Here is a 72,089-nt window from a genome sequence, read left to right as displayed (position 1 = left end):
GAAACTAAAAAAGTTTATAAGATGTTAAAGGATTTATCTTAACACAATCGTATTGGAACTTTATACTACTTCCTTTTATAGGGAGGGATTAGAACTACATATTAATAAAGTAAGGTAACAGCGTTTATAATTAGAAATATAATAAAAATATTTAAAAAACAACAAAAAACCTTTAGTAAGTGGCTAACTCACATAGTTTTCTGACCACTAGTATTGATATGGGAACAATGGTGAAAAAGGAAATTTTTTTTTTTATTATTATTTGACTCTCCATATGTCCTGGACATTTGTTTACATCATTTCTTACTTGATTTGCAAAGATTAATAATTAAATGTTTTCACGAAAGAGTACATGGGGTTTTGGACAGTAGGCAAAATTTAAGAAAAATGCTATATGTCTAATTCAATCTAAGAATTATTACTATAAGGCATACCCTGAAAATTTTATTTTTTTTTCATTTATGAAACATTTTGTCTTAGTGCCAGTATAATTTTCAAAATTTACTCAGTGATACACTTCATTCCTGGTTTATTAATTCTTATACATATGTTCTTTCATTTAAAAAGGCTAAATGGATGGAACTCTACTCTTGGTATAATGTGTCCATTTTAAAAATACATAATGGAAAAAGAATACATGAGTTCAGAATATGTAACTTGAATTTGACTTTGATTATCTCATGTGGATGGCCTTTGACACATCACTTACCATCATTGAGCATCAATGTGCTCATATGTAGAATGCGATGAAAATGCATAACTCAAAGAATTTCTGTACATGAGGGATTTTCTCCAAGAACCTGGTATTTGCTAAGTATACAGTGATTCTACTAATTTAATAAAATCCTATTTTTCTGCATATACACTGTAGAGCAAAAAAAGATTTCCTACCTTTCCTGTTGCTACATTCATACCTAAGACCCTTATTAAAAAGGAAAGATTGACAAGACATATGCATTTATTTTATGTAAGTTTTATGTGGCTTCAAACTGATGATGGAAGTAAACTAGGGAACTTAGGAGGCCCCGTTGCTCCAAATTTTTCTTTGTTTCTCTGTATTTTCATTTTTTGGGGGTGGGGTGGGGCAAGGTACCAGGGATTGAACTCAGCAGCACTTGTTCACTGAGGCACATCCCCAGCTCTATTTTGTATTTCATTTAAAGACAGGGTCTGAGTTGCTTACCATTTCTTTTTTTCTGAGGCTGGCTTGAACTCGCAATCCTGCTGCCTCAGCCTCCCAAGGCTGGGATTACAGGTATGTGCCAATGGGCCCGTCTGTATCTTCATTCCTTACTTCCGGTCATAGAAAGGATCCATCTAGAAGGAGGGTCTTATAACTTACTTGACAGAAAGGAAAAATTCTTTCTTTAAAGAAAAACAGAAGTCTTTATGGCTGCTTTAAAGGAGAAGAATGGCAAGAGAAGGTCTGGGAGATCTTCCTCTTTCTGGTTTTCCTAAATGCCAAGGTGCCATATTTTGGGGTTGTGTGTCCTGAACCTCATTAACTCTAACTTTTCACCTTCCTTTTATAAATCCCCAAAGGTATATCTCTGTCAAACTTTGTTGCACTTTGATACTTTGCAGTACATAAATACTATACCTGGTAAATAACTATTAGAGATTGAAAGCAATTGACACAGTTTGAGAAAACATTTGAATATCTACAAAAGGATATTTTTTCATATTATTTTTATTATTTTTTGAAAGCAAGAACAGGTCCTTGTTTTTTGATGTTGTTTCTAAAGATTTTAATTTTCCATAGTTCTCTTGTTTTCCTTTCTGGTTTCCTGTGTAATCATCTGGTTCCTCTTTGGTAGAGGCCACAAGAGACTGAATTAGACTGTTTCATCTTGGAGGGGTTCCACACTCAATTTTTAATAGGTTGTCTGCTCATTTCTTGTGAAAGTAGCAGGCATCTTCTTAGACAATTACAATACCACCAGCAGTGACTGCATAGCGTGATCTGCTTTTCCTGCTCACATAAATTAGATTTTCTTTCATTTTACGTATCATTTTATATATTTTATATCCCACCCTTAAGTCTGCATTAAATAATGCTGTGCATAACCAAAAAGCACCTAGTGCTATTTGTATTTTAACTATGCATCTCACAGAATAGAGAAATTTTCTGAACTCATTTTTGAATCCCATATTAAAGAAGAATCTTCTTTGTCAAAAATGTTTCATTAGTAAATATTGTTCCACAGTAACATAAACTGTTTCATTTTGTTTGTATATACATTGAGTCTTCATTATGCTTTAATGGGAAAAAAATCAGTAGTTCTTTAGAAAGATTAAAATTAACCAGTGGCAGCATTGCATATAACATTAGCTTTTAAAAAATATTTTAGTTAATATCTATAAGATGTCTTTGAATGAGTCAAACATAAGATTGACCTCAATGTTTACACCAATGTAATAAACTGGCTTCTGAAGAAACTGTCAACTGAAAGAAGAATCAGAGGAGAAAAGGGTGAAATGATTGCCTGTCTTCTCTCTAAATGGGATTTGTCTCTTTCAGGTTATCTTTTCCCTTCCCAGACTTATCTATTACTGTCAGCTCATAATGAGGCTTACAATAAACTAGGAGGCACTATAGAAAAGCAGCAAAGGAAGCAATGTTGCTGTGTCAGAATCATTGTTGATTCAGGCCAATTCTCTTACCAATAGTATTTTTAAATAGTTTATGGCGTTTCAATAGTGTCTTACTCAATAGTAGTTTTGAAAGCTTATGCTTTTCTCCCTCTTAATTGTATTTGATTCTCCCCGTTTCCTTCATTTGTGTATTATTTCCATTGTTACAACTGTTGGGAATGCCTCAATCCACAAAAGTGATGCATTCCATGGGATCATGGAGTTCCCATGTTCTCTGGTTGGAGTTAGTCAACAAACAAGTAAATAAATTCGCAAATATAAGATGGTAATTATCACTGTGGAGGTAAAAAAAAAAGAGCAGGAGAATGGAATGGGTTGAGTCATGGATTGAGAACTGCTAATTTCTACTAGATGGTGGCAGGCAGCTTTATTCATACAAGATACAATTGATCAGAGACATTAAAGAAGAGAAGAGACAAGACATGTTGCTAACAGGAGAAAGAGGACCTGATGCAAAAAAAAAAAAAGTAGCTATTGAAACCAGCCTGAGGCCCTGGTGGCTTTGAAAAACAGAGGGTAGCCAGAAGGAATGGAGTGGATCAATGTTCAAGAAGTTCATGATTTAGATGTCGGGCATGAATTAATTTGAAAAATCAAAAAACTTAAATTCATAAGTTGGGGCCTGAGGTGGAGACTATTGAAGTAAAATTAGGTGGGAGAAATAGGGAAATTGAAATTTATATTTGGGGCCTGGTAAGACTAAGATGCCTATCAGGAGAGAGACCAAGTAGGCTGGTGGATATGAATATCAAAAGAAAGGGAGAAAGATTGAAACTCATAATATAAACATGGAACTTATTAGATAGAGATAGTAATTGAAACTGTTATTGATGAGTATGGAGAGAAGCATTTTGAGGGGTGATTCCAGGCTCAAATACTTAGAAGTCCAGGCCATAAGGCACAACCAGAAGTAAGACTGAGAAGTGGCCTCAGGATTTGAAGGAAAACAGAGCAATTAATGTGACAGAAGTAATGTGAAAAGTATGTTCGATGAAGCAGAAGTGATAAACTATATCATGTATTGTTGCTCAGGTGGGAAATAAAAGTTAGTCTTTGTGGCCTGTAAAACATGTCAGTTCAGTAGAGTGGCAAAATGAAAACCTAAAGTAAATTCTCAAGAAACAAAGACATCTAGGACTTCTTAGCTTGTATCAAGTCATCTCTTCCAAAATTAACACCAAGAAAGATAGATCAAATGTGAAGGAGGAAACCATAGTCTGAAGGCAGTAAGGAGTTGAGTCACAGAGCAATTGAGGCTCTGAGGACCAATGTCATTCAGAAACGAAGGGCATAGGCCAGCTTAATATTGGTGCTGCTTCCCCTAGAAATACCCATCAATTTATAAGGCACAGGACAAACTCCAAAATGTGAGAGAGAACTAGGCACAGTGACACATGCCTGTAATCCCAGTGATTTTGGAGGCTGAGGCAGGAGGATCACAAGTTCAAAGCCAGCCTCAATGTTCTAGCAAGACCCTAAGCAACTTACTGAGATTCTGTCAAAATAAAAATATTAAAAGTGTGGGAGATGTCTCTCAGTGGGTAAGCACTCATGGGCTCGGTGGTTAAACAGTCCTGGGTTCAATCCCTGGTACCAAAAAAAAAAAAAAGTGAAAAATAGAAAGAAACTCATTTTCACTGATAAAAAAATTGGAGTTTAAGGCTTACAAAAAGGGTAGAGTTATAGTAACATCCAATCTTTCAGGTGGTAGTACTCAAAGAATACATTGCATGAGTAAATGCATCAGGCCTCAGAAACCAGGGATGGAACAGTCACAGATTGAATTAAGTTTTAAGTGGGCTAATTAAGAAGTAGTATTGATTTAAAATAAAATTCTTGAGGGAATAGAAAATTGAAAATCTCCTCAACTTCTTCTATAAAAAACATTAAAATGATATCAAAATATGAGCAGAAAATTAAAATAAAGGGGAAAAATACAGACCAATTTATGAAAAAAGTTAAAATTTAAAAAAATAAAGAAATTATTAATATGAAAAGTATGCAATTTTATAATCAAGTTTTGAATGTTAAAGTACAATAAAATATAAAACAATGTAATTTCACTAAAAATGGGGAAAAAGTTGGTTGTTCATCTTGCAAATGCATACAAATACCTTACTGAGCATGCATTTTTGATAAAAATCCTTTCAAATTAAAGAACTTCTTTAATTTGATAAGAAATATTCATAAAAGAAAACACTGCAAGATTCATGGCTAACGTTAAATATTAAAATAATTTTTTTCTGCAAAGGAGAACAGAGCAATCCTGCCCATGAACATTGTATTAAATATATATTCAAAGAAATAAGTCAATAAAGAAAAATAGTCTCAGACATAAAAAAGAAAAGATAAAAACCCCTGATAACCCTAATTATTGAAAGAGATGAGTACATAGAAAGTGAATTTAACAATGTCTTTACATTTAATAGACTATACAAATAATTTTTATATCTATTTACCAGCAACAAACAATTAGGGAATACGATCTATTTGAAAGGAAGACATGTTCATGTTCGTGCAATGAAGACATGTGTGAAAATTTGAATTTCCATAAATATGACTAATTGATTAGTATGAACTTAATAACAATTATAGGTATCTTAAAGAAATTGACAAGGTCAATCTAAAATTTATATATGAAAATGGAATGAATAAAGACTTGACTGGAAGATACTGAAAACTAAAATAAAACTAGACTAGGATGTTCAACATTCTGTGGGTATTCAACATTCCTTTTATCTCTTAAAATGCAGTAGCATGTCAAATTGAATATCTTCAACCTAGTTATCTTTTGTTAGGTCATCAAAAAAATGGGTTACAGGGGTAAACATGGGTAGATGTAATCTGATTAACTTAATACCAGAACTTTAATTCTGTGTTTGGGGTTGAAATTGCTCTCCTTTCCATCTTGGACATGGATAAGGAAGCACAGTTCCCCAAGTGTCACCAGTGACTGTATGTGACAAAGAGCGAAGCTATCTGAATAAAACACAACTTCTTCATGGAAATCAGAGCTGAGAGAACCACTGCAAAATCTAGTTGGAACCCTGAGTTACCAATCTGTTACGTCTTTACTTACTGATTTCCTATTATACAAGAAAAAAATTCTTGCATTTAATTGGTTTGATTTTAGTTTCTGCAGACTTTTCAGTGTTTATCTATTCAAATGATACAACTAAGTCAATAAAATTATTTAATTTCTTCTGCCCAGAACTTGTCCTTGATTACCAGATATGTATGTTGTAATTGTAGTTTAACATGAGTTACTAAATATATTATCCTTGTAGTTGTTAAGAAATGTACATCTTCAGTTGTGTCCAACAAACAAGCATATCATCTGCAGTTGTCATAAAACCTCATGAGCATGCCTATCATCAGCAATTTATTAGAAGAATGTTCCAGAATTTGATCTCTTCATATCCACTTTCCAGCATCTCCACTTCTATTTCACAGGTTAGCTATGCCTCATCCTTACTGCTTTATGTCTATGCTTCAGCTTATCTAAGATTTTCCTTCTAAAACATCAATCATATTGCTTCAAACATTCAAAATTCCCAAAAGCTCATTGCCAATAAATTAAGAACAACAACAACAACAACAACAACGGTATCCCTGGTTTTGACATTTAAGAACTTTAACTTCTGATTCCTACAGAGTCTATCTTGACAGTTCTCGCATCTTATTTATCTACTAATTCCAGGCACATTGAAAGTTTTCTAGACTCCTTGTGTATCTTGTGTCTTTACTTTAAAAGCCTGTTCTCCTGTTTACAATCTAGAGAACATCACCCCCCTTCTCAATGTCACTGTTTCTGTGAAGCTATTCCTTGTCTACCTTATTAGCAACAACCACTTTTGTGCCATTTTATTCCTGGTAATATATCCACATCTAGTTCATAAGTTTGTGGAAATAGCTTTCTTATGATGCTGAGGTCTTGATATTGATAATAAATCTTGATAATAAATCTGATATTATCTAATTATGCCACTATAGAAATAATCAGTATGTTTTAATACCTTCAAAGCATAACTGTTCTGATTTTACTTTTATAATGCTATTCATATGATCATTTTCTCACATCCAATATTTAATTATACTTATGACTTACCTAAGTCATGTTAACATTTTATTTTATTTTCAGGGCATGCTTTTAGGAAGCCAAATTGAAAAATTTCACCTTCTATGTATCTGTAGAATTTTTGTAAATTTAATATTTAACATACCACTGATTGATGGATGTGTATTTTTGAATTTAGCAAGACAAATTTCCCTCAACCATATGGATATGTTAACTGGATCATAGAGAGGTCCTAGTGGGGGAAATTGGCTCTGCAGTTAACACCCTGGCAGTCAATATCAGTATCATCTCTTTTCTTGCAACATTTGCTTCTCAGAGTTGGTCTGGGAGAGGGGAAACCTAAAGAGGAAGTTAAAAATTATTTTTAAATGCATAGGAGGTTTGGTTTTATATGAATATTTGGAAAAGACTATTTCCAAGTTTGGGTTCCTGAGATCCCAATGTATGTGCTTCCATGCCACCAGCATGCAATGTGACATCAGTTTCCTCTAAGATTTATTTGGGTCTATTGATTTTTGTATTAACTAATTGCAGTTGTGATCCTGGGAGGGTTGCAATTTCCCAAGGATCCCATTTATTTAATGTCCATCTAGACTAATTTTAGTTTGTTTCATTTCTAGAAAACACTTATTTTATCATCTTTTGAATCACTGTTTGTGTAAATTAGTCCATGATGGCTTTTATCTGGCTCTCTGCCTATTTGTGTGATTTACATTTTGATTTTTACAAAGGTAACACTACTGAAAATCTAAGGCAAGATAAAATACCAACATTTGTCAAAATTAGCATGAGAGTCAAATCCTCCAGTATTTGTAAGTGAGGTTAACAGTATACAGTAGTCTCCTCTTAGCCATGGATGGATGTAATCCAAGAACTGCCAGTGGATGCCTGAGCCATATTCATACTAAGCTTTTTCTTATATGTGCTGCAGTGTTGCCACATAGTTCCAGAGTTAGTGTTCCATGTTTAATGCCCTGGTGATCCTTTGCATCATTATTCTCACATTATAAGGTAAAATAAAGATTACTTGAACACAAGAATGTACTATGACTGTGACAGTTGATCTGACAACCAAGGCAGTTAGTAAGTGACTCTAATTACTGATTAAAACACTGGACAAAGGTATGATTTACATACTGGGTGGAATGGAGCTGGATGATATAATATTTCACCATACTTCTAAGGTATGTGCACAATTTAAAACTTATAAGTTATTTTTGAAATTTTACATTTGATATTTTATGACTATAGTTGACCATGATTGATTACACATAATAGAAATTGAGAAAGGAAAAGCCAATGAGTAAGAAAGGACTATAATATTTTCTTAAAATAATAAAGAGTTTGGGTGATATGCTTCAAAGTACTTATCCAGTACTCCCTTAACTGTCAAGGTCATCAAAAACAAAGTCTGAGAAACTGTCGCAGTCTAGAGGAGATGAAGGGACCCAAAGACCAAAGGTAATGTGGTAATGGGATCCTGGGAAAGAAAACGAATGTCAGATTAAAAAACAAGATTTCAAAAAGAACAAATTAAAAATTGAGGAAATCTAAGTAAAATGTTAACTTTAATTCACAGTAATATATTATTACTATTTTATATATTACATATATATTAGTTATGATAAGTATATCATACTGATATAAGATGGATACAATATATGGTATTGGGTGTGGTATACATGGGAACTACCTGTACTGTTCTGTAAATCTACAGCTATTCTAAAATTAAAATTTATCTGAAATAATTTTAAAAATAAAAAATAAAAACCAATGAGATCATTTTTTAGTCTTCTATAGATTATCTGTGACAAAGTCTACCATTTTAGTTTAATAAAACAATGGAATTATCACATCAATAAAACAAATTTCAAATTTTATTATTCTACTTCATCTCTTTAAACAATGAGATTTTTTTTCTGTTTTGATTCTTATGCCATGGGTAATTATTAAATTTCAAAACTAATGGTCATTAAGAAAGTATTGTCAAAAGAATTCTTACCTTGGAGAGTTCTTTCCCCAGAAATTTCTATTTTGTAATATTTGACAAATAATATTATGCCATGTAGAATATGTTATCAGTACTTTTTATGTTTGTGCATTTCAAATTTCTATGATGGACGACAGTATGTATTTTATTGTTAATAGTCTTTCAAATATTTAATATTTCATATTATGTTCATTGAAAGATACACTTTTCATCTTCTTAATGTTAAATTAAAGCTACATTGTATTCAGCTACAAAACTAAAACTCTTCACTAACAGCTGGAATTAAGAGCCAAGATATTTATAAATGCACCAGCTATTTATCATTTATCATGCTGTCATTTACACCATGAAATGCATTGTAAAATCTTACAGAATGATCACCTAGTAAAGATTCTCTTCCCCATTTACTAAAATGCCCCCATTCTTGTCCTTTTATTTCAGGAAGATATCAAGGGATTTCAGACTCAGAATATGAGAGCTGATGAATCTGTTCTCACCAGACAGTGAAGGAAAAATCTGACCATCATAATTATTGCTGTTCTGTCATGAAGTTAAATGCTATGAGATGAACTACTACAGTCCAATCACAATCCTCTTTTGTCTCTAGGGCCAGTTGCTTCAGTGGCCAGAAAGACATCAGTTTTGTAGCCCTGCTAAATGCTGTAGAGATGGACTTGTTTTCAGGTTGTCACCTATGAAAAGGATCTCAGGTAACTCTTTGGAACGAAATTGAAAAATTTCCAGTGAATTCCAGGGATTTAAGAGGAAGCACAACACTCTTACAAAGTGAAGTCTGAATTTTAGCAATACAGAACAGTAAGTAACTGGCCTCCGGGGATTGTTGTAAGGATTTTTGCATTGCTTTTTAATCCATTTCTCTTATGTAATAAAAATATGGAATATAGGAAATAGTGTGAACCAATGACAATTAAGTAGATGAGAAGCATTATTTTCTCTTACATTGTATATGAAGAAATGAATATGGTCCTCCCAAGTCCTATCTCAAGGAGTCACCTAGTACTTTATCTTATTAAGCATGCTGTTGGAAAAACAAAACAATCAATAAGTGAAAAATTCTATTTTATTCAAGTCATTGGGCCTATGAAATTTAAAAATTTAGTAGAAGTACTATTGTCATCTTTACTAATTTGCAGAAATCAGTTCTAACATGAATTTGGTATTGTGCCCCTTAAATAGGTTGAAAATTAAATTGATACTATAAGATAATAATTGATAGTATAAATAATTTCGAGCTACAGGAACATAGTTATTGCTTATCAACTGCTTCTTATGTTTTACATAATGCATTGTGCACTTCAAATGAATTACATAATTTGATTCTCATAAAAATCCTTTAAATAATTGCATTTAAAAGATAAGAAAACAGAAACTCAGATCTTTTAAGTCATATGCCCCAAATCATGCAGTAAGTAATTGATTTAAAAAATTCTATTTAAAAAATGCTAGCCAAATTTAAAACACTGTATTATTAAACAGTACATTATGATGTTTTCTAACACAGATTAAATAAGATCCTTATATTATCTTTTCTGAATAAGGAAATATTTTAGTTAATTTGTACTGAAGAATGAGGGTTTTTCAGTAAATTATTTTCTGAATAATTGCTCAAGGTATTTTATTTATGTGCTATAATGAAAATATTTCTAAAGTATTCAAATTAAATTCCAGTCTCAATAAAACACTTTTAAAATGAGTTAGGTTATAATATCAGTTCAGTAGAAAATCCTACTAAAAACATGATTAGAATAAACAATGGGGAATGGAAGAAAAAAAAGAGATATAGGAAAAGGAAAGACAGTGGAATGAATCTGACATTTCATTTCATTTCCCATGTACATATATGAAAACAGCATGGTAAATCCCACATCACACACATCCATAAGAATGGGGTCCTAAATAAAATAAGATATATTACATGCTTGTATAATTATATCACAATGGATTCTGCTGTCATGTGTACTTAAAAAGGACTGCCCTGGCAAAAAAGTAAGTGATAGACACTTAAAGAGACACTTCATAAATGTTCATGTTAACTATAAGAACAAGTCTTGCCCTTGCCTATTTCTTGTAAAGTCAATTAAAAGTATATAAGTGTATGTCCATGGTGTAGTAATACTCCTTTAGAAAAAATGAATTGCTAGAGAAAATAAGTGATAATTTTTTGGTCATCAAAAATAATTTCTGAAGCTTATATTTTCATAATTAAATTGTTCAATCTCCTAATAACTCATTGCCATGTTAATTTTACCTTGAACAGAAATATTCAATTAATACTTTTAAAATTTATGAATTAAGTGAATCGATATTTCTCTCTAAGAATTCAACCTGCAAGTTAGACAAAAATTTGTAGTTTTACGAGCACATAAACCAATTTGTTGGTAGCAGTATTTCTACTGAACATCAAAAAATCTGGGTAATTATTACAAAAACTCAAATAAGAAGCACTCAGTATTTGACACTTCTCATGGGTGTTGGATTTGTAAGGTGTCTTTCTCTATATAATTCCTTTTTGTGTCAAACAATTTGTGCCAACTTTTGTCTAAATTTATTGCATATGCAAGTATTCAGTACATGTATTTTCTTTCCCTTGAAGATCCTCCAGATTATTTCTGAAACATGGTAAATATAAGCATAAATTCCAATTCTTGATATAAGATGCATAGGAAGTTTACCCTAGTTGACCCTAGTCTGGTATTTGAAACATGATCTCTCTGGCCTTGATATTCACCACATTTCAGTTCTCCAATAGGTGAAAATAACCAATGTGGCTTTAAGAGTTTTCATATTTATGCTTCTTAATCGTTACTTTCTTTTCCTTTTTTTCATGGTTAGAATTTTAGTCATTGGTGCTTTAATCTGAGGAAGTGAATACTTTCAATTTCACTTTATTTTCAAACTGAAATGATTTGCTTGCCAAATAAAACTTGATTAAAACTTTATTTTGTTGAATAAAACTTGGTTGTATTTTTACTGAAGGAATTATTAAAGTTTTACTAGTTCTACAGTTAAGAGAGACGTACCTGTCTGTCTATAATTTATTGTTCACATTTTATTAAAGCCAGTCAACCAGGCCACAAAAGATAATGCAGGAAAATGGAATTCAGCCCATAGCTTGAGGGAATGGTATGCCAGAAAGGCCACATTAACATACTGCCTGTTGGCCTGCTCACTTGTCCTTTAAGAGAGCTACAGGGGCTAACTTATAGATTGGAAATTAATAATTACAGTAGAAAACATCACATCAGTAACAATAGTAGAAAATATTTATTTTTACCACACTTAATATTTATAGGTCACACAATTAGTGATAATGGCATGAATGCATTAGTCCCACTGAGTTAAAAGCAGTTTTTAATTAGTTGTGAATTAATACATCAGGGGATTGGTCCTGTAAAATATCACAACAGAATCACAGTTGAGTATACTTTGTATTGGACAATTCGATTTATGTAAGTATCACACTTAATATCCATTCAACACCAAATGTGACAGTCATAGTTAAGAAATTGGGATTGGATAGATATAAACAGGCTTAAATTAAGGGTTTTGAATTGAGACTATGATTATATACTATGTTCAGTCTTCATGAGGACCTCACTGGAAAATATTACATTTCATGTGGGAGGAATATCAATAATTATAGTATTACAAATTATGAGTATGCCAAAATAAAGAAAAAATAATTTTGAAGATGGAGAAAAGTTATTATAACTATTTCTAGAATATATGTAGTATATTTTACTTTAACAAATTAATAAGAATTGAAAAGCATAGACTTCTATTAATAAACATATTTTATGTATGATTTTCTTGTCTGTGTTAATTAGGAAATTTTAAATAAGATATCTCTGAAACAGTTGGAAATGTACCAAGAACAGAAAGTCCTGATCAATAAAATAACAATGTGAGAGCAAATTTCAGTGTTGTGTTTCAAGTTGGTGAATTAAGTTTCAAAAGAAAGCCAGCTGTGTGGAATCATGTCATATCTTTTGGGACATAAAACCTCTGAAAGACATTAGTCAATAATTATAATGAGATGTAAATAAATTCTAATGATGTTACTGGTTATGATAGAGATTTCTAGAAAAACTTCTTCTAATGTTTCATGCCTTTCTTAACATACTGAGAAATCTGAATCTTAGTCCCTTTAAATTTGACCATATGCTTCAATTTAAGAAATTAATGTGAATTGAGAAGATGTTTATCTCCTTGACTAAGGAAGAAGACTCCTATTTCTCTCTGCAAGTCACATGTGAAAATTATCTATAACAAAATGAGAGAGCTTCTGTCAGTCAGGTTATCTAAATGACATACATGAAATACAACCTCACTCATGAAAGAGAAAATAAAGTATTTTTTTTATAAGACTACTAGGATGTTAGCTTATTATGAGTAATATTTGAGGAAGAATATTTAGTGACCAAGACATTACGAAATGGGAAGGAGGAAAATTTTAAAAAGGCCAGAAAAAGTATATTAGGAGCTGGGGTTAAGAATTTGTATTTCTGGATGATATGTAAGCAAGACTGTCCAACATATCACTGTTTCTTCATGGTGGGAGGATGTATGATTACTGGCTTCTTCCTCAGACAAAGCCACCAATGGTAATATAACAGATCCACCTATCATCTCTCTCTCTCTCTCTCTCTCTCTCTCTCTCTCTCTCTCTCTCTCTATATATATATATATATATATATATATATATATATATATATATATATATATCACATTTGGTATATATATATATAAAGACATATATGCATATATATTAATTTTTACATCTCTGAAATTATTGCATTTTATAATAAATGTGATAAAATATATCATGGCTTAATGATCATTTTTAATGTTGAATCTCACAATCAATAATGATTTCTTAAAATATATTAATGTTTGGTAGTTTGTCTCCAATTTTTATGAAAGTTTATATCTTATTGAATATAGCTTAATTTTTCAGACCAAATTTCAGATTTAAATTATAAGTAATTAGTTTTTAATAGTATTTGCATATGTACCTATCCATGTTTGCAGAGAACCCTTGGCAGAAAGTATATCTTATTTAATCTCTAAATAAGTAAGTGCATATTGTGATGAACTATTTGGACAATTTTATCTAATTATATTACAAAAAATACTGCAATGCAATGATTTTTATGTGCTTAAAACGTTGATTCTGTGATAAATATGTGTAGCATATGGAGATATAATGTTCGGATCGTCCAAGATCCTCCTTCAGATTTCCAGGAGTGTGGCTAACAAGCAGATGTTATATTTTTAAAGACTGGCCTTATCTTTAGAGCAAGTCACACTATTCTCAAGGTATCCCCTAGTCAATGACTATGTTAGTGTCCCCAAGGTCTACTCAGTTCTACTCAAGGCAAGATTCATCTAAAAATGAATTTGTACTCTGAAGCTCCTCCAAAGAGCAGACAGAGACTTTTCTCATGTTTGTATAATGTCAACTCCTGCTTAATCCTGGTTTTCTTTCCTAGGTGTTACAATCCATTGGAAACTTTGAACCCGTAAAAGAAATTTCACGTCTGTTTCCCTAGAAAATCCAACTGGAGCAATATGGACACATAATTTAGATCACAATGATTGAAAATGAAAGTTTATTAGTTACCTTTGATTTTGAAAACTATCATTTTTAAACTTCAAAATTTCTGGGTTTTTAAAAAATTTTTACTTTTTGGTAAGTTTGTTTTATTTTCAGATTCTTTATTTACTTTTTTCTTGAAATATGAATGTGTATTACAAATGATATGAGCCAGGGGTGTAAGTTTTATTAAGATAATGAATTGCTACAAATTGCTAATAAAATAATGGTAGATTTTTAAGTATATGACTTTTAATTAAGGAAATATGATATTATTTTAAAATACATACATCAAATTATGCAATATGCTGTATTTTCAAATAGCTGGAAATTAGCAAATATTTATTACAAAACAATTTACTCAAATATTTAACTCTATGTTCATGAACCAACTAATTAACCTATTACTCAACATTTTTGCCTGAAATATAGACAATATAACAACTCTGAAAGTTTCTATGAATATAAAATGAACACAAAATGTTTGAAATTGTGAGAAATCTGTAATTCTTTCCAACTTTGTAGAGCAAGGCTTAAATATAACTAACAAGTAGCAACTATAATGATAATTAACAATTTCCTTGCAGAGAAAAGATAACTATGAATTATAGAATTACTCCACAGATCCTTAATGTGGCCTGAGATTCCCTCTGAACATAATAGGTGACGATTGATAGTTAGATATCTTTATGAAATGGCAAATAAGTATTATAAGCCTGAACTCCTAACTTTTGCCTTCAAAGCCTTTTAAAATCAGATATGAGTTACTTTTCTAAGCTTATTTCAAGACTACAATAATGTGAATTCTCAAGAGTAGCCAATTTTCAAAGTAATTTTGGAATTTTCCAGTCTGTCTTTACATAAATATTCATCTATCAGACATATCTTAAAATTAACTGTGTGTTTTTCCTGAGCAGGTAGGTGAACAATCCAGGTATTAATAGACCTGGTAGGTGAGCATAATAAGTATCAGACCAGAAGAGGTTGACAATCTGTCTTCCACATTTGACTTAATTTCCTTTGGATAAATGCTCAGTAACAGGCATAATCTCCTGCCAAGGAATTCAAAATAAGTGTTTTAAGAAAGCTCAGAAACTCCAAGAAAATACATAAAATACAATTCAGTGAAACCGGAAAACCAATTAATAATCCAAACTAGAAATTTAACAGAAAGGTAGAATTAAAAAAAAACAAAACAAACAAACAACAGAGTCAGTCACAGTGGCATATACCTGTAATCCCATGCTCAGGAGGTTGAGATATGTATTTTAATAAAAAGAGCTAGGAATGTGGCTCAGTGATTAAGTGTCCCTGGGTTCAGTCCCAGGTACCAAAAAGTAAAAATAAAAAAAATTAAAAACCCAGAAATTTTGGAGTTTAAAATACGCAATTCAAGCTTCACTGAAGAACTGATGAAGCTGGGAAAAAAAAAAAAAAAAAAACATGTTAAATAAAAGAGGTTATTTGAAAATGCACAGAAGATAAAATAAGTATGAAATAATGAAAACTAATGAGGAAAGTTACAGGATTTAGGACACAACATCAAAAGAGCAAATGGCTGAGGTATAGTAGTTTGTGAAGGAGAAGAGAGAGTAGAAAACTTTGGAATTTGGAAAAAAAGGTATAAATATCTAGGCATAGGAAAAATAAAAGTGTTCAACCAGATTTGATCCAAACAATACTACATCAAGACATTCTGTAATCAAACTGTTCAAAAATCAAGGACAAAAAGTGGATTCTCAAAACAGCAAGAAAAAGAAGCAAATAACATAAGGGAATTCCAATCAGGATAGCAGCAGGGATCTTAGAGGCCAAGGGAGAGTGGTATGATCTACTAAAAATGCTGAAGGGGAAAAAAAAAAACACCAAAAAAAACTATTAAGCAAGAATACTGTACAAAGCTGACCTTCAAAAAGGAAGAAAAGATAAAGACTTTCCAAGACAAACAGAAGTTTAGGGAGTTCATCACCACCAGGCCTGTCTTACAAGAAATACTAAAGGGAATTCTTCAAGATGAAAGAAAAGGATGCTAATTAGTGACATAAAAATAGATGAAAGTGTAAAACTCACTGATAAAAATAAGCCCACAGTCAAATTTAGAAAGCTCTAATGCTGTAAAAATACAGTATAAATTACTTATATCTTTAATATGAAGGTTAAAAGACAAACATATTAAAAATAATAGCTACAATAATTTTAGACACACACAAAATATACACTGATGTATAAAAATATATAAATGAAGCTGTGAAATTTGATCTGTAATTTGAATGATGCACAAAAGCATAACATATAATGATGTGGATAAAAATATCCAGAATTAGTGAAAGCAATTACAAAAGCCCTGAGCAAGACTAACTTGGTGTATTCAAATACTATAGAAGAGAATATCTGAATTTTAATGGAATAGGGAGAGAGTAATATAAGATGATGTCTGAGATGTGAGTAGGTACCTATCTTGTTGTTCTTTCTAATATAAGTATTAGATTGTGATCAATTGATAAAATAGATATTTATTAAGCACTGTGTTCTGTTAGACAAAACATTATTCTCACATTTGTTAAAATGGTAAGGAAGACTTTATTTAGAACTCATATAGTAAGTGTCATGACGATAGCAATATGAAAAAATGCTCTCAATTTTGAATACAAGATCAAGTGGCAACTTATAGTCAAGAAGTAAGTTAGAGTGGAAGTGAGGGAATACTTTTATGGAAAATTATTACCAAAAAAATATCAAGGGTATGAGGAATTCTGCAAATCTAACCTAACAGGATTCTTGCTGAAGGCAGGTCAGAATAATGAGATCACAGGGGGAATGATGAAAAAAATGAGGAATTAGAACAGCTACAGGAGGAAATTTGAATCAAATGGTGAGAAGATTCCCCTCCAAAATAACCTAGCATGGTTTCTACTAAAACTGGACTAGATAAGGAGGGATACAGAAACCCAAGGTCAAGGCCAACTCAAAAAAGCATGCATTGGGATCTGATTAAAGTTGTTCAAGGGAAGAGCATTTATCAGTACCATCAGATATTTGGGATATGTCATAAAATATAATATACCAAAATTCTTTTCCTGAAAGAATTTACATTCTCATGTAAGGAGGTAGAGAACTTAGCTTTCATTGAAAAGGTAAACATTTCATTGAAAAGGTAAAAATTGAGAAACACTTATAAGAGAATATGGACTTAGCTATGTAGGAATCTGGAGATAGTTTTATTTTTACTTTTTTTCTCTTAGTATAGAAGGAATAGCCAGGGTGAAAGCAGAATTATGAAGACAAAATCTCACAATGACCTATAGGACAGATTCTTAAAGGACAGTAACCTGCATGAAAATACATGTAGAATTTGCTGAAGATTCTGGTTAAGTATAAGAGGAAGATGAGATATTTGGGATTTCTAACAAGTTCCCAGGTTTAGGGGAGAAGGTACTGTTTATCCAGGGCCCAGACTCTGAGTTACAATAGCCTGTGAGTGTGTAGAATGCATTGATAATGAATTTCATTGCATGTTTACCATTCTGAAAATTTTCAAATGTCAGCATGACTCTAGCCATATGTCTCCAGAATCTGTCACCCCCGCCCCAGTCTCCTAACAATGGTTTAAATTAGCATTACAATTTCAACTCAAACTGGTTTAATTGGAAACAGGGAATATATCATTTCCTATAGTCTTGAGTTTAAAGACTCAAGGGACTTCATCATTTAATAGTCTCTTTTGACTCAACTTTTCTTTCTGTTGAGTTTCCTTTTCATGTAGACTTTCTTCACAGAATTTCCCCCTAGCAACTAAGACTCATATCAACACAGCTCAAAGTTCATGAAAAGATAGACTCTATCCTCCCAATATTTCCAAAGAACTCCTGTTGAAAGTGCATTTGATCAGCTCAAATCAATTCCTCAGGGATTGGAGTTTGTGTGTCTCTGTTATGCTGTGATTTTAGGGGAAGAGAGTTCTCCCCAAAACGATTTCTGTCACTGAAAAATGGGAATAGATAAAGTTAAGGCAAAAGCAATAAATGTTCATTACAAACTAATAATGACTAAAACACATCTGGTTTTGAACACTACAGTGTTAGGGGAATAATTACAAAGTTCAGTGAGCTTAGATGAGCACATTCTTTACTTGATATGGGAGCCAAACCTCACACAAAAAAAGATTGAATAAACATAATGTGCTAAAAGATAAGATGAAATGAAAACAAAAAACAAAAAATAATTGGTCTGTAATATGTAATATTTACAAGGCAATTGGAGGGGGGAAATTTACATGATATGTGTGTTAACATAAATAAGTGACAGATAAAAGCCAGTACTTTGACATAATATAGGGATAGATTCAGCTAGGATATAAGAAAAATATTTTTTAAATGAATTAGAGCTTTCTCTGAGATTCCCATTTATTGCAAATATTGTTTTTCCCCCAAAGATACTAGAAATCTGAATTCTATATAATGTGTTCAAATAGCCATGATTGAATTTTTTAATCACTGTAAACAAGTTTACAAAATTGGGTTTAAGTAACTACATGAAAATAAGAAGAGTAAGAGGGAAATTATTGAATTACCAAGTCAATGTAAATCAGCCACAAGTCTTCTTGGACATGTGCCAAAATCAGCATGCACAGCTTAACTTTTTCACTCTTTCCATGAGAAGCCCATTTTTATTGGCTGCATAATACAAAAGTACCAGAGAGAAGTCCAATTATGGTTCCATAAAATATCATTGGAAACTCCTTAGCAGATGTGACTCTTTCCCATGAACTCCCAATGGGTTCACATCACATTCCTCCTCAGCCTCTTTTCCTCCCTTCTTCTTGCCCCTTCACTAATTTCTTCTTTGGTACCTGTAGGAGGGAGTCTGAGGCTTGTAGAAAGACTTACACTAGTCTCTCTTTACAAGAGTTTCTCCACCACCACAACCAGCATAGAAAGAGAGCATTCTTTCCATCCTATGGCTTATCATGGGACAATATATCATTTTATTCATTATCTTGGAAGTACCAGAAACAAAGGCCCTAAAGCCTCCATCTATCATTTCAAATAAACCTTTTAAAGCAATTCAAATTTACTGCTTTCATTTGCTAGCTATACACATAGCCTTAAACTTCTTTTAATTATGTCAATGTCATTAATACAAATCACTAATTTCTAACTCATTTGTGAGAATAAGGAAGGAAACTGAAGGTCAGAATAGAAGAGTAGGTTATCAGTTCTTTATATTCATTATTCTGGGAAATTCAATTATATTTGCTATTTCAACCATCTCATTTTCTTAAAATATATCTCCCATATCTATCATGCACTTCTACTCTAGTGTTTTTTTTTTTTTTTTGTATGTTTGTTTGTTTTTGTTTTACTACATATTCATTTGGTTTTGCAGTACTGGAGACTGAACCTAGAGTCTCACACATACTAGGCAAGGATTTCACCACTAAGATATAGCTGCAGCCCTCACTGCAGTTCTTAACATGGGCTCTTTAGAACAACATATACAGCACCACTTGTAAACTTGAAATTCAGAGTATCTGGCCCTTTTCAAGACTTACTAAATCAGAGATCTTGATGGAGGGCCCAGCAATCTGATCTACTACCATCCCTGAGTGACTCTGACCTGGTGTACTGATTTTGATTTAAGAAATAAATGTGACTGTTATTCATAGTACCACTTTTTTTTTTTCACTCTTCTTTTTCTTCAATTCCTTTCCTTGCATCTCCCACTTTTTTTCTTTCTTAAGTATTCTTGATCACATTCCACGTGGGCAAGGTAAAGTGTTCCCCTTGGAGGGATGGGCTCGCTGCAAAATAAAAGCTACAAAAGTAGTACCACAAAGGACCAGAAATATAGTTGAAAGAGCAGGGGGTGGGGGGACATTGCTAAGTTAAGCGTACCAGAAGGGTAGGGCGTCTAACAAAGACAGAGCCTCCTATGCCCCTTGCTTTATTTATAGCAGTAGAGATCAAAGGGAATTGGTAGGTATAAGGTTTCGGTGTGGGAGGAGTCTTGCCTGGGTGCTTGCTGCTGCTTTTTTTTTTTAATTGGTTGTTCAAAACATTACATAGCTCTTGACATATCATATTTCATACTTTAGATTCAAGTGGGTTATGAACTCCCATTTTTACCCTGTACACAGATTGCAGAATCACATTGGTTACACATCCACATTTTTACATAATGTCATGGGACACTCAACTATTGAGCCACATCCCAGCCCTATTTAGTATTTTATTTAGAGACAGGGTCTCACTGAGTTTCTTAGTGCTTCCAAAAATTTCTGAGGCTTGCTTTGAACTCGAGATCCTCCTGTCTCAGCCTCACAAGCTGCTGGGATTATAGGCATGAAAAAACAGGATATAGATGGGGGTAGATAGGCTGTTTGGCTCTTAGAGGGTCACTCTCATTTCAGGTACTGTACTGAATTTGAGAGGGAGCTAGGCAGGACTCCAAGTGAACCAGGCATTTGTAAACTAGTAGGATTGCTACTGGGAGTTCCTGATGCCAGGCTTTCCTACCTAATGGCTTCAACATTGCTTTTCAGTGTTATTCCATCATCCATTGCTTGGATATTTCTCCTCACCCTGAAAAGTCATACACACTTATCAAAATTAAAATGTTATTGGGCTGTGGATGTGGCTCAAGCGGTAGCGCGCTCGCCTGGTATGCGTGCGGCCCAGGTTCGATCCTCAGCACCACATACAAACAAAGATGTTGTGTCTGCCAAATACTAAAAAATAAATATTAAAAAAAATTCTCTCTCTCTCTACCTCTATCTCTCTCACTCTCTCTTTAAAAAAAAAAAAATTAAAATGTTATCATCATCATAGGACCTTCTATGATTTAGATTGGGCCTCAAGTTTGATAATGTTATTCTCAAATTTTCCCACCATATTTAAAACTTAATTTAATATAATTATTAACAGTCAGTTTTTCTTTTTAGATTATAGGCTGAATCAGGATATAGATATTTTCATGCAATATTCATGAATTTAATGCACATGGTTTGACTCTGTATAATCATATTTTTAACTTTAAAATCTTCTCTACTAGTCAATGAAAGTGACTGTTCCAGCCTGGTGTTTGATGAAAATAACCACCAGTTGGGGTCATGAAATAAAACCCTGCTCACACAATTCAGCAAGATGTTATAATGTATTAATATAGATTTGGAAATCACCTTTTTCCATGAAACTAAATTCACGTTTCCATAGACATCCTTCCTTTGAATACTCTACTATCTATATGAGATGTACTTATTATCTACCAAAGAATAGATTCTAGCCAATTACTTTAAACTACTTTAACAGAAGCTATTTTTCTTTTCTAAATGTCTGAAACCTTCTCTGGCAAATTGAGATAGTATCCAAAAGGAATTGCCCAGTGGTGCAATCTCTTTTAATCTCCCCTTTAAATGAGTGTCCTAAATTAAATCTATTCTTTACTTAGGTGGAGAGAAAAATATACTTTTAAAATGTAGAGACTGTATCATTAAAGTTCCAACCATTTTAATGAAGAATTTAAGAAGTTTTCATATTAAATAATATGGATAAAATTTTAAGAGCAATTGGTATATTCCAGGTAAGCTATAGATATGTATAAAATTGTGATTCATTCTTAATTTTACAAAGTAAACTTAAAAAGTCCAAGCATAAGCAGTCTTTTCAATCAAAACCCTTTCATTTACAAATTGGCCATAAAATGAAATTTAGATCATTACTTCTTACAAATTTCAATAGGCATGGCAGTTTGAATAAATTGGAAAATACCCACTTTCATTACTTTAAATTTTTTTTTTTGGAGAAAATGACAAGTATCTTAGACATTTTAAAAAACTGACAAACTATTTTATGAAGTGTATCATCAATATTTACTGTACTTATCAATCCTTTATAATGTATTACATTGGGAAGTATTTTACCTTCTGTAATTATAATTCATCTTCTAAAATATGCCAAAAACCTCCCTGTAATTGATGGCTTAATGGAGAGTAATATGTGCTTATGTATAGAGTTATAAATTAGCCCTTGGTCCATCATCAGTTGTTCTGATCTCCATAATTTTGAAATGATTTAATGCTTGACTTGTGCAGTAAATATTAGTATGCTGTCCTTCCAGTAACAGTTCTCACAATAGCTTTTATCACTGAAAGAAGGACGAAGAGTATATTTTGAAAGAACTCAAATTTAAATTATGAAAATTATAGATCTTTTCTTGTTGATGAGGCATTGGAATAATTCCAAACAAGTTGGACTTAGATTCATTTCATTTTATCTTCAATATTTGTTTTCAATATAATTGCTCAATAAAGTTTTTGAATATAATTTAACAAATTTTTAACTTATTTAGAATATATATATATGTATATGTGTGTATATATATATATATATATATATATATATATATATATATATATTTCAAACATAGATATATGTAGATTCTAAAATAATTTTTAAATTAGGTAAAGTATAGTTTATGTGGAGCATATAAATATATTCTGGGAAATATCATGGAATGATGAGGTTATGGTAGAATCATCAAAGGATGAACTTCATGAGATAGGTTATCTTAACTGAGCTGTGATAGATCTGAAGAGATATATAATAGAAAATAAAATAAGACTTTTAAATTAAAACTAGGTATAACTTACCCAAAATACATGTTATAATGTCATCACATGGTAATAATTAATTCTCTCTGGTATATTTTTGTTTCTACAATAACTATTACGAATAAAATCAGTAGCTTAATTGAATTTAGATTGAGTAGGAAACTAGCATAGGGTGCTTTTAAGGTCAGAGGAAATATTAATTTTATGGCAAGGACAGAATTTGTCAAGGTTCAGAAAATATAAAATGCAAAATTAAACTTCACATGAAAAAATTACTTTTTTATGGTTAAAATACCTTGTATTTTATTGATTTTTAGGATAATATGTATGAGAAATACAAACAAATAGGAAACCTCTTTGACTTCTTGAATTAAAAGTCCAAAATATATGCAGTATGATGGAGATCCTTATTTGCTAACTTTATCAAGAATATAGAACAGCCAGGTGAGATGACCATGACTGCAATCCCAACAGCTCAGGAAGTTGAGGCAGGAGGATCGTGAGTTTAAAGCCAACCTCAGCAAAAAGCTGTTTCTAAACAAAATACCAAAAAAATAGGGCTGGGGATGTAGCTCAGTAGTCAAGTGCTCCTGAGTTCGATCCCTGGTACCAAAAATTAAACAAAAAAAAAAAAAAGAAAAGAATATAGAACACATCCACCCAATCTGTCAACCATTATAATTACTCAAATATTGTTTTCAGTAAAATCCATTTTACATTCTGATGCTTCACATAGGTTTATTATAAATTTTAAATAATTGGTGTTATTTGCTGAAGACCCTCTTAGTACTATTTCCATGGCCCCATTTGCTCATATACAAGGAGCTTGGTGAAAAGTTACCATCTCACATTGCCAAAATAAAGATAGTCTTCTTCTTTCTGCATGTGCACTATAACTTATGGGAGAACTAAGCTTTATTTTATCAATAAACTAAATTTTCTCATATTTTTTTCTTTTGTTTTAGAGTTAGAGTTCCTACTTACAAGGGCTAAACTAAAGTTATCATGATTCATGTAACCCTCCAGATAGTTCCATTAGGAGTTCCATGGATTTGGTTCACTTGCCAGAAAAAAAGAAAGGAAATAAAGTAATACAGTGGGACTTTGAAATAAGATTTATGAAAGAAACTAGTTTTGAGAAGGTCACAAAAATCTCCTTGGTTCAGTAGAAGACTGAAACACAAATGGGAAAAATAAATGGCATCAGTCACTGGTTAGAAAGATGTCTTGACGACATTATGATTGGCACTTTTCTTAGTGTTCTGTACCCCCATGCAGTTAAAATTGTCCTGGCTGCTTTTATAGCAATATGCATGCTTAGGGATGACTACTTGAAATTGTTTCATCATTTATAATATTTTTGTGTGTGTCTGCATGCTGGCATTGTAATGGTCATCAACTTTTTAGTTTACAGCCTAACAGCAAACTCTGAAATTGTGTGGTGAGTTTATTTAGTTTTTCAAATATTTAATTTCTTGGAAAAGCATGATTTTTTTTTTTCATAAAAAGTTTCCAAGTGTAATATGTTCAAAAATACTGTTTAACATGTATATAAGAGAATTACAATGTCCAGAATAACCTGTTCATGAAAAAAAAAAACACTATTAAAAGAAAACGTCAAAAACTATTGCATTTTTGTCTTTAACTTAGAGTTTTGTAGGCAATTTAAACATTATTTTTTATCTGTTACAAATATAATAGATTTAATCAATGTAACTTCTCTGTTTTTAAAACCTATTACTATAGAGCATGTCCAATCTACAAACAAATATTCTTTATAAAGTCCATTTCATACTTTTTAAAAAACATAAAAAGCGATCGTTGATTTAGACTTGCTTGGCTCTCAAATGCCTATAATAACAGTACCCTATTCTAATAGAAAAAGCCAATCAGTTCACCAATTTGATGCTAAGTATTAAGACAATGCATTGGCAATCCAAAAATTATCTTTGTCTTTTTTAACCACTTGTCAGTGAGATTCAAAGAGTTCTTAGCTACAAGGCAATAAACATGATTAGAGTGGCCTAGGGCAGGTTTTCCTTCAGAAGATGAGCAACAGGAAGAGGATGCCAGGATTGTTCTGTTTCATAAGAAAGATAACTCAAGGGGGCCAAAGATCAAAGTGAAATGTGGTTAAACATTCAAGTTAATGTAATATTCTAGGCTACTGCATGATATCTTCAGTTTCTCAAATTCCTGATTTATGACTTCAGATATTCCCTATACATTGTAAAAAATCTCACTCTTGCTGCAGGATGGCAATATATACTTAACTATTAAAAAAATTTTAAGGTACATGTTTTACTTAAAATAGGAGAAACAGGGTAAGGAGAGAAATATGTGATTCTATGCTACTAGAATGTTTAGTTCAACAAACATTTAATTATTCTTATTTTTTAACATAGCAGGTGATTTTAATGCTAGAACTTTATGGATGAGCAGGAATATCCTCAAAGTAATACCAGAGGTTCTTAATGAGAAAAGCATATTTTAGGCCAAGGAAATAGTGACAATAAATGTGCATTAAATACAAATAAAAGCAGTAGTGTGTGTTACAAGAAAGAATGAAGAAAAAGCCAGGTGTGGTGGCACATGTCTGTAATTCCAGAGACTTCAGAGGCGATGCAAGAGGATTGCACGTTTCAGGCCAGCCTGAGCAATTTAGTGAGACAAATTGCAAAAATTTTAAAAATGAAATAAAAAGAGTTGAGGATATGGCTTTGTGGTAGAGTGACCCTGGGTTCAATCCCTAGTACAGTAAAAATAAATAATTGAATTCATTAAAAGCAATGAAGACAAAATTACTATCCCTCCATACTAAGCCTTCTTCTCTCACATGTATTCTTGTTTTAAAAGTTGTAATCTTAAAAAGCAAGATATTTTGAGTGTTTGACTTCTAAACCTCCAGAAGGAATTTTAATAATTTCTCAATGGAAAGCCTGTTGGGAGGGGGAACTTAGTATTCTGGAAGTCCAGATGGAATTGAGCAAATAAAAGTGAAACAGATGGTGGGTATGAGAGTCAGAAAAGAAATAAGACCTGTGAAATCACATCTTCCCCTGCTTAAAACCATTCCTTGCACCTCATTGGCAGATCTTAAATCATTCTAGCATTCCATCATATTTGATTTAGAAGGTATTGAGGGGACTATATGTGGTAAGTTAGTGAACAGGAAATTATCACACTGTATATTTTAAAGGCAGATAAAGTTTTATATTCATGCCATTAGGACAGGGATGATACAATTAGATGTATACTGTGATGAACAGATTAGAAGAGAACTTAAATTACAATAAAAAGGTAGATGGAAAGTTCTTAGGATGATTCAAGTAAGAAATGGTGTTGTGTGGGTTTATAGTGATATTTGTAGAGGTGGAGAAAAGTGGATTGCCAGAATTTGAAATATAAATTGGATTTAGCAATAGGAGACGGAAGGAAAATATCAAGGTGACTGAGAGAAGTCATAGTTATTCAATAAACAGCAATAATACAGTTCATTAAGGGAGGGAACATTGGAATAAGAGCCAGTTTGGAATGTGTGTAGTTTAGATGTCAAATTCAAATTGAGAAACTTTGAATATGAGATATATTTGAGAGATTTCAAAGAAGTTGACTATGGTTACCAGTCTCTAAAATGGCCTCAGATAATTAAGAAAGAAAATATATAATATTACACCAATTACATAATATTATATTATTTTGAAAATATAGATAAGTATTTCAAAATATTAAAAAGTAGATCAGAAAGTACAGAAGAGAGAGGAGACATTAGGCAATTGAGGGTATGCTTCATTGAGACAGAAAATGTTAGAAGTGCAGTAGGTTTGGATAGTTGAGGGAAATGGAGGAGTTTGGATTTGTGTCGTATGAGATGTTGATTCATAATCCAGGTGTCAAGTTCAAGTAGAAAGGTCAATGGATGGATCTGAAACACAATAAATTTCAAAATAAGAATGCAAATGTAAACATCTTCAGGAAATGAAGTAATTTAAAGAATGGACCTAGTGAATGTATCTTAGCAAATTTAGAAGAAAAAGTAAAATAAAATAAATATTGGCAGATCAGTCCTTAACAGGTATTTTCAGCAAAAGAATATGAAGAGAGAATTAAGGGTGTTGCCAAATTTAGGCAGCCAAATATTACATTCTGTATTTAAAAACCATTGACTGTGATGTAACAATTTCTTACAGTTCCAACACAGACATTAGCCAGAGTAATTTTAGAAGTTACTGTAACTTCTTCATTAGTAGCAATCACTGATAATATTATGCCCTATTACTACTGTTCTTGAGTAGCATGATGTATTGTTTATGGTTATCATAAATTCAAAATAGCTAATAGACTCACTGGTAGATCTTATTATTTAAATAACTACAACTACTAGTACATCCAAGGGTTAGAAGTATATAATTGGAAAATGATTTAGATTGGAGTTGTTCCCCTTGCAAACTTATACATTTTATGTTTAAAAAAATGTTTGATTCTAAAGAGATCCATAAATTTTACTAGGTTTCCTAAGAGTAGTATGGTACATAAGAAGAGAATAACTCTGACTTAAAGGATAGAAAGAGGCACAGTTAATAAAATAATTAAAAAACAACCCACATGAATGTATCATCCTGGAAGATAAGTAAAGAATTGTTTCAAGAAAAGAATGGTCAATTCTAGGGAATATTGCTGGGATCTAGAATTCATGTATTAAGAAATTGGCAGTTGGCTAGATCCAATCCTATATTACCTTTGAAGAGCAGTTTCAGTAGTCTAGATGAGTCTAAAGCCCAATTAGAATTAGTTCAATGAGAATAGTTGCTGAAGAAATGTGAACAGTATTTATAGGAAGCTCTTTCAGTGTGTTTCTTTTTGAAGGGAAGTACAACCTGTGACCATGGAGGGAAGAAAAGTTAAGGGTCAAGCAATATTTTTCAATGCATTGGAATTAAATGTATAAAATGGGAGGGGGGTATTGCGGTATTAGGTGTTGCAGTATGGGGCACATAGTGTATTTGCAGGAGAAGAGTCTTTGAATGGGCAGGAATATAAGAATTTGGTTCTAGACTGAAGGATTGAATTTAGGTGTAAGAATGTTTCTTCTATTTTCATAGTAACATTAATCTCAGTTTTTATGGAATGGTAGAGATAGGTAGAATGACATGAAGTGGCCAGAAGGATATTTATTATTTGGGTCTCTGAAAAACAAGTAAATCTAAGTACTAGAAGAGAGATCCTATGAAATAATCTATGATAAATGGAGAAGTGAATGGCTAAGAAAATATAGGGAAAGGACCATGCAATGTTGTAGGCCAATTTAACTTTTACATTAAAAACAATAGAGTAATAACAGGCACTCTATTTGTACAATTTTTGACAGACTGGAACAGCTATGCAGGTTTAAACTGAGGTTAAATTGAGATTCCACCAGCAGAGCAGCACCTAGGGAGAAATGGGCTAAATGCTATAAAATAACAATAATGAATCAGGAGTGTATGCTGGGTTAAAAGTAAAATAAGGAAATAAGGAAGGTAATAGAAAATGCATGTTAGTAATAGATAACAAAGATGAATCAATGATTGATAATCCCACTGAGCTAAAAAAAAAGTGTTGTTTTGAAGGTACTTGATGGGATGAGCTAAAAGGATTGGAAATCATGACATTATAGTGGATTCTAAATCAAGACATTGGAGGGCCACTGTTACTGGCAATGATGAATTGTGGGCTGTGATCATTGGATTGAGTAGCTGAAATGAAGTAAGGAAAATTGTTACTGAAAGTAAAATGGTTAAATCTAGAGTGTTGGATTTATCTTTCACATAGGGATTGAAGTCACAGAGACTTTCAAGAGGGTTAGAATAGAAAGAATTTGCTAAGTAAAACAGTTCCAGATTGTAGAGTACAAAGTCTGTGAAATCAGGTTAGTGTGGAACACCGTACTCATAGTTAAAATCAGAAGTAAGGTTTAGATAGAGTAATCATTGGGGATGCTTCGATTCCTGATGGTGTCTACAGATCACAAGACCACAGAGACGTGACACATAAAACAATGATTCCTGCTGATTTCTGAGGGCATAAGTTGTTAGCTCCCCTCCTTAGATTGTCCCTTGGAAGGTGGTGCTGTGGCAAGTGACAGCAAGTGAGAAAGAGATGGGCCAGGGACAACAGGCAGTCCCAAAGGCACACCTGCAAAGACCTACTCCCTTCTATTAGGTCCTACCTCCTAGTTTCCACCACCATCCAGTAATCCAAAATGATAGGTCCTGCTGGGAATCCTGCTGCTAGCACTACAAGGCCCTGGGGGAGGGGGTCCACTTTGAAATAAACACTACAGGGGCATCCTGGAGGACAATGTTTTTCACTTTTTCACTGTAGTGATTTTGATAGCTGTCAAAAGAACAATGAGTAAGTTGTGTCTGTTCAGAAAAGGAGCACAGCAGCTAGACAATAATTTAAATGAGTCTTATTTCCTCCAATCTCCCATCACCCCTTGTGAGAACCTGCTAGGGTGGCCGTGGTGATCACAAGTAATTGCTTATGGCATACATGCAAAATAACATATTTCCAACCTTGATACAAATTTATAATATCGTTTACTATTGTCTTTTACTGCCATATATAATGTAACTCGTTTGATGGAGAAAGTATACAAATGAAAAAGCCACATTATAGTAATTAAAATTTTTCACTAATTTTACACCTTTATATTGAGAGTTTTGCCTTAAGCTTTTATCTACTCAGTAGATAAATATGTTAGGCAATATTATGATGTGGATCTGAAATGTCCTGCACAGGTTCAAGTGTTGAAGGCTTAGTCCCCAGTATAGCAACCTTCAGAGGTGGGATTTGGGAAGTGGATAATGAAGGCTCTAGCCCCATCAATGGATTCATCTATTGATGGAGTCATAATTTAATGGATTACTGGATGGTGGTGGAAACTAGGAGGTAGGACCTAATAGAAGGGAGTAGGTCCTTGGAGGTGTGCCTTTAGGACTACCTATTGTCCCTGGCCCATCTCTCTTTCTCACTTGCTCTCTTTTGGTGCTTTCTAGCTTTCATGAGGTAAACAACTTTCCTCTGCCACAGCTTTCTGCTGTGAAGTTTCTGCCTTACTATAGCACTAAAAGCAATGAACCCAGCTGCACATGGACTGAAACCTTTAAAACTATTTCCTCCCTTAAGTTATTAATCTCAGTCATTTGGTCACAGTAACAAAAGGCTGACTAATAGGGGCACTTTTAAATTTTACCTGGAATTTTGCTTGCAATTTGTTTTCTTGGTTTTTTAAAGTTTGAAGTCCTCATAGCATTATTTAAACAAACAAACAAAACATACTTATAGTAACAATCTTTAAAATATAGGAAAATAATATATAACCTATAATACAACATATATAATATAAAATATAGGGAAATAATTTTTAATCTATCACATATCATTGCATACAGAAAAAATAGCTTAAAACATGAAGAAATTTAAAAGAAATCTATTGTAGTTTTAATTTTAAAATGTTACCAAATAGATAAAATATATTAACTTTTAATTTAAATTAATAGTACCCCTATATTTCTGTCACTTTGAAGGAGCAAAATAGTTTTATAGACATAGACCTAAAATGAAATAACATAATTATGTGCAGTTATGCTCCCTTAGAAATGTCTTTCATTTAAATATTTGGCAGTTAAATAGACTCAGGAGCCAAAAGATATTAATAGATCAGTGATGTGCTCAGTGAATAGGAAGTCAAACACAAGGGGTGATTATCACACAGAACTTTAGATTTGTGAATGCCTTTGAAAGGTTTTATTATGAACTTATTATAAAGAACTAGGTAGATAAATATAAATATTCCCATTGGAAAATAAGCCAAACATATGATCCTATATTATCTTCCATGGACTCCTTTTCTGGCTACCAAAAAATGAGAAAGCAGAATACAAGCTATAACCTCATAGTATTGTCTTCAATAACTTGGCTTTATTTTCTCTAAGAATGACTCAGAATATTGAAATTACAGCAATTTGAGAATATTAGAAAAATCAGACTCATTTAGTAATTCAGATTCCTTAGGAAAATTCCTAATGTATAAGTCTCAATTACTCAAGAAATGTTAATAAGCCAATTTACTGTAACCTAAGGCAATTGTTTTAAAATTTTCTGCACATTAATATTCACCTGAAGAGCTTTAAAAATGATTCCATGCCTAGGCTTTGCCCTGAAATATCCCTAGATGTGAGCTCCAAACACTGTGACATCATGTTTAAAAAAAAAATAACATTTCCCATGTGATTCCAATTGCAACAATATTTGCAGTCTAGTGATATAGAAAAAAAATATAAAGCAAATATTCAATTGATCAAGACATGAATAGAGTCAGAATCAATCAGTTGGTTAGCCAAAATCCTCACCTATAGACAAAAGGGAAACACTTTTCCTAAATGCATGGCTAATCCTACATATTATCTAAAAGATTACTGAATCATACAGTAATAGTGCTGTAGCTGGTGATAGATTTAATCTTCTTCATCTTCTTCCTGATTATAGCTGACTCTACCTTTTATCTTTCCTGATAAGTCTATTATCAAACAATTCTGGCCTTTTTTTTTTTTTTTCATGAAATGACTGGGCATGCCCAAATGTTGGTTTTGTATTTTCTTTTCCTTTTTGTCTATTCTTCCTTTAAAAAAATATTACTTTCATTTCCTTTGTGGATAATATGATTTATTCTGTCTAAAGTACCTTCATTCTTTATACTACTGATTCGCTGAGTATAAACTTTCAACCAACTGCATTTGGAATAACTTGATTTAGAAATGCAGATTCATGAGCCCTACTAAAGAATCACTTCAAACACATCTCCAGACTATAGCCTTTTCTATAACTTGTATGAGAGGGTTTTAGTCAGCTTTCCGCACTGTGACTTAAAGACCTGACAAGCACAATGTAGAGAAGGAAAACTTTATTTAGGACTCATGGTTTCAGAAGTCTCAGTCCATAGAAAGCTAATTCCATTGTTCTGGACCCAAGTTGAGACAGAACATCTTGGTAAAAGGGTGTGGAGCAGGAAAACATCTCAGAACATTGCAATCAAGAAGCAGAGAGCCCTGTTCACCAGGGACAAAATAGAAATCTTGAAGGCATACCCCCACAGAACTACCTCCTCTAGCCACATCCTAACTTGCCCACAGTTACCACCCAGTTAATGTTTTCAAGTGAACTAATGCACTGGCTTGATTAAGGCTCTCATAACTCAATCATTTCGCCTCTAAACTTTCTTGCATTGTTTCACATTCAAGCTTTTCAGGGGCTAGCTCATGTCTAAACCATAACAAGAGGTTATTCTTATGTAAATGAAAAACACTACTTTAGGAGTTCCTCATGCCATAAATCTCATTTTGTGCAGAAGAGCAATCTCACTAATAAAAAAAGCTTTGTAGGTAAAATTACAGGCCATTATAAATGTCTTTAGTTTTCATCTTTACTGTAGCTCAAGGTAACCTGTGTTCTTCTATACTGCCAATCATAGCTCTCTGCCATCTGATTATTGTTCCCAGGTGTGCAGGGTTTTGTGACAATGCAGCTTTTATGCACACCTGTTTGCTCCCCACTTGTTTTCCTCTGATGATATATATAGGCATCAACATTTAGTGTTTCTTATCAGCAATTCCACATTCTGGCTGCACATTTAAATCAACTGGTAAGGTTTTAAAATTACTGATGCCTTAGCATGACTTCCTAAGATTACAATTAAATTGTTCTGGGATGGAGCCCAGAAAAGCCTTCTTTTATTTTTTTAACCTGAGCTGATTATAATAGGCAGACAGGGTTTAAAACGTCCGAGTTACTTGTTAGCAAAATAGCTTGCAATTTTATCAAGAATTCAGGTTTTTGGTTCATTATGATTTCAAGCATTGGGATGAAGATATAATTACCTAGGGGTTAAGTCATTATATACACATAGCGTTACTATACAAATAACAATACTGGAAAGAATAATATCTCTCAGTTTGAAAAGTCCTGTTTTCAAGCTGTTCTTATATCCATCTTCAGAATTTATTGCCTAAGGCTTGCAGATGGTAGAGTGCTACTTAGAAGAGACACCCTGTTGGGAAAATCACATTACAGTGCAATTAATAACCAGGGGAATTCCTTCTTCCACACTCTCTTAGATATCAGATAAAAAAAAACTGTATTGACTTTATGGAGGCTAACCAACTTATAAATATAGTTAATATATAAAATGCATGAATATATGCACTTTTAAAACAAACTTTTTTCCAGAAGCATATAAATTTGATGAGAAATATTTTAGAATATCTGAGTAAAGTTAGTAGAGAAACAGTTTTAACATTGTTTGTATTCAAATACAATTCAATTCCCTGTGGCAAGTATTTTTTTATTCCAGTATTTCTCATCTGATGATAAGAAACTTTTAAGGCAGATACTTCGTTGTTTTTGTTGATATTCCATTTGACATCTAAACAATGATCAAAGTTGAAAATTTTCTATTATCTGTATATTCCTCTATCTTTACATTTTATTTGTGAATGTAGAAATTCACTTTTGTTTTTAATAATTATTGAAAGAAATGCACAGATTTTAAGTGATCACTTAGGTAACTTAACAGAACCAAGAAACCCTCATCCAAAATAAATATATTTCCATTCTCTTCCCAAAGAAAGTTCCCCAGAGCCTCTTTTCAGTCAGTTCATCCCCATGCCATTATCTGATTTCAATCATCATAGATTAATTTTCAGTCTGGATTTATGCATTATGTATTAATCTTTGTCTGGCTTTTTTCCCTTACAATAAAATGTTTGAGACTAATCCATGATGTTGTATAAGAAATTGTTTGAGATTGACCTGTGATATTCTGTGTGTGTGTGTGTGTGTGTGTGTGTGTGTGTGATATGAGGTTTTATGCATTGATTTTCTTTTGATTTTTGTTGCTTAACTATATTTCTCTGGGTACATATAAATCATGGCTTGTTGTCCATTCCCCTGGTTTTAGTCATTGGAATTATTTATGTATTTCTATGTTGTAAATCAAAAGAATACCTGTACATCTCTGAATGCCTATTTGATTATTTATTTCATATAAATAGGTAAGATTAAATTATTTCATCAAATAGTAGACATGTATTTGAGTTTTAAGAAATTGCAAAGCAATTATCCAATGTGACTTAGGAATTTTATACTTTCTCCAGCAATGGACAAAAGAGAGAACTTATTCTCAACAACAGTTTGTTTTATTTCATTTTTTGGTGTAATTACTCTGGTGGGGGTGAACTGGTAATTCATCACAAATTCAATTTAGATTTACATACTGACTATGTTGAACATCTTTTCATATGCTTATAGGACATTTGTACATGTTAATTTGTGAAGTGTACACTCAAGCCATTTTATATTGAGTTGTTAAACATTTTATCATTGATTTGCATAAGCTTTATTATATATTTTGAATAAAAGCTTTTGATCAGAAATATGTGTTGTCTCACTCACACACACACACACACACACACACACACACACACACATGTATTTCCAGTATCTGGTTTATCTATTTATTAACAGTATTTGCTGAATAGATATTTAAAGTATTAGTTAACTCTTCATTCATTTTGTTTTACAGTTTGTACTTTTTGTTCTCTGAGAATATACAATCCTATTATTTTCTAAAACCTTTTTTATTCTGAGTATTTTGATTTTTGGAGGGATTATGGATAAGTGAGTTTTATTTATTTCTTGTATGAATACCCAATTATTCAACATTTGTTAAAAAAAAATTTTCCCATTGAAGTGACGTATTTTTGATATGATCACCTTGTGAATGTATGAGGGTCTATTTTTCTACATGCTATTTAATTTTATTTAATTCCATATACCATTACCATATTCTTTTCTTATGTAGCTTTAGAATAATTAATGAAATCTAGGAATTAAGTCCTTTAACTTTGATCTCTAAAAGACTTTGAAAGCATGATCCCCATGCAACCATGTACAGAGGTGGTGTTTGTAGGTAGTGATTAGGTCTCTTACCTCATCAATGGAATTTCCATTTGTTGAATTAATCCAATGATAGCTTAATGTACTACTAGGTGGTGACTATAGGCAGGTGGACCATGGCTGGAGGGAGTAGGTCACTGGGGGCATGTCCTTGGGCTATATCTGTCTCTAGACCCTTCTTCCCTTTCTAGCTCTCTTTGCTTCTTGGCAGTCATGAACAGATGATCAGCTTTCCTTGGCCATGCCCTTCTACCATGATGTTCTGTACCATCTCAGGTCCAGAGCAATTGAATTGACAGACCAAACACTGAATCTGTGAAACATGAGTCATAATAAACTTTCCCTCCCCTGAGTTGTTCTTATCAGGTATTTTGGTCTTAGATATTATTTGTAGTTTTCAGATTAGAAATACTACACATAGAAAAATTATTCCCAGATGCTTAATAGTTATGCTTTTATATTTTTTATTAAAATACTTTCAGACAATGTTTATTACAATTATATAGATACACAATAAATTGTTGTATATAGACTACATTGTGACCTTATTAAACTTCCTTATACATTTTAATAGTTTGTGTACAGAAAATGTTTATTTTAACATTATTATAATATCTTCTGTGAATGAGGAGACACCTGTCATTTCCTAATGTTTATAGATTTTTTTTCCTCATTTTTGCCTTATTTCACTAACTTTTTAAGTAGACATTTCAAGAGAGACATCAGTGCCATATCCTTAATCTTGGGAGAAATGTGCTTAATGATTTAGCAATAAACTTTTTATTTATTGTAGGTACCCTTTATCAGAAAATGAAAATATGCTTATATTACAAGTTTGATGACAAATTTTTAAAAATTTGTCAACTTTTCAAATATTTTGGCAGCTATTCAGATCATTATATAATTTTCTTACTTATTCTGATAATTAATGGAATACATTTATTAATTTTTGATAATTAAACAAAACATGCATTTTGGAGATAACAGCATCTTTCTTATTTATTTATATAGTGTTAAATTTGATTTGCTAATATTTTGTTAAGAAATTTTTTATCTTTGTTTAGGAGAGATGTGCTCTGTAATTTTTCCCCCTATAATATATTTCATGTCTTGACATAAAAATTATTTGGGTCTAATAAACTGAGTCTTCCATTTTAATATTTGTTTTATATTTCACAATTTGTTTTAATTTCCTTCTTCACTACTTTCCTTTGGCTGATTTTCATCTTTGTAAGTATTTTATTCTTTCCCTTATGTTGCCATTTGTATACTGTATACATGAAATTTTAGCTACATCTTTTTCATTTATTAGTTATTTTTAGTGATTTCCACAGATGTTACAATGTCCATTTTCTAATTTTTAATACTAAAGCTTCAAATGTTTTATGCACCTGCATCAACAGTGCAAAAATTTTTCTCAGGCTTTATGTTTATATTGTTTTATTGGTTTCTTATGTATGCCATAAATACTGCAATGTATTATAGCATTGCTGTAATTACTTTTCAGCCTTCTAAAAATTAAGGAACATGGGCATTTTTGCTTGTTTCTGATTATTTTTCATTTCCTGTGCTCATCACTGATATTCATTGATTTAAAATTCTTTAATTTTACTTCAGTCACAATTACTTCCTTCCACGTTTCTTAAGTTTAGGTTGACCAGAGACAATTTTTTTTTATTTATGTATTTGTGAAAGTTTTTTTTTTTCACTAGGTAAATAATTACAATTTGAAAGTTCTATATTCTCATTTAGTAGTTTAATTTTTTTCCCCAATATTATCTATCATTTATGGGGAAAATAAGTCTTTATTATTATCAGTTTTTCTTATATGTAAGAATAAGTTTTCCTGATTTCTTCCTTTAAGAATATGACTTTAGGGGCTGGGGATGTGGCTCAATCCATAGCTCGCTCACCTGGCATGCGTGAGGCCCAGGTTCGATCCTCAGCACCACATACAAATAAAGATGTTGTGTCCGCTGAAAACTAAAAAATGAATATTAAAAAAAATTCTCTCTCTCTCTCTCTCTTTTTAAAAAAAGAATATGACTTTAGTTTGAGCAGATTGTGAGGTAATATAATGTGTATATGTGTGTGTGCATAGAGATTTCATTTATTTATATACTTACTCTGCTTTGTTATATTCAGTAAATATTTTGGACCTCTGAATAGATTTTATCCATTTTGCAACTTTTTTTGTCATTATCTATTTTTATATCTTCCTCCCACATGATCTTGCATTCTCCTCTTGAAATTCAATAATGTATATGTTTGATCGCTTGGTATTTACTCATGTATTTTGAATTCTCATTCTTTTTATTATTTCTATTTTTCATTTTTATTTTTGTTTGTATACTTTCTCTTCAATGATCCTTTTATTTATTTTATATAGACATATATTAATGTTAATTAAAGGAATCATTTTTATCTGATTTTTTTATTTCTAGCATTTCTATTTGATCATTTAGATATTTCTCATGTCTTTGCTAAAATATTCACTACTTCATGCATTAATTCTTTTCCTTCTTTCCACAAAATTTGTTTTCATTTCAACTATTCTTAACTTAAATCTGTCTGAGAATCCCAACACCTAAGCCATCTTGGATCTACTTCTCATGATTATTGATGCTCTTGACTCTAGTACATATTTTCTTGATTTTCAATATGCTCACTAAGAATTTTGATTATGCATGGTAATTTTGATAAAAGAACATTAATGACTGAAGTAAATACTATTCACCCTCCCAAGGGGTCATGTCCTTTCTTATGTATGCTGACAGTATAAATAAATTTATTGATACTTTAACTTGATTCTGGGCTTTAAGCTTTCATTAGAACTGTTTCACACTTCTTTAAAATATATATTTTTTTATTTTATTAATTTTATACTTATTACTGTTTTACTCTGCTGTGCCATAGAACACCAGAATTTATTCCTTCTATCTAACCATAATATCATACCCATTGTTCAACTTCATTTCGTTTGCCTCTGTCCTCTGATAACCACTGATCTCAACTTCCATTAGATCAACCTTTTAGAATTCTGCAAATAAATGAGATCATGTAGTTTTTCTGTGTCTATCATTTCATTTAACACAATGTCTTCTAGATCCACCCATGTGATACAAGTGTCAAGATTTCATGCCTTTTCGTGGCATGAAATATAAGTATTCCAGTATGTATGTATGCATGTACACGTACACACACACACACACACACATTTAAAATATATTTATGCCGCAGTCCGGCTGCAGCAAAATAGCGGGGGCAGGGGGGTGACGAACAACTTGTGTACATTGATACAGCAGGAGTGGGAGCCGTTTATTGTAGGACAGGAGGGGTATATATACATTACACACAGCTTATCTTAATTAACATAAACTAGATACAGCAGTCAACCAATAAGGAATCTCCACACTTAATGGCTCGCTGGCGTTACTTCACAAACCACTCCCCCTGGCAAAATGCCAGGTGCCATCTTGACTTGTTTACAGACCCTAACATATTTAAAAAGTGATGTATTAATTTTAGTAGTTTTTTTTAAGTGTAAAAACTATGCTTAATGTTTTTATGGTTATTACATCTTTACTTCATTGGTTATTGAATCATGAATATCTATCATTATTTTAATTGATTTGTGATTTTGTGAGGGTTGACTAATCAAACAAAAACATTTTATTTGGTACTAAAATATTCAATACATAGATATTTCTGTCAAATTTTATGACTATGGCACAAGAAAAAAGTGATGTTGTATATGTTAAAATTGAAGCTGGGCGTGGTAGCACACACCTGTAATCCAAGCAGCTCAGGAAGCTGAGAAATGAGGATCTTAGAGTTCAAAGCCAGCCTTAGCAACAGCAAGCTGCTACACAATACAGGGAGACCCTGTCTATAATAAAATACAAAACTGGACTGGGGACATCATTCAGTGGTCGAGTGCCCCCGAGTTCAATCCCTGGTACACACCCGCCCCCCATTTTTTTTTAAATAAGGAATAAAATACATTGCCAATTATTTAATACCTATCCTTATAGGATGCTAGTTTAATGCCTTTTCTAACTGAATTTTTAAAAGAATTCAGAATTTGTATTGCTCATAGATCCATCATAACTGATTTTCTGACACATTTAAAAGTAAATGGAATGCTGAAGGTATGTTACTGATACAAAGCTGAATTTTTAAACAGTGACATGTATCATCTTGTCTTTATTTGTTCATCTGCTCATGAATATTTAGACTTGGTTTCATATTCTGCATATAGTAAACAGTGTTGCAATAAACATAACAATGTGTCCCTTTGATAATACCAATGTCCTTTCCTTTGGATATATATCTAGAAGTGTGACTACTGGATCATGTAATATTCTTATTTTTAGTTTCCTGAAGAAAATCAATACTGTTTTCCATATTGGTTATACAAATTTACATTTCCACCAAGAGTATAAAAGAGTTTCCCTTTCTCTGCATCCTCAACAACATCTGTTTTTTTTTTTTTTTTTTTTTTTGTCTTTTTGTAATAGCCATTCTCAATGGAGTATGTATGTCCAAAGCATGTAATTTGTTTTTTAGCAATATTGAGCATGTGTTCCTATAAACATCTATGTAGATCTTTATCCCATTTTTAATTTAGTCATTTTACTTTTTGTTATTGAGATGTTTGAATTCTTTTTAAGTCACTGATATTAAACTCATGTGATATATATAGTTGCAAGTATGTTTTTTCTCCTATTCTGTAGGTATCTCTTCACTCTGTTGATTATTTTCTTTGATTGAAGCAACTTTTAGTTCCATTTGTCAGTTTTTGCTTTCGTTGTCTATGAATTTGGAGTCATATTCAAAATATGTTTGTATAGTTCAATGTCCTTGAAGTGTTCTCCTCTTATAATATCTTCACTATTCCAGATCTTACATTTAATTCTTTAATCTATTTAGCTGATATTCCCAACTGGTGATTTCTACAGGTACAGTCTCATTCTTCTGCATCTAGATAGCCAGATTTCCTAGCATCATTTATTGAGGAGACTGTCATTTCCCCACTGTGTAGTCTCAGTTCCTCTGCCAAAAATTAGTTATGTGTAAATATATGGGGTTATTTCTGAATTTTCTACTTGTTTCCACTCATCTATGTGTCTATTTTAATGGTAATTACTGTCTGTCTTAGTTGTATATTTTTTGTAGTATATTTTAAAATCAGAAAATTATAATATTCTTTTTGCTCAAGATTGTTTGACTACTTTGGAATCTTTTAGTCCCTTAGGAATTTAAGTTTGACTCTTTTTTTTTTTTCTGTGAAGAATAGCATTGGTATTTTGATGGATATTTCATTGAATTTGCATATCACTTTCCATAGTAAGGAATATTTAACAACATTAATTTTTCCAAGCCATTCCTGTGGGATGTCTTTCAATTTATTTGGATCCCCTTTAAATTATTTTTATCATTTTTTGTTTTTGTAGTTTTGGTTGTACAGACTTTCATCTTTTGTTATATTCATTCCTAAGAAGTTTTTTTTTTTTTTTTTTTTTTAAGACAGGGTAGTAATTTTAAGTGATAACAGTCTTTTGATTATTGTTTACATTTCATTATTAGCATATACAAATGCTAATGATATTTTGTATGTTGATTTTGTATCCAGCAAATTACTGTATTTATTTATAGATCCAACATTTTTTGGTGGAGATTTTAGAATTTTCTGTTTTTAAGATTATGTTGTCTTCAAACTAGGACATGTTTTCTTCCTTCTTTACAATTTAAATGTCCTTTATTTCTTTATTTTGCCTAACTTATATAGAGAGGACTTCAATAGTATGTTGAACAACAGTAGTGAACATAGGCTTTCTTGTCTTGTTCTAGATCTTAGAAGAAATGATTTCAACTGTTCAATATGATGTTAGCTCATTTCAGATATGGCTTTTACTGACACGCATATTCCTTCTGTAACTATTTTGCTGAGTGTTCTTTCATAAATATTAGCAAAGTTTGCTCAGATGAGCAAAAAGAAAACATAATAAAAAAGAAAGAATACAGCCTACAGAAATGGTGGGACATTATCAAAAACCTAACCTAGGCATAATGGGAATTAAGAAAGATGAAAAAAAGGAGAAAACAGCTAGGGAGCATGTTTAATAAAATAGTTGGTGAAACCTTTCCACATCCAAGGGAAGAAATCAATATTCGGGTGATGGAAGCACAAAGATCTCCCATTAAATACAAACTAAAAAAAAAAAAGTTTTCCACAACATGTAGCAAATTTTCAGAAACCAGACATTCTGTTGATGACTAATGATATTGACCTTTTTTCATATATTTGTTGATCATTTGTATTTATTTTTCAAAGTGTCTCCCTATGCATATCATACATAAGTCCACTTTTTTTGTGGGGAGTATACCAGGGACTGAACTCTGGGGCACTCAACCACTGAGCCGCATCCACAGCCCTATTTTGTATTTTTTTAAATTTAGAGACAGGGTCTCACTGAGTTGCTTAGCATATGTCTACTTTTGATTGGACATCTTTTGTTGTTGTTAAAAGTTTTAAGTTCCTTATGTATTCTGAATATTAATTAATCCTTTATCATATGAATAGCTGGCAAATATTTTATTATATTCTGAAGGTTGTCTGATAGCCTCAGCAAAAGCGAGGTGGTAAGCAACTCAGTGAGACTCTGTCTCTACATAAAATACAAAATAGGGCTGGGAATGTGGCTCAGTGTTTGAGTGCCCCTGAATTCAATCCCTGACACCCACTGCACCCCTCTCAAAAAAGATACCTGCCATTATTTTTAGTTTGCATTATTCCTAATAGCTAAGATGTATATTTGACTGAGGTGTTCATCAATGAATGGTGAAGTATAATGTGGTATATGTACACAATGGAAAATTATTTAGTCATAAATAAGTTGGAATCTTGTCATTTTCAGAAATAGAGATGAAATTGTGTGACATTATGCTAAGTAAAACAAGCCAGAACCAAAAGGGTAAGTACTTCATTTTCACTTTCATATGTGGAACTTAAAAATGTGGACCTGTATATATAACAGTGATTACAAGAGGTTGGGAAGGGTGAGGAAGAGGGTAGATAAAAGAAATCTGGGTTTTATTGATGAATGTGTTGAAATATAATACTGGACCCCACTAATATGTACAACTAATACTTGTTAATCAAAAATAAAATATAATATAATAAAATGGGAAAAATTTAAATCTGAGAAATAAAAATTTCTGTGAGTTGAATAAGAGTTTTAAAAAGTCACTACAAAGGAACTAGTTTTAAATATTTTAATGATCCGTTTACAACTTTCCTTTCAGTCTGGGATCTGCGGTTTAATGAAATTTTGAAGATCTGCTCATGATTCCAAACTGAGCTGCAAATTTTTATAATTGCCAGAAACCAGTCCTTGATTATTGCCCTGTTTCTTGCATTTGTAGTTATCTTAGAGTTTTCTTTGCTATCCATTCTCACTCCCTGCTTTCTGAGCCCTCAGAGATACTGTTTCATTCTTCTGCCTTGATTCAGCTTTCCTGATTCTGTCCTCTCCCTTCCTCAGAGAAAATATAGATTACCTGGGAGAGATTCCCTCAGTTCTGCTCTATAAATGGCCTGAAAGCGATTTACATATACCTGGTGAAGAATTAGGAGAAAATTTTATTGTTATGTAAAATCTTGCTCTCTTGCAAGATAATTAATATTTTAAAAATGTGTTTACTTATGTGCACATTGTGAAGCAAAAGAAATACAACACATTAGGTGAACCCAGTCATGGAGTGTAGAGTGACAGAAAATCAGTATCATTTTTTGGACACAATACATTTCAAGTATTATGGTTTTGATCTGTGATGTTCCCCAAAAGTGCGTGTGAGAGACATGCGATGTAAGAGGGAAATGAGAGCCTTAAAACAATCAGTGAATTAATCAATTCCCTGATCAGGATTAACTGAGTGGTAACAAAAAGCAGGTAGGGGGTGGCTGTAGAAGATTTGTTACTGGGGGCATGCCTTTGGGGTTTATATTGTCATGATGAAGAACTAACACTCCCTCTCCCCCCACCCACAGTTTGACGTCCTGAGCCACTTTCCTCTACTACACACTTCCACCATTGTGTTCACCATGATGTTCTACCTCATCTCAGCACTTAAGGAATGGAGTCAGCTATCTATGGACTGAGACCCATGAAACCATGAGCCCCCAAATAAATTTTATTCCTCCTCTAATTTTTCTTGTCTGGTCTTTGATCACAGCAGCCAAAATGCTTACTAAAATAGCAAGGAACAACACAACTTTGTAAAGGGGATTAAATCACCACATTACTTAAGACAGATGACTGACATTCAGTGATATTTTGAGAAAACACAAAGGAAAATGCATGGTTCAGAAGATTTTTCAGAAAGAATGTATTCAACAAATTAATGCATTATTTTAGGATAAATTTAAATAAGATATATTCTAAACCCTGATGTTTGATTATCTCTCATTTATAACACTTAATGTGCTTTGTCATTAAAATTTTAACTTCAAGCAGCTAACAGATCCTTTTATATAAGTGTGAACATTATCATTACTTAAGAAATCATTTCAGTGGTGCTTAAAATTAATCCACAGGCAATAGAAGGAGGGGATTAAAACTCACATTTAGTAAAATCTGTAATTTATTAGACATTTACACTAGATACCAGGTTATTTGGAATTCTTCATTTTGGAATATACTCATTCAGACATTTAGGAAAAATAACACTACTTCTGGATAAAACTAGTATTAACCATTATAGTGATCTTTGTTTCAAAGACATTTAAACATTACTCAAGATGAATTTTAGGAGCTAGAGTAATTACTAGCTTTTTTACTAGATCTGAGAAGACACTATTAAGGTCAGAGCACAAAACCCAGACTGACATAATTTTAGTAGTTTTAGTAAATGGACACTTGTGTATTGCACATTTTCTTTAGTACACCTTGGTATCTTTCTAAATGAAGTAATAGAAAAGTCCTGATTTTCTTTATTACTTCAGGAGTAAAAAAGTACTACCTTTCTCCATTGAAACATACTTAAATAACACAGAAACAATTTCAGGAACAGATAAGCTTTGGTCTTATGAAGGAAGAGTGACATTAATACAACAAAGCTATTTAAAACTTCTGTGAGACTAGGACCACAATATTCATACTATCTCTAAGTTTAAATTAAACCTGTTATATAAAAATTATAATGCCGTCATTGACATTGCCTTGATAATAACAGCTATCAAGTATGGATATGTATTTTTCTGAGTGTGATGTGATCTCAGGTTAATTGTAAAAACTGTAGTCCAAATGTTTTAGCAGGTAATTTTCTACATTTGTAGATTTAAAAAAATCTGATTTCCTAGGAAATAATAAGAGATGCCTATTTTGTTTTATCTGTTATACACTGAATTGTCTTCTTTTCCACATAGTATTACTTTTGGTGCATCCCAGTTTCATGGGGTGTGAAAGTGGAGAATCTCTCTAACAGGGCCTTAAAGCGCTGCAAATATAACTCTGATTTATATAAAAATGGCTTTTATGTAATAAGATAAGTAGTGTTTTTATAATGAAAATTATTTGTTTTTCAGATAAAGTAAAGAAGTCTTAGGACAGTCACAGAATTAATTATACAGGTTAAAGAGTGGGTAGCTTACACTTTATGAGAGCAGTATGGTATATAGTTCTTTTGGTACAAAATAACATGTCTCCTAGACCACATGTGTACGGAGACTTTTTTGCCTATTTTTCAAGTTGAGTAGATTCAGTTGCAAAACCAATTAGTTCAAATTAAACAACTAATCAGTTGGAACAGAAGCTACCTAAATTAACTAATTGAATATTGAAATAAAAACAATTTATCCTCACCTGTCTTATATGTGTTTTATATGGGCTTAATTTTGACCATTCCTATTGTTCTTTCAATAAAATTTAGGTTTCTATTATTATTAAATAATTTATATTTAACTGACAGATTATAATCACATTTTGTCAACACAATTATATCCTGGTACTTATAATATCCAATCAAGTACTTTGTACAGCATTGAGGTTGCCTCTGTAATCACCCAGATCATTATCTAGATATACATTGTACTATTTTGTTTCTTTCTAATAACTTTATTTAATAAAATGTGTTGCAAGAGCTAAGAAATAAAAATAAGAGCAATTAGGACAAATTTCATGACAGGTTAATTTTCCGGTTTATACAAATGAGTAAAAAAAGAAGATAAGAACTTTTAGAAACAATGTGTAATTCCAGAAAAGAAATGTTCCAGAACAAGGACATTATGAAAGCACCATCATGAAGGTCTGTGAGACCTGAGCATATTTGGAGAGACGCAAGTGGGTGCCTGGAATTTGCTGAGAGGAGTTGTGTGAATAAGAGTGTGGTGAGATTAAGCTGGGGAAATAGACACTAGACTCAATTGTTTGTCATACATCCTAATATTAAAGTGATCTACTGAAGGAGATTTTACAGATTATTTTAGCTAAAATAATCACATTTAAAGTTTAGAAAAAATACTTGTTTAATTATTTGGCAAAATGAATTTTCAGAGAAAACCTTCCTTGTCCACCACATTGAAAATTAATTCATGAAATATGTTACATTTTTAAAAAATACTATGGTTAAAATGGCAGGAAAACAATTACACAAAGGTTAAAAAAGCTTTACTCCAGAAGGAGAGGTGAGCTGCTTTCCCTAAAGGTGCCTAGTAGGATAAAGCTTGAACAGGTGTCTGACTTGGAGTAAAAAAGGCAGAGCTTTAATATGCCAGGACTTTAAGGTCCTGTTAGAGAGACCCCGCCACATTTATACATATCTTATGATTTCCTAATCAGATGCCCACATGCACCTGAAATTGTTCCATGAATTTAAACCACTTGTGCTATGTAAAGGCCACAAATTAAAATTTTATTTTAGTGTTGTCCCAAATTAGTAGTGCTCTGAGATGCCCCACAGAAACAAAGTAGCAAATATCAAATAATCTGAAGGAATTTCTGCCAATATAAAATCAAACAATATTGAGAGATAATGTTTCTTAAAAATCATCAAATGCACTAATAAATGAGCTAGAATGCTTAAAGGTGAAGAGAAATAGTACTTATGAGGCATAGAATTTTAGTTTATTTACTACTGACTCCAAAAATAACTGAAATGGGGACAGACCTCAGGGACTAGCGATGCTTTCCATATCCTTCATTCCAGACTCTGAAATGGTACAATGAATAGGGGTGTGGATACCATCTGGCTGCTTACTGCTGAAAAGGGGTGAAATAGGGAACCCCCCTTTCAGAGTTCTGGGAGAGAATATGGGGATCCTGGGGTTGAGGCTGAAGGGGAGTGTACATGGAAGGAGCCTCAAGACTATCATAGAAGAAATCCCCTTTTTATGGTTTCAGAAAGTCAAGTTGTGAATACAGGAGGAGAATGATTTTGACATGTTCCTAGGAGGCACTTTCAGCTGAAAAGGTCATCTGACTAAGAAACTGTTTTTGTATTAAATTAAGAATACAAAGATGGAAGTTTATTATGAGAAAGATGAAGATTAATTGGTTTGCTAGGGCTAGGAAAACATTTTTTTTTCCAGTGACAAACAGTATATGTTCTTCTAATATGTCAGGAAACATACACCTAAAGTATGTAACACCTAGTACAACTGGGGCCTTATATGTCTCCTTAATCAAAGATCATCATGTCTCACTCAGATGTAGGGTGCACTCTCCATGATCCCAGAACATAGGGTCCTTTGAAGTATAGCAAGCAAATTAATTTTGGAACATTTTTTCCTGATGGCTTAACAGTCCCCATCCTGCTTGACAGACTACACAAAGCAAGAAAAGAAATAAAATTAACAGTACAGTTATGCCTAATAACCCCGCTACATGTGCAGAAAAACATTTACAAGGATTAAGGTAAGAAATCCCTTCAGCCCAAATTCCCCAAACCTCTTCATATCAAAAGTAGGTGTTTTTGCATTAGCCATGTCAAGGACCTGAGACTGTAATTTTAACACATCCTTAGCTGCCCCTCAGCCATTTCTGTTATTTTCTTTTAAAAAAAAAACTTTTTAATTTATTTGTTCTAATTAGTTATATGTGACAGCAGAATGCTTGTCAATTTATTGTACACAAATGGAGCACAATTTTTCACTCATCTGGTTGTATATAAAGTAGGGTCACACCATTCATTCAATCATATATGTACGTAGGGTAATGACATCCGTCTCATTTCACCATCTTTTCTATCCCCATGTCCCCTCCACTTCCTTCCCTCCCCTTTGCCCAATCCAAAATTCCCCTACTCATCCCATGCCTCCCATTATATATTAGTATCCACTTACCAGAGAAATCATATGGCCTTTGTTTTTTTTGAATGGACTTACATCACTTAGCATGATATTCTCTAAATCCATCTATTTTCTTTCAGATATCATAATTTTATTCTCTTTTATTGCTGAGTAACATTTCATTATCTATATATACCACAGTTTTTTTATCCATTCATCTATTGAAGGGCATCTAGGTTGATTCCACAGTTTGGCTATTGTGAATTGTGCTGCTATAAACATCAATGTGGTGGCATCACTGTTATATGCTGTTTTTAAGTTCTTTGGTATAGACTGAGCACTGGGATAGCTGGGTCAAATGGTGGCTCCATTCTACTTTTTTAAAGGAATCTCCATACTACTTTCCAGATTGCTTGCATCAATTTGCAGTCCCACCAGCAATGTAGGAGTGTGCCTTTTCCCCCAAATCCTCACCAATCCTTATTGTTGCTTGTATTCTTGATTATTGCCACTCTGACTGGGGAGAGATGAAATCTTAAAGTAGTTTTGATTTGTGTTTCTCTAATTACTAGAGATGTTGAACAGTTTTTCATATATTTGTTGATAGCTTGTATATCTTCTTCTGAGAAGTGTCTGTTCAGTTCCTTAGTCCATTTATTGATTGGGTTATTATTATTATTATTATTATTATTATTATTATGCATTAAGTTTTTTGAGTTCTTTATACATCCTGGAGATTAGTGCTCTAACCAATATGTGTGTGGTAAAAATTTTCTCTCATACTATAGGCTCTCTCTTCACCTCATTGATTATTTCTTTTGCTGAGAACAAGCTATTTATTTTTAATCCATTCCATTTATTGATTGTTAATTTTATTTCTTGTGTTTTAGGAGTCTTAAAGAAGTTGGGGCCTAATCCGACATGATGAAGATTTGGGCCTACTTTTTTTTCTATTAGGTGCAGGGTCTCTGGTCTAATTCCTAGGTCCTCCATCCACTTTGAGTTGATTTTAATGCATGGAGAGATAAGGATTTAATTTTATTTTGCTACATATGGATTTCCAGTAAAAGAAATGCGTTTCTATACATTACTGATGAATCTTATGAAAAAGATATTAGAAAACCCACCCCATTCACCATAGCTTCAAAAAAATAAAATACTTGGGAATCAATGTAATAAAAGAGATGAAAGACCTCTACAAGAAAAACTACAGAATACTAAAAAAGAAATTGAAGAAGACTTTAGAAGTTGGAAATATCTCCCATGCACTCACATAGAAAAAAATAATGTTGTGAAAATGGCCATACTACCAAAAATGCTATACAGATTCAATGTGATACCAGTTAAAATCCCAACATCATACTGCATAGAAAAATAAAAGGCAATCATGAAATATATTTGGTAAAATAAGATACCTAGAATAGCCAAATCAAGAAGAGTAAAGCAGGAGGCTTCACAATACTAGACCTTAAACTATACTATACTACAGAGCTGTAGTAACAAAACACAACATGGTACTGGCACCAAAACAGACATGTAGATCAATGGTACAGAATAGATGATACAGAGAAACCCACATAAATAGAGTTATCTCACAGTAGACAAAGGCACCAAAAATACACATTGGAGAAAAGATAGCCTCCTCAACAAATGGTGCTGGAAAAATTGGAAATCCAGTTTTCCAGTTTTGTAGCAAAATAAAATTCAACCCCTATCTCTCTCCATTTTTGTTACTTTTTTGACTCGCCCCATGGTATGGGTTGTGTCTTCTAGGTTTGAAGAATTGACATTTTAGTAAGTGGAGACAGAATTCCCACTGAATCCAGTAGAAGCTGTTTCACTTTTTCCATAATCTCATCTTCCATGATACATTTTGATATTTTGGTTTCAAATCCAAACATAAGTATTTTAGTGGTAAACACATACATATCTTCACCCATAGTTATAGGAGTTGGGATGCTCATTACTGCAAAAGAAGATACTTGAGGACTATCAAGAATCAGCTAGTTCTTGTCTATTCTTCCAAGTGGTCCTAGAGTTGCTTAACTTTGTCTCTTACCACCCCCAATTGTTTTTCATGGAAACAGCATTCTTCCCCAACCAGTTTTGCAGGATGACCAATTTATCAAATGGCATTACTACCAAAAGCGCTATACAAATTCAATAAGATACCAATTAAAATTCCAACATCATACCTCAGAGAGTCCAATTTTGTAAAGTCAATACTGAGTTAGCAACCTGTTGGATGTTTTCAATAACCTGTTCTGATAACTTTTTATAGTAATGAATTGAGGTTCCCAATCCTGCTGCTCCTGTGCCAACCACAGCAGATATTTCTAGCTCTATGAGTATGGGAATAATTTGAAGTGCTTTCTAATGTCTGGTGTGTGCTGTTATTTGAATGGGTAGGCTTTGGTTGTTAAGTAAAATGTAAATTTTAGGAGTAATCCAGTTCAGTTTTTGGTAGGAAAAGGTAAATATAAGCTTTTCAAAGAAAAATGCTTCAGAATTTAGCAAGCATCAGGGCTGTGGGGCTAACAAAAGTGTGTGTACTAAGTTCCATTAAAAGAACTATTGTCTCTTCTTTTAAATGTCCAGGTATGACTATACTTTGGTTATAACTGGTTTTGCTAGGTGTTTAATACAAAGCCGTTCAAATTGACCTTCTTCCTATCTATTGTTAAGAGTCAGCTGAGTTTCCTGAGGGATCACTCTTGGGAACTTTTGAGCAGCACCTTTAGTGCCATCTGCCAGTATGGGTCATGGTCTCCTTGATTATGTGGCTTCTCTTGGTATCATCAGAGATGTCTCCTTCTCCAAGGACCCTCTTCTTTGTAGCATATGAACTTTCCATTTTCCAGGGTGTCATTAACCTCCCTGATTGGAGGGTCATGTGACCCAGAGTTGCAAAGCCCCTGGAGAAGTCTCTTTGTTTCCTGGTTTCAAACTGATCTCATGGGGCAAGAGCCAAATTTTTTTTTTTTTCTTGGCCATTTTATTCCTTAACTTTTTAGTTTCCAAGTTTTTGTCTTAAAAAACAGGAAGTCAATTTCACCAGTCTTCAAGTAAGAGTACTGAGTTTTACCTTTAATGTCTATAACTTTATAGTTATTTACCCTTTCTATTTAATTGGGGTCAGCATTAGTGCTGAAAGTTAGCCTTACATCCTGTCTGTTCTATAGATGATGGCTTATCACTTCAAATTAATTCAGGTTGTCATATTAGAAGTTGTACTTTTGTAAGGCACTAACAGATAATAAAGTTCACAAGGAAAATACAAAATGAAAATGACAAGAGTAAAAACATATTTAGTTGTATAATAGTCATGAATTTTAAAAAACAATTTTTTATAAATGAAAACCTTTACTTTAAACTTTAGTTTGAAGAGCATCTGCTTAGTAAAATGTCCTTCTAAACCTTATACTTTAAAGACTTGTACTATTGGAAGATATGACTACATCTAGGAAAATTCAGAATCTGTAGTCTAGTATAATACTGTAAAATAAGAGCTGTTGTTTAACCAGAGTTGATAAACCCTAATTTAAAATTAATTTCTTTAAATAATGAAATTATTTTGATAGATAAGAACAGATTAATGTTTTAAGAGATCCTTATAACTTCAACCTATAGAGAATTAGACTTTGGTTTATATCAGTACATTTAATATTTGACTTTAGGAAAAATCCCTCCTTATAAAATTTTTGACGTTTTGCAATTACTATTCTTAATTAATAAAATGAAATGCTTTATGCTATTTACAGTACTTTAATTGAAAACACAGCTGAAACTTTTTGGACTCTTCGCAGATACCTGTTAGACATTTAACTCTTAGTAAACTTGCTTTAAAAAAGACCTGAAACAAAGCAATCTTAAACTCTTTCTCATTTACCCATATACCCACATAATGTTTAAGTATATTATCTTATGAAATTCAAGAAGTCAAGAGTACTTGATTTCATATTTAGCAGTTGATATATTTTAGCACTTTACTTTATAAACTAATTACATGTCTCCTTTAACAAACATATTTATGATTAATCCCATTGTAGGATGTTAAATCTAATTTACTCATATTAAACTATAAAAAACAAGATATAATACAGTACTAGTTATCTTTTCCCTGTTGAAAAAAAAATCCTGGAAGCAATGGATATTGCATTTTAGACATGTTAATTGTCTGACCATATAGAAAAACCATGTAGGAAAACTTATGAGTTGGTAAATTTAAAGACATCTTTACTCTCTTTACTTAATTTAAATTGTACTTTTTAAGTCATGTGAAAAGTATATATGGATCTGCCTGGCATGGTGGCTCACACCTATAATCCTAGTGGCTTGAGAGGCTGAGACAGGAGGATCTTAAGTTCAAAGTCAGCAATTTAGCAAAGTGCTAAGCAACTCAGTGAGATCCTGTATCTAAATAAAATAGAAAACAGGGCTGAGGATATGGCTCAGTGGTCAAATGCCCCTGAGGTCAATCCCCAGTAGGAAAAAAAAAAAAGGATTTGAATCTATTTCTCTTTTAAATTTTAATTTATAAAAATTCTTTTATTTATATGCCAATTTAATACAATGTACATGATACATAGACATAACCATATATATAGACACAACAACACAATACAATATGTAGGTGTGTATACATACATAAAACAGACAGGAAACGGAGGTCTCATAACTGTAGGTAGATCTCTACAGGTTGGAGAAAATGCTGTAGATGTTTATTAAAACCTTTATTAGATTTAAACTGTTATAAATTAAAATAGAGCTTATTAGACTTTCACATTATGACTTAAATACAGAGGCCTAGGTAGTTGGAAATTGTAGATGTAAAACAAGCTCTAAGTACTATAGTAAAGGGGCATGCAGAACATCTTTGTCAGATCAGAGTGCACTCTTGGCTCAGATTAGAGTCAGTTCAGATATTAGAAGAACGAGAGGTTTGATAGGGTGACAGTTGAGATAAAAATGTCCTGTGATACCTCACATCACCAGATAGTCCAACAGAGAATGATAGGTGTCTCCTTCTATACTCTCAGTGGTGGGGGATCCCTGGGGTCTGGACAAGCCAAAGATAGAGATGCCTTGGCAGGCAGGGTGCCTCTGTGAGAGACTGGAAGAGATATTATCTCTCTGAACAATGAGAAGGCCAATGTTGCATGCAGGAACAAAATAGCAAAAAGCGGTCTCTGATCTGGTGGTCTTCAGTGTGTAAGAGAAAGAAGGAATTGGATAGGAGAGGCTTAGAAGGAGGAAGCCTCCAACACCATTAAAGGACCCAATACAGGTACTTGCTCTGTCCAAGCAGCAATGAGGGAACAAAAACCTAGCCCAAGAATGGGGTGGGTTTCAGCTCATGTACCTGCTACTGTTATCCAGAGTTGACTCAAAGAATGTATGTCTCCTTCTATAAGGTGGAAAGGAAGAGAGACAGAAAAAAAGTCTGCGAATTCAGGTGTGCTAACTGTGGCTGGAGGATTCCTGGGATTCAGAGAGCCACAGAAATGCCAGATAATTAACAGTCACTTTCCATGTCTCCTCAAACCTTTACCATGACTGTTAGAAAAGAGGTTCATGAGGAACTTCTGTTCCAGAGTTTCAGCACCATATGAAAGCAAAAATAGCTGAAATGGGGATAGACTTCAATGTACCAGTAATGCTTTATTAAGAACAAGGCAGGCAAATTTTCAGAAGGAAAATAGCAACAGGTTACAAGAGGGGTCTAAGTTGTATAGGGTTCAATTAGACTTCAATCATGGCAGAATGTGTTGATTGGGCTGTTGGGGGAACAGTTGTGCAAGTTCAAAGTCCATTGTTGTTGGGAAATAGTGAAAGTCCAGAGCCCATTGTTTTCCTTATCTCCCTGGGACCCACTGTCCTCATTTTCTCCCTTCCCCTTTTTCCCATATTCTTCAACTACTTCACTTGGGAATACAATGAAGATGCAATTGTCTATAAAAAAAATGAGCAAAAAGGACTTTAAAGGTCAGAATATCTATGAATTTAATATAGAATAATGAAAATAAAGTCAACATGAGAATATAAGTAATGGATTTGACTCTGAACCTACTTGCATTTATCATCTAGTTCTCTTTTCTTCTTAAAAACAAAATTAAAAATAAGAAAAAAAAAAACAGAAAACAGACTATGGCAGAGCTTCATGCAGTCTGGAGGGTTGTATTAAGTGGATGGACTCCCAAGCATAAGAACTGTGCTTTTCTTTCATTGATTTAGGGACTCTGACTAATGACCTGACTACATTATCCAGCCACTGGCAGGCCTCAGATTGGCCTAAAAAACTAGCTTTGGGACTGGGTTGTAGCTCATTGGGATAGCACTTGCCTAGTATACTCGAGGCCCTTGGTTCAAGCCCTAGTATAGCCAATGAACCAATTGTTTTGGTCAGCTTTTTCACTTCTGTGACTAAAAAGACTTTACCAGAACAATTGTAGAGGAGGAGAAGTTTGAGGGCTCATGGTTTCAGAGGTGTTAGTCCAAAGAAGGCCAGCAACATTCCTCAGGGCTTGAGGTGAGACAGGATATCATGGTGGAAGAGTGTGGCAGAGGGAAGCAGTTCACATCATGGTGATCAGAAAGCAGAGAGAGACTCCACTCACCAGATACAAATGTGTGCCCAAAGCCACACCCCAATTCCCACCTCCAGCCATACCCTACCACTTGAGTTGCCACTCAGTTAATCCCTATCAGATTATTAATTCACTGATTTATTAAAACTATTACAACCCAATCATTTCTCCTCTGAAGTTTCGTGCATTGTCTCACAAATGAGCTTTTAGAGGATGCCTCATATCCAAACCATAACACCAACAAATAAACAGGGGGAAAAACCCCCACAAAATTTGGAGATGAGACTTGAGGGTAAAATCAACTTTGTTCCTAATTAGTATTTTTTGGAGGGGATGGGTACTGGGGATTGAACTCAGGGGCACTCGACCACTGAACCACAGCCACAGCCTTATTTTGTATTTTATTGAGACACAGGGTCTCATTGAATTGCTTGGCCTCTGCTAAATTGTTGAGACTGGTTTTGAACTCGTGATTCTCCTGGCTCATCCTCCAGAGTCGCTGGGATTACAAGAGTGCTCCATTGTGTTCGGCCTAATTAGACTTTTTTTTTCACCTTGTGTATTTTCATCAAGAAGTCTTCTATACTGGTGAGGGAAACAGTCAATAAGCGGACCACACTCATCAGCTAAACATGGAGACTAAATTTTTCTTACCAAGTAAGTAGATGTGTCAAAAATTGCTCTATAGGTTCATAAGAAAATAACATACTAGAAAATCTAACAGCAGCCTAGGCATAGACTATGCACATATACTACCATGATCGGATTATGACAAAACAGCAAGGAAACATGTCCCATGACAGACATGAGTGGTGAGAACATGAAGTTAAGGGGATAATTATAAAATCTGGGCCTACTGTGTTGAACACCCCCGCCACACACACAGATGTTCTTTTAAAAAGTAATTTACCTGTGAGCCTGCCTGGATTAAGTCAGTAGGTTATGCTACATTCCTCAATGTGTAACCTATTCTCTTCAGGAGAAATGCAGATTGGAAGAAAGGCCCCTTCATGCCAATAAGAAAACAAGTTAGACTGAAGTTGGGGGTGGGGCCTTTGTGGCTTTACACAGACTGGATTCCGGAATTAGGGAGGTATAGTTAGAACTAGTCAGCACTGGCCAAAAGAATTGCCTTAACTTTAGCATCTTTTCCCCTTCCATGGGGAAATAATGTGCTCAGTGGGAACTTGAAAGTCTGATACAATCCTGCTGTCAGTTAAAATCAACCCAAGGAGTTGGACAGGGCTCTCTGTAAAATTTTCTCTACCAGCAATACTGGAAGGCAAGAGAGGTGGACCATCCTTTCCCTTTGTGAGAGGACCTAGTGTCTCCTTTGAGAGTGTCCCGTTTTCTTATTCCTTCTAATAAACTCATGCCTATACTATAAGCGTCAATTCTGAAGTTTTTCTCATCATAAGAACCACTACTTGTGTACCTCCATGGCTGCCTGTGTCTGTGGTGGATACCTGCTTCATAACACCATCACTGCCCAGGGACGGATCCCTCTAATAAGCCCTGGTATTCTTAGCAGGTTGATTATGTCTTTTGCCTAACTTGGGAAGTTTCATTAGATCCATCCTGGAAGTGAAACATTCTCTCATGTTGGTAGAGCAATCATTATTTGTTTCATTGACTTGCTATCCAGACCCTACAGGACCACATTTGTCTCCTATTGGGTTTTAGAGAACACTTGATTTGACAGCCCTGGATATGAGTATGTCCATATCAGTGGGTACAATCATGGGCTACACAATGGAATTTCCATGCTTTTAGTGCCCTCCACACTACATATCTCCTAAAACTGTAGGGTTGGTTCAGTGTTTTAATGGAAAATTAAAAGACAGGCTTAAACAGGGTGCACAATAATTCCAGCCTGGAGTAGAAGTCTCAGGCAAGCAAAATGGACACTAAATCCAGCAGTTCTTCAGAATGAGTACTTGTCATTTGAATGACCCTTTGACTAGACTTTCTGTCTCTTTCTTTGATTGTACACTCTTCTTTTATAATTATTGACACTTCATTCTCGATGGAGAACTCTGTTAGATCTGTCCATTTGACCCCTTCCTGTATATTCAGCTCTATGGGAAGTCAGGCTGGCCATTAAACAGCATGGGGTGGTAGACTGAAACCTCCTTCTCCATTTACCCCCTGGGTGTACAGATGGATTTCTTCCTGCCCGGAGCTTGAGATAATCACCATCAATTTGAAATCTGTTGTTGAACAATTTCTTTAAAATTTTCCTACTGCTTTATCTGGGTAGTTTCATGGGATAGATAGCAATATATAAAATTAATAACTTCTACTGAACCATAAGAGAATCTAAGTCAGAAAATATGACTCACAGCCATGGGGTTTGGATTACCCTGTACCATTCTGCATGAAAAAGAAAGAAAGAAAGAAAGAAAGAAAGAAAGAAAGAAAGAAAGAAAGAAAGAAAGAAAGAAAGAAAGAAAGAAAGAAAGAAAGAAAGAAAGAAAGAAAGAAAGAAAGAAAGAAAGAAAGAAAGAAAGAAAGAAAGAAAGAAAGAAAGAGAGAGAGAAAGATAGAAAGAAAGAAAGAAAGAAAGAAAGAAAGAAAGAAAGAAAGAAAGAAAGAAAGAAAGAAAGGCATTAGGAAGCTTGGATTTTTCCCCCTTTTTCTTTTGCCTGCATTTTTGCAGTAAGAGAATAAAAGTTTAAATGTTTACTTCAGATTGGCTAACTGTCCTTCTTGATCACTTTGTCACTTGAGAACACAAAAATATTTTATGACAAGTGGCTATGTTTACCAAAATGTTTAGAGACATAATCATTAGTGAATTACAAATCAGAACTATGCTGTATAGCAGTGGTACACACCTGTAAACCCAGTGACTTGGGAGGCTGAGACAGGAAGTTCATGAATTCAAAGCCAGGCTCATCAACTTAGCACCTATGCAATTTAGCAAGACCCTATCTCAAAACAAAAAATTCAAAAAAGGGCTGGGTACTTAGTTCAGTGGTAAAGCACCACAAGGTTCAATCCCTGGTACGAAAAAAAAAAAAAAAAAGAACTACACTGTGATACATACCATCTCACACCCAGTACGATGCTTATTATGATGACAGTGTTGGCTAGAGTGCAGAGAAATTGACACACAGTGCACTGTCTGTGGCACTATAAAATGGTATGGTAACTGTAGAAAACAGTACTACAGCTCATAAAAATATTTAACAGAATTATCATGTCATTCAGAAATTTCACTTCTGGGTATATACTCGTACTACTGTAAGTAGGATTTCTAAGAGATATTTGTACATTTGTGTTAGTTGCCATTTTGTAGTGGTGAGAAAAATGCAATTTAGAGGAGGAAAAAATAATTTTGGTTCATGGTTTCAGAAGTCTCAATTCATGGTCGACTAATTTCATTGTTTTGGGTCCAAAGCAAGGCAGAGCATCATTGTGGAAGGGTATGGTTGAGCAATGTTGCTCAGTTTATGGCAGCCAGGAAATGGAGAGACCAATAGGAGCTAGGAACAAGGTATATCATCCCTAATGGCACACCCCCCAGGAAGGCACACCCTCTAGCCATAATCTGTGTACAATTACCACCAACATAATAGTACTTTGAAATTATTAATCCATTAATTGGATTAATCCACCAGTTATTTTATAGCTGTCATATTCTAATCGTTTGATCTCTGGACATTCTCATGTGAACAGGAACTTTTAGGAGAGACATCTCAAATGCAAACCATAACAGCACTCATGTCCATAACAGCACTATTCACAGTAGTTAAGGTGTGGACGGTACTCATGGATACACTGATAAGTTTAATGGATAAGCAAAATGTGGTACAGATATACAATGGAATATTATTTAGCCCTAGAAAGGAAGAAAATTCTGATATATATGATAACATGGATAAATTTTGAATACATTATGCAAAGTAAATTAAGCCAGTCACAAATAACATGTGATTTCATTTATATGGCATTCTTAGATTAGATAAAATAGATAAAAATTAAAGAGACAGAAAGTAGAATGACAGTTGACAGGGACTGATAGGAGGGAACAAAGAAGAATGAATTTTTTAATGAGTATAGAGTTTCAATTTTACAAGATAAAAAATTTTATGCAGATGGATGGTGATGATGATTGTACAACATTATGAATATTTTGAAGTATACTAAATTGTACACTTAAGAATAATAAAGATGGCCTGACATGGTGGCACAAGCCAGTATTTCCAACAATGTTGGTGTCTGAGGAAGAAGGATTCCAAGATCAAGGTCAGCCTCAGCAACTCAATGAGACCCTCAACAACTTAGTGAAACCTTGTCTCAAAATTAAAAAAAAAAAGAAAATTTAAAAGGACTGGAAATGTAGTTCAGTGATAATGTGCCTGTAGGTTCAATTTCCAGTACCAAAACAGAAAACTAAAGAAAAAAAACAATAAAAATGGTAGATTTATAAATATTTCATTATAATAAAAAAGAAAAAAAATAGTAAAAATAATGGTTTAGTGAGAGAAAAAATTTAGAATTTTATTATTTTTAATTTCTGTTCTAAAGGAAGAAATTTCTGTTCTCAACTGCTTGTAATACATGATTTAAGGTAGAGTATGTGAAGATATTCTGACTTAAGAGAGAGAAACTGTTGTAGAAAAGGGAGGATAATTCTATTGGCCTTTTTACTTAATTGTCTGTAGTTTTAATTGATACTATATAAAAAGTTGATATTTTATGAAGTTGAATTATATCTGGGAAACTTAATCTATATTTTGAATTCTTTCTTATATTAAAATGTATTGGCCAGTCTTGAAATTTGTATGAATCTTTTACCCATGCCTGGTTTTGTACCAATATGAGTTGTTTTTTCAAAGCTATTGATTTGATTTTGCAGATTTTTTGAATTTTGACACATTTCATTACATGATATTAAAATGGATATTCACTCATATTATCAAGAATCTTACCAGAAAAGTCTTTAATATTGGAAAAGTGTCAAACGTGGTAGCGGATACAAGTTTTACAAAATTAAGTTTTCTTTTGGATGCTCAAATTTTATCATTGGCAATATAATCGATAATTTCACTCAAAGTGTTAGTCTTCTTTGTTTCTTTCTTTCAGGTAATAATAATGTTCCTTTACAAATAAAAAACAAAGGAAAGAAAGAAATTAACTAGTTCAACTTTCAAACAACTAGTTACACAGCTGTTTTTTCCTTGAGACAGCCACCTTATTTCAGAGATACTATATGAATATTTCCATTCATCACACAAGGTATTAAAAAGTATATTTTAAATGCTAATCTTTAATGAAACTAAATAATACATCACAGATGAAACAAATACATTGTTCAATAAAAATTGCTTTTTTGTTCATTTTTAACCAGAAGCTCATGCTGATAAAGAGGATAATGACTGCTCTCATAGTTTGGTAACACTGCCTTGATTCTTGCCAAAGCACAAGCAGCTTTACCTACTCCTGTTTTTGAAAAATGAGCGCAAAAGCCAAGATGTTATCAGAGTAAGAGATGACATCTTAGCTTATTATTTTTTCATGTCTGTTTTGATTTCACCAAAAATCAAATTATATTTCAGGTTTTTATTTTCTTGTCATCATATGGTTCGAATACATTTGAATTCCATTGTTACTTCTTCCTTGAGTCATGATTTATTTAAATGTCAACCAATTAATTACTAACATCTGAATACTTTTGTCTGCTTTTTTGGTTACTGAATTTTAATTATAATTAGTTGACCTTTTTTTTGGTAACTATTTCCTAAAAGTTTTTATCCATTTATAATTTTTGAGGCTTACTATGTGACTCAATATGTGGTCACCTTTATCAAAGGTTATAATCATTCTGGAAAAAACATGCAATGTCTGCTATTGTTTAATAAAGTGTATATGTGTGTGTGTGTGTGTGTGTGTGTGTGTGTGTATATATATATATATATATATATATATATATATATATATATATGCTGTTTGATTTTATGTGCCAACTGACTAGTTCATAAGATTCCAAGGTGATAATTTGGGTAAATATTATTTACAGGTACATCTGTGAATGTGTTTCTACTTGAGGTTAGTATTTGAATATGTAAACTGAGTAAAGCATATTCTCTTCCCCAATGTGGGTGGACATCATCCAATCCACTGAAGACTTGAATTGAGCAAATTGTGAGAAAATGGTAAATATGCTCTCATTTACTATTTTAGTTGGCCTTCTCTTGCTCTCTGACTAGCATTCACATCATCCCTGGGCCTGATTCCTGGGGCTTTAGAAATGAACTGGAACTGTATACTACCAGCCTCTCTGGGTGTCTGGTTTGCAGGTGGCAGGTTCTGGGATTAGCTTCCATAATCAATTTCTCATAATGAAAATGACTTTCTTTCTTTCTTTCTCTCTCTCTCAAAATTGGGTCAGATCAGTAATAGTATTGCTCATCACATCTTTAATTGTTCAGCATGTCTTGTGAAAGACTGCAGGTGTTAAAGTCTGCTATTATGACAATTTTTACCTTTTGTTTTATTAATTATTTTTCCTTTTGTGAGAGAAAGGAATTATCTCTTTATTTTAGAGATACCTAAAAAGAAATGGACTCAAATCATAGACACATACCACGGTGAATTTTTCTAAACTGAACACACCAGTGTATCAAGCACCTACTCAGTAAATACCATTTATTGCACCCCATAAACACTTCTCACATATAATTTCTACCTCTTAAGATACCTACTTCTTCACTTCTGTCATTAAAGGTGGGCTTTGTATATCTTTAAACTTTTCACAAGTGAAGTAATGAAGCTTGCATTTATTTATGTCTGTAATTTTTGTTCACCATTCTGTCTGAGATTTGCTATATGCTCTATGTAGCGGCAGTTTGCTCATATTCTTAGATGAATAACATCCCATTGAGTGACTCCACCACATTTTGTGTATATTTCTGTATTATGAATGAATGCTTGTGTAGTTTTAATGAACATATGCACACCTTTAGGTCCCCCTAAATTCCTACAATTGGAATGACTGTCATAAGGTAGTCATATGTTCAGCTTTATTCAATATCAGAATTCCTAGATCATATTCAGGACAATCTGAGAAATCTTTGCTATAAGTTACCTTTCCTTCAGTGCACATTAGTCACTCCAACTGAGAAAGGATTGAATGTATCTTCATAGAAACCTTGGCCCTTATGCCACAGAAAACACAAAGGCTTTTTTCTAGTGTTTTTATCTCATACATAACAATTCAATAGAAGAAGGGAGATCAAGTTGGAGGAACAAAGATGCATTAATCAAAGTATTAAAGAAGTAATTGTCCAATGTCAAATATAAGTGTGATTACATAAGTCAAATTAGCTAACTCCTGAGTAACATGAAAGAAGTAAAAGTTTTAATAAGAAAATAGATGTGAACATGAGAATACATAACAAAATATCATAGAAACTCAGGGTGAAGACACAAGTCTTCCCTCTGCCACCTTGGATTCCCAATTTCATAGGTACCTTCTGTTTTTTTCATGGTGAATAATTTGTTATATATTTGTAAACACAAATCAATATAAGAATTAACCAAAATGATTTCTTAAGAAAGTGCTGACAAGAGAATCAGTTACAATATATCTGTATTTTAATAAAAAAAAAAAAAACTGGAGTTAAATTCATGTAATGTGGGAGATAGCAATTTAAAGTATTTGTATAATACAGAGTGAAAGTTAATAACAGAAAAATTTGCCCATTTAAAACCATAGAACATGGTTCTAATTACTATTTCAGGGCCACTAAAATCAAATGCAATCAATTCAAAATATTTTAGAATCTGAAATGATGTTCTGAGTAAAAATGTCAAGTAATAGTAATGACAGCACTCTGAGATATGCTTTAGGGCTAATCCGCTCAATCTACCATAAGATCTCTTAAGCAATAGATGTACTACCACAAATATGTACACTTTCACAGGGCAAACTAAGAGACAACAGTAAATTAAAAATCTATTAAACATTTTGCCATGGTTCATAGGACTGGAGTTAACATTTATAGCATCATCAGGAACTTGTGATTTTTATTTTTGAAATAATGCTTTAATCCATAATGTCAATTTCGACTAATCTTAGATTATATCTATAACAGAAAAAAAAACAAACAAAATGTTAATTGTGTAAAGGCACTAAGGTATTAGAAATCTGCATGAGATACTTCAACCACAATGAAGCTGCAAAGTAACTGTAACCTCTTCTTCTTCATAAAATAAAAGTCACTACTGAGAACTCACAACAGCAGCACAGAGATTCTGGAAAGCAGGTGCACTCTTCAGTTGAAGGACCTGGAGCATCTGGAGAGCTTTCATTTATTTCCCTTTCCTAGGAGAATTGTAGATGGTGTAAAGAGGGCTACTTGAGGGGATTGAAGGGACACTAGGATAAACAAGATTTTTGTGTGATGATTAGACACTGTAGAGGTTAGATTTTCTTTTGTAGCATATTACAGTTCAAAGTAATCAAGTTCATGGAGAAAGAGCCAACATTCTTATTTATGGTACCCATATTTCAATAACTTTCTGGCTGTTTGTAATCACTGAGGATTGAACAGTTACCTAATTAAAAAAAATGTTTAAGGGGAATCACAGTGGTGATGCAGACTGTTTCATAGGATGGACATAAGAATCAGACTTGCTAATGAGCTGGACACAGTGATGTAACTGGATGAGAGTGCAGGGACAGCCTTTAAAATTTGAGTGTTACTCATACATTGCTGGTGGGACTGGAAATTGGTGTAGCCAATATGGAAAGCAGTATGGATATTCCTACGAAAACTGGGAATGTGACTACCATTTGACCCAGCTATCCCTCTCCTTGGTCTATACCCAAAAGACTTAAAAACAGCATACTACAGGGATACAGCCACATCAATGTTTATAGCAGTACAATTTACAATAGCTAAACTGTGGAACCAACCTAGATGCCCTTCAGTAGATGAATGGGTTAAAAAAAGTGTTATATATACATACTAGAATATTACTCAGCAATAAAAGAGAATAAATAGATGGAGCTGGAGAAGATAAAGCTAAGTGAAGTTAGCCAATCTCAAAAAACCAAATGCCAAATATTTTCTCTGATATAAGGAGGCTGGTTTATAGTGGTGTAGGGAGAAGGAGCATGGGAGGAATAGACAAACTTTAGATAGGGCAGATGAGTGGCAGGGGAAGGGAGGGGGCAGGGGGTTAGAGAGGATGGTGGAATGTGATGGACATCATTATACAAAGTACATGTATGAAGACAGGAATTGGTGTGAATATACTTTGCATAAAACCAAATAAGAAAAATTGTGCTCTATATGTGTAACATGAATTGTAATGCATTCTGCTATCATATATAAAATAATTAATAACAAATGTTGAGAGTTACATGAATATGGTGCAGATTAGTTGCTCTAGGTTCTTAAACAGTATAGTTTTACTGATTGTGCTAGAGATACTTTCCCCAGAGACAATTCATTGGAAGTATGCCATAGAAAAGTGCCAGTAAAATACAAGGAGATCTGGCCATCTCTGAACACTTTAGCCACCTGGATATATCTATATCTACATCTTTATCTATATCTATCTATATATATCTCCAGATGGCTATATCTATCTCTCTATCTATATGCTTTTAGTCCACATATAGGAAATCTATGTATGTGCAATTTGGAAAAATTATATTTGCTGCTGTAATACCCAATTGATGTAAATGTTATGTAAAGTCAACTTAGTTTAAATATATTTCATTCCAAATTAACCACATTATTCTTAAACTAATTTTTTATATATGCCTTGCATCAAATATGTTAGCAAGCTCTGTCAATTTTACCACTACCCTCAGAGCCACACTACTAATCAAAACCACCATCATTGTTTTCTTGGATCCCTGCAACACTTTCCTAACTGACCTCAGTATATTAGCGTACTTCCATTGGTAGCTATTATCTAAACACATATATTTTATAAAAAGACTACCATGAACATATTTACAATCTTTTACCATCTTATCATTGTAGGGATACAAAAGGGAATAGTTTATGCAACTCATAAAAGTCTTCCCAAGTAGCCCTGCGGGCCTCTCCACCCTCTTTTCCTTTACAATCCTTTTCCTCATGCCACTGCAGCCACAGAGAACTTTATTTCATCTTCCAAATTCAAAGCCTTCTCCCACAGAACTACACAGCATGTGATGTAGCTTATAGTCCCTGCCAAACACATTGCTCCTTTATCAATAAATTGATGAATCAATAGAGAACACAGCAACATTTATATGAATAGCATATATATCATGAATATATAAAAAAATCTATAAAAAATAATGTTGGAAAGTTAGATAACATTGCTATCATAGGCTTTGGTGAATGATATTGTTAGTCTGGTTTAATTTTCGTCACAATAACAGTTTTCTTTTCTGAAAAAAAAATGCCTGTTTTTAGGGAGAGTTTTAATTTCACCGTACACCATGATTTTTGATAAAAAGCAAGGCTTTTATATTTCATCCTAGAGATAATATCTGAAATCCTAGAGATAATCTTTTCATATCATTGACAAAAATATATTGAACCTCATTTATATATCAGACAGAGCTATAACATTTTAAAGAAGAAAAAAACCTAAACATTTTGGATTTTTCATCTAGTAGATAAAAAAACAATTATGATAATACAATGTGAAATTGATTAAAAAATAGAAGTATGGACAGATATCTAAAGGCCTCCGCACAAACACCTGAGTATTAAGCATACTATTATGAAGCAACCCAGAGGGTGACAATTGAACTGAATATTGAAGCTGAGCAGAAATTTTTGGGCAGAAAATAATAATTAAGCCTAAAAGCCAACAAGTGGATATAAATGTGTGTCATCATTTTGTAATAATAATATTTATAAGAGATCAGAATCTCAAATTTACTGAGACTACTAATATGAATTGGAAGGAATGAGATGGATAGAACTAGATTGCAAAGTGAGGTGTGTATGTCACAATTAAATGTTAGGACTATATCTTCCAAGCATGGGAAACAATTTTTAATGATAGAATGAAACTGTCAAGTAAATATTTTCAAAATGACTAGGTACTTAAGGCATAGCATGAGAAATCATAGTGAGATTCTGGGTCAGAATCAAATTCCATACTTCCCTTCCTCCTCCTCCTCCTCCTCCTCCTCCTCCTCCTCCTCCTCCTCCTCCTCCTCCTTCTTCTTCTTCTTCTCCTTCTCTCTCTCTCTCTCTCTCTCTCTCTCTCTCTCTCTCTCTCTCTCTCTCTTTATTTATTCAAGAAACACCTATTTCACCTTTTCTATATTGCTATCCAATATTTGAAACATTGGGGATCTGGTGAAGATGAACAAAAAAGATGAACAAATGAATAAAGACACCATTGATCGACCTTCTAGTTCAAGTCCTAAAACAATATAATCCCTTGTGATATTTAATATGAAAAGCTTTTTATAGTCTATTTTCTACACTATTATGTGATCAGAAACAAGTTATTAAACCTGCCTGAAATTCAGTGTCTTGGTTTCTGTAAGGAGGGTACATACACTTGCAACATATATTTGCCTATTAAGTGATGTAATATTTTACTAAGTGTATTTCACATTAAAAGCATTTATGTTCATTATTTTGAGGTATTCATTATGAATTTATTGAATGAATATTTCACAATGGAATAGGAAGCAAACTAGAAAAGAGTACTTTAATAAAAATTAAGAAAATAAGAAACTTGAAAAAGAGATTTCCATGGAGAAATAATATTTTGTCTTTTCTTGATTTTTACATTTCCATTTCTTGGCTTTTACAACTCTAAACTTTTGATATCAATCTTCTTACTTTTCTTCAAGTTAGTAAATTTTATAATAACCCAACTCTGTGACTTATCAATTTATTCTTTTTATTTCCTATTAAATACTAAGTCATCTCACTCTTCTAAGACAAATGAAGTGATTTATTTTAAGTGTCTGAAAAAAAGAGCTCAAAAAATTAATTAGGAGCCAATTTCCCTTCAAATAAATTTTGATTGCTTTGATGTGACTTTTTAAAGATTATTTCTGTTGTGTGCCATAAAATTTTGAGAGGCACACCCAGAATAATATTATTTCAGCAATAAGTCAAATTCTAGTTCACAAACTCAGAAGTACTCCCTCCAACAGTAGGCTACAAAAGTGATTTGGTATTACCCAGCTCAATATAATCATAAACTACCTGTCTAGAGGACAGAGGATGAATCAGCTCATTACACAGGAGAATATTTAGCCCTTCGTTTCCCTAGAAGATTAAATACACACATATGTATATGTATATATATGTATAAATATATATATATATATATATATATATATATATATATATATATATACAGACATAGATTCATATTTACTGTTATTTTATAGTTACTGACTACATAGGCCATTTGGCATCATTAAGCTTTTATACCTTGTTTTCTTTTTAAAAATTTTATATTAAATACCTAGAATAATGCTTTCTCTGAAGTAAATGATGAATATTTTTAAGTTGGTTTCATTAATTAATGTATTTAATATATACTTAAAGCCAATTGTCTATACTATAGTGATATGCATTAAGACATGGATCTATTATTAATGGACAGATTACCAGCTCATCCATATTATAGTTTCATAGGGAAAAATAAGCAATTATATAAATATATTTTTAAAACACACCTAAAACAAAATAAATACAGATAAGATTCTTTACAAAATCTGAGGGGGTAAGAAACACATTACTTAGGAAGGGGCAAGGTTGTCATAATATGTGAAAAGGTAGACTAATAGATGACATTTGAAACACAGGTTAATACCCATAAATTCTAATGTATTGATATTAAATTATAATACATGAACTTCCCAATGTGCTGTACCTCATTAGTAATGTATAATTCAATGTGATTTCCAAAATTAAAATGAATGTGGTATATTAACTCATTTTTATCAATCCTAGAAATTGTATCTGTTAAATAGTAACTTAGACAATGTGTCTTTGATTTTTCACTGGAAAAAAATGTTTTTTTTTTCCACAAAGGGCATAATGAAGGTGTACAATCTACAAAGAAATATAATAATATTGTTTGTTTTTCTAGATTGCATGGCTACTACGCATAGGCAAAGTCAGATTCTCTTAGTCTGTGATTATATGCAATTACCTTAACACATATTACTTATTTTCATTGTTCTTTCAGCATATTAAAAAACACATTAACATGATCAAAAGCCAATTATTTTATTCATGTTTTTAGCCTTTAGAATTAGTTACAGTAAATTTGACACAGTAAAATTTTTATAATCACAGGTAAATTCATAATCTTACTGAATCTCAGTTTTTATCAAATGTATATATGTATATATTTATATATATATTCTGTATGATTCCATAAATAATGCATATTATTATTATTGTTTTGTGGATCCATGGATTGAACTCAGGTACCCTCAACCACTGAGCCACATCCCCAGTCCTATTTTTTATTTTATTTAGAGACAGGGTCTCACAGAGTTACTTAGCACCTCACCATTGCTGAGGCTGGCTTTGAATTCCTGATCCTCCTGCCTCAGCCTCCGAAGCTGCTAGGATTACAGGTGTGTGCCACTACGCCTGGCTGCATATTGTTTTTGATGTGATAAATGAGATATTCATATAGGCATATGCCTTATGCATTAATTATTCATTTTATATTAATGGACCTTCTATTTTAAAGATGAAATACTTAGTCAAAACGTTTTTTACAAAAGATTATTTTGTTCCCTTTAAAATCACATCCTTTCTGGAGACCTTTCCCAGATAAGCATAATGTACTATTTTTTCAAAAATCATTATAATTCTCAAACTGATTAACATACACATTTTTCTCATGCTTTTTAAAATTCTAAAAGATTAAAGGATGAAACATGTTAAATTAGAAATTAAAGAAATTGACCAAAAATTTTCTGATAATCTTCAAAATAATTTCTTCACTTCCTTCTTTTAATAAATGTGGTGTCTTTTATACTCAAAGCATTGTACGTGGTATCAGAAGAGACACATTGACTAGATTAGGGTCTCCTCATATCTAGACACTAGATCCCTAATTTCTCCATAGCACCAAATTCTGTTGATTTTTGAAACTAGTGCTGCCAAATTTATGTCTCCCCCTCTAAAACATACTCCATGTGCTCATTGTCTGTTTTCATTAATCCTCTACAGTCTCAACATTTTAATAACAATTTACTCACACTGAGAAAGTACTAAATAATCATCTTTTAACATTTTAATTGGTCTAAAGTAAAGGAATTGGCTCTTCCCATAGGAAGTGAATGCACATACCTATGATTATGTAGAAAGGTTAAGAAAAGGAATTGAACTTTATCAGGAAAAAATTGGAATATATATGCCATGTTTGTATGTGGCTTATCCTTCCAGGACTCTGGATAATAATGACCGCATTAACCAATATAAATTTAACCTAAGCCATAAATGTCAGTCATGTATAATTTTAAGCTTACTGTTACTACTTTATGAAAGTAAATAGAATCAGTGACATTAATTTTATTTTTATGTACTTCTCTTTATTTATCAAAAAATCACTATAATCCAGAAAGATATAGTTGACTCAAGCAGTACCATTAACAAGTTTAATGATGATGAACATATATAGACTATGGCATATAACATTTGGAGAATAAGAATACTTTTCAAACACATGTGGAACATTGGGACATTAATTTTAACAATGTATTTGTTTAAAATAATATGTTAAAATATTATTCTTTCACTATGTAATCACTATATAATGTTAGATATTTTTCCTTTTGAATAAAGTATATATTTTTCACTTATAGTGCTTATCAATTCAAACAAGCTTACAGTTAATGTTCTTAAAAACCACCTATGGCTTGTGGCAGCCATGTTGGACAGCAGAGCTGTAGAATGCAGGAGAAGTTAGTGAAGTAATCTTTATTTTACTAAAAAAGATCACTAAACTTTTTATTAAAGTAGAAAAAAATCTATCAACTGTTTTCAAAAAGTAATAATATACTATCAGAAATCTATTCTGTCTTATTTTGCTGAGATCAATTATTTAAGGGGACATTATAACCCTCTTCTTGTGGTTTAATTCTACTTTTCAACTTCCAAAGCAGAAAACTGCCACCCTTAATGTCCTCCTTTTGTCTTTTCACATTGTCAAATAATTTTTCAACTTTCCTTCCTTAAAAATAACTATATGGATGAATGAGGATAAGCCTCAGTGGTAGAGCGCTTATCTAGAATGCATGAGTTCTGGGTTCTATTCCCAGCACCACAAAAACCAAAAACAAATAAACAAATGAACAACTCTACATGGAAAGTGAGTAAAGAAATCAGGATTTGATTTCTTCATTTCTGACTTTATATCTCACACCTGGGGGAAGAAGTTTTTCATGAAATAAACACCCCTGCAAAACTTCTATGCAAAGTTTGTTGATGTTATAAATGGGTTATATTCAGAAACACACTTTAGAACTCTCTTATTCAAGAATTTTCAGAGAAGTTACCTAAATCCATATGTTCCAAAAAGAGGAATGAGTTTAGGGTGCTTCCTTTTCTGAGGCTTTCTGATTTAACTTTAATTTTTTATAGTTCAACATGTTGGATTGTTCTCAGTGCTGTAATCATGATTCTTCCTAAGAAATATCAGTGTGCAACAATTTCTGCTTTTATTTATCTGTGTCCTATAACGATGTTTCAGTTATTTTATGTGTTTCCTGTATGGTCATAAATCAACAGAGACTTTTCCCTCAGGGTGCTTCAGCATAGTTTCCCACACTCGATTTATTCCAGTGGCATCACACAGAGTTTTACAGAATTTTGGCTTTTGTGGTCTTTCACTATCTAACTCTTTCCCTTGGCTTTCATTAAATTATGTTTAACAAGCTGTGCCAAGTGTAGCAATAGATTATGCATCTCTTTTTGAAGCAGACCAGTTTTCAAAAGTATGATGGAAAGACAAATCCCCAGGCATTTTAAAGTATACTCTAGTTTAAAAGTCTGGTAGCCATCGTTTTAGTTGGCCTATTTAATGTAGACTATAGAAATTATCTGTTGTTGCCCTGTGAATGGTAAATAGAATACTAAAATAGCACATATTTTGAAATATCAAAGCTTTAAAAAGAAAATACAAATGTACTTGAAATTTAACTTGATTTAGAGCTGATGTTACCTGATTTTATTTAACATTTTGTAAAATGTTAATTTTATAACTGATATTTGGGAAAAAAATCACAATAATATATACTTTATTTTCACAAAGGAAAAGCAAGTTTCTTTTAATAAGCTTCTAAATTAGTAGTAAAAATGTTGATTTGGTTGATGCATAACAAATTTTAAATTACCAGTAACGAAAGTATTCAACTAGCAATATTATATGGCTAAGAGATATACAAAATGGCCCATTAGAAAAATTCTAAAATAAACTCTAGTTGATGTTTTAGTATAACCATCCATTTATATATGACATCATTTTTTGGTCTTTTATTCCTCACCTCTAATCTATCAGTATATTTTCCTTGTGCACAAATTAAACTTCTAATGCATTATGTCTGAATGAAACAAGTATTATAGTATTTGTAGCTAAATAATCCTAATTATTGGAAAAAGTACAAGTTGGAATTTTTAACTTGGTATTTCAAAAAATGGCAGCTGACAAATATAAATTCTGAGCAGAAGGCAAGCTCATATTCAATGCTGTTATGAAATTATCTATTCCAGTCTCTCCTAGCTATGTTTTACTAATTCTTACAATCTCTCCAATTATTTTATAGCAACAATTTATAACATCAAGTTATTTTAGATGTCTAGAGAAAAAATATTCTTTTGCATGAAAATAGGAGACAATATTCCCAAGAGAGAATTACAGCCACAGAAGGTAGCTACACTTGACCAGCTGTTCTATGCCATAGTGCAAGAAAGAATCCAAAAAAAGCAAATGTGTGTTTGGGGCAAGATTCTTGTGCTGCATCACTGACTTGGTAGTGGAGCAGAGACATATGGAAGTGAGAGTAAGAGGGAATGGAATTTTACTTTAATGAATACAATGAATATGTTTATATAAGCCAAAGTATTTTCAATGTCACTGTATGACTAATGCTGAAGGAAGAGTTGCTTGTGTCTGCAAATGACATTGGTGGAATTCTTCAAGGCCATCTGGTTATGTAAAATATCATTCCTCAGGAAAAATCTGACTTTTCCTAGTAGGAAAATAGAGTGCACTAAAAACTGTTGTCTCAAGAATTAAGCAAATATGTATTTTTTGGTTATAAACCCATGATGTAAGCTTATCATTTAGTGGAAAAATTGAAGGCATTTTTGTTTCCAGGATGCAATCTGCACAAAAAGTAAGCAATTGCAACTCTTCTTTTTCCAATATGTTTATCATTCCTTCTGACAATTAAAATATATTTGTTCTAATAACAACAATGTAATTATTATCTCCCCACCCACATGAAAAATAAGACAAATGCAAAGACGGTTATTTAAATAATGTGTACAATATCAGGTAAGTGACCCAAACTGAAAATCATCTTATTTGGTATTCATAAGACAGTGAGGGTGGCTTTTGTTTTAAAACAAATAATTTTCATGGTTTTATGTGAATTAAAACATCAAAAATCATTATTATTGAAAGTTAGAACACACAAATTATTAAAAATTCCCCTAATTTTAGAATTAGTTATTTTTACATGTAATTTTTTTAAATAATAGGAATTAAGTAGACAGAAATATACTTTTAGCCTCAAATAAGGCTTTATTGATACTAAAGCTACTTTTGTAAAGTCAACCTCTGAAAAATAGAACTGCTTTGTTAGATGATATGTCTTGGCCACAAACCAGGGCAGTCTTTTATTCGAAACTCCAATTTCCAATTGATTGTCTGAGATAAATTATGAAGACAGTTAAAAATAGTATGACATTTTGTCATACAGTAAAGTTGATTTGGTTTGAATTGCAAAAAACAGAAATGAAAATACACTCGACATCAATTTTATCAAAATTTGTTTTGGATAAACAGAAACCCATTCAACATTCCTTAAGAGACTGAAAACCTTGAGTAGTTCCAGAGAAAGAGAACTGTATAGTGAATTCTGGGTCAAACTTGGATAAAGTAAGTAGAGTATTGTGACTGCCAATCTCATAACTGTGAAAAAAAGGTATGGACGCATTTATAGCATTGTTAGTGAGGACCATGAACCAGTAGCATAGGTACCACCTAAGATCTTGTTGGAATCCTAGACTCATTCAGATCTACT

Source organism: Marmota flaviventris, chromosome 1 (genome assembly GCF_047511675.1).
Source record: "Marmota flaviventris isolate mMarFla1 chromosome 1, mMarFla1.hap1, whole genome shotgun sequence".
Lineage (NCBI taxonomy): Eukaryota > Metazoa > Chordata > Mammalia > Rodentia > Sciuridae > Marmota > Marmota flaviventris.
This window is presented reverse-complemented; position numbering follows the sequence as displayed.